The following is a 72,089-nucleotide window of genomic DNA, read 5'->3' on the forward strand; positions in this document are numbered from 1 at the left end:
AATAGCTGTGGGGGAGGCCGAGCCAAGATGGCAGAGTTGATACATACTCAGCCAAGCTATCCCAAATTCCTCTCCAAACAAAGCTCTAAAATAATACCTCGAATCAAACAAAAGTTTGAGTAAAACAATTTTCTTGCCCAAGACAACCTAGGGGGGTTGAAAGGAAAGGTCTGTCTCACAAGGGTGGTGATTGGGCCTGGAGTAGCACTGATGATACCAGCAGTAGGCCTTGGAGGCAGCTGTATTGGTGGCAGCAGTACCTTTAGGAGCTCTTAGTCCGTGGATGGTGGGGGGCAATGGGAGGTGGGATGGGGTGAAAGGATATTGCAAGAGACCCTTTGCTGGTGCTGGGTTCAGGACCCTGTTGCATTGCCCTTAGAGACCTGGGACCGAAAGGAGAGATAGCACTTGCTGCCACGGGGGAGCAGGTGCCCTGGTAGAGGTACCACAGCAGAGAGAAGTGCTTGTGGTACTCACAGGAGAGTCCAGACCCTGATCTCAATTCTAAGACAGAAGAGGGGCACAAGCAATTGCAGCTGAAGGAAAGCAGGGTCCAGGAGGATGCTAGCACTGGTAGCTACAGAGGAACAAAGTCCTTTCCTGAGTAAAGACTAGAGCACAGGCCAGGAGAGCAGTGACTACACCACTTTCAAATACAAGACTCAAGAGAAGCATAAAAAGGTAAACAAGAAAGAGAAATCATAAGGGATTCAATAAGGTTAAACCATTTATATACCTACATGTAGCTCCCAAGAACTTTATCATTTTTAGGGTAATTAGAAGGAGAATACATAGCCAGAGGGTATAGGTATGAATTAACTATGAAGGAATGATATACAAAAATATATTAAGGGGTGAGAAAGAGAAATGCACTGGGAGACAGGGGAAGGGAAAGGAAGAACAGGGAAAATTATCTCACATAAAATAGGTACAAAAGGAAAAACTTTTACAATGGAGGGGAAGATGAAGAGTGGGGTTGACAGGCAATGTTTGAACCTTACTCTCACTGGAATTGGCTCAAAGAGGGAATAACATACACACTCGGTGGGGTACTGAATTCCATCTTATCCTACAAGGAAATAAGAGAAGAAGGAGACAGGAGAAGGTGAGGGGGACTGATACAAGGGAAGGTAGATTAAGGGAGGTAGTGGTCAGAAACAAAACAGACTTTTGAGGAGGGACAGGGTAAAAAGGGAGAGAAGGATAAAGAAACGAAAAATAGGATGGAGGGAAACACAGAGTTAATAATCATAATTGTGAATGTGAATGGGATAAACTCACCCATAAAACAGAAGTGGATTGCAGAATGGATTAAAAACCAGAATTGTACAATATGTTATTTACAAGAAACACACTTGAAAGAGAGAGACATGTAGAGTAAAAAATAAGGGGCTAGAGCAGAATCTTCAGCTGAGGTTAAAAAAAAAAAGGAAGGGTAGCAATCATGATTTCAGACAAAACAAAACCCCAAACAGACCTAATTAAAAATATAAGCTGGGAAACTGCATGCTAAAAGGTCTCATAGACAATAAAGTAATATAATACTAAACATATATGTACCAAATGGCATATCACCCAAATTCTTAAAGGAAAAGTTAAATGAGTTATAGGAGCAAATAGACAGTAAAACTGTATTAGTGGGGAACTTCAACTTTCCCTTCTCAGAACTAGAGAAATCTAACCAAAAAATAAATAAGAAAAAAGTTAAGGAGATGAATAGAATTTTAGAAAAGTCAGATATGATAGACCTCTGGAGAAAATCAAATGGGAATAGAAAGGAGTATGTCTTCTTCTCAGTGATATGTGACACCTTCACAAAAACTGAAAATGTGTTATAGCATAAAAGCCTCACAACCAAATGCAGAAAAGCAGAAATGTTAAATGCATCCTTTCCGGACCATAATGCAAGTAAAAAAAAAATCAATAAAGGGACATGGAAACATAGATTAAAAATTAATTGGAAAATAATCTAATCCTAAAGAATGAGTGGGTCAAAGAACAAATCATAGAAACAATCAGTAATACCCTTTGACTCAGCAATACCATTACTATGCCTGAGTTCCAAAGAGATTTAAAAAAAAGAAAAGGATCTATATGTACAAAAATATTTATAGCAGTTCTTTTTGTGGTGGGAAAGAATTGGAAATTGAGATGTCCATCAATTGGGGAATGACAGAACAAGTTGTGGCATATGATTGTGATGGAATACCATTATGCTATCAGAAATGATAAGCAGGATGCTTTCAGAAAAACCTGAGAAGACTTACAAGAACTGACGCAAACAGAAATGAGCAGATCCACAACATGTACACGTTAACAGCAATATTCTAAGAATGATCAACTGTGAATGACTTAGCTATTCTTAGCAATACAATGATCCAAGAGAATTCCAAAGAACTTATGCTGAAAAATGCTATCTAGCTCCAGAGAAAGAAATGATGAAGTCTGAATGCAGATTGAAGCATACTTTTTTAAAAAATTATTTATTATCCTTGGGAGGGGGTTTGGTCTGCATTTTCTTTTGCAATATGGCAATTACGAAAATGTTTTACATGGCCATACACGTATAAGCTTTGTCAAATTACTTGCCTTCTCAAGGAGGGGTGAGGGCAGGCAATAAAATAAAATAATACTCATTAACAAAATAAAATAAATACTCATTAAAAATAAATATCTGTTGAATTGAATTGACTTTCGGGAGTAGACAATACAGTTCCTATAATCCCCTCTTATGGCTTCAGCTGTGGAATTACAAAAATGAACAAGACACTGAGCTTGTACTCTGATAGCTTATGAATTTGTAGGGGAGCTAACATATACGAAATAACTGTGATACAAAGCAATATGTGATAAGTACTATGAAAACACTACAGAATAAAGGAGTGCAAAGGAGAGATAGAACTCTTCCAATTTCAGTGATTGGAGAAGCCTGAGATTTTCCTCATTTCCCAAGCTAGAAACATTGGAATCATTTTTGATTTCTCCCTTTCTGTCATCCTCAATGTATTACTAGTCACCAAGGTATCTCCCAGATTTACTCCTTCTTCTCCAATGCTATTATGCTAGTCTAGGACATTATCAATGTACACCCCAATGTAATGAGGGTAATTAAGACTCTCTGATATAGTCTGGCTTAGAGCACAGCCCATGGAGTGGAGTGCTGTAAGCACTTTTCAGTGCTACATATTTTGTCCCTAGAGCTGGGTCCTTTCCAGTAACACATTTACCCTGGACCTTTCCTGTGGGCCCTTTGATAAATGATATGCAAAACTAGAAGTTTCTGATTGAGCCATGTGCCCCATTCCTTTACTCCATTCTTGGGTGTGGGGCATCAAAGAGGGCTAATCACTGAACAGTAAGAATTGTCAACTCAGTAGACTTTAAAAGGAGAAATCACTTCCATTCTGCTTATGAGGGAGAGAGATTTTCTCACAATCTTAGTCAGCTATGGTGCTCTTCACAAATGACAGCAAGAGTGTGTGGTGAACTTGAGACTGAACCTCACATCTCTGACTACTTTGTATTCTTTTCCCTGAGCACGAGTGACTGAACAGCAATTCTGAGATGGGGGTCATGAGCCTTCGCAGCAACCTCATGAGTTGAAGAGATTGGGAGTTTCAAGGTTCCTCAGTTGGTTCCGGCTATAATGTAGAAGGCACTTCCTACAGCTGCTACAATGCTTTTCAGAGGATCTGATGCTTCCTACAAATACCATAATATTTCTAGAAAAAGATGAGCACCAAAAGGAAGATGAGCCCAAGCTATGCCCTGACTTGCCAGGAGGTAGAACCAAGGTGAAAATGAAATTTTGTCTAGGTATTTATATATGTTTTAAATATTTGTAGCTGCATGCTTATGAGTCTCATGTAGTGGAGAGAATAACCACTCTTCTGTACCTGATCTACTTTGTACATTGAGTACCTTTCTAGAAGAGATCCTGTTAATTCCTTTTGGGGAAGACCCCAGACGTGAACCAAAACTAAGTTTTGTTTAAGTGATTTTCCGTAGAGTTATGCTGTGAATAAGCTAGAGATAACAGCTGAATGAGCTGGTGTCTTTATAGGCTAGGCTTGAACCTATTCTTACTTAGCCTAAGGCTGGGATCCCTTACTAGGAGAAGGTGCTGGTTCTCTGGACCAGTGAGTGGTTTGTTAAAACCTCATACTTGAATGACTGTAACAGCCTATTTAAATGGCTCTCTTGTTTCCACTTTTCCAATTTATCCTGCCATTGCCTAGTTACTCTTACTAACATATCACTTTCACCGTGTTTGAAAACCTACAGTGTTTCTCTATTGCTTCTTGCACCAGATCTAAACTTAGCATTCAAGGTCTCCTACAATCTGTGCCTATGCTACACTGCCAGGCCTATTTTTATCATCCACAACACATATTCTTTGCTCTATTCAGACTATAGCTTAATTATTAACTGGGGGTCTTTCTCATGAATAGAATTCGCTCACCTGTGGGTGATGTAAAGATTTCACATTGCCCCATCTTCTACTGGAGTGGTTATCTGTAAGGCCAATTTAACATTTTGTTAATTAATGAGATTAATGGAGATTTACAAATTAATGGAGATAAACTGCAGAAAGATATGATGGTGGGCAGCAGTAGCAGATCAGCTTTCATATTAGGCATTGTGGAAAAGTAAAGTATTCAGGAAAAAAATAATTAAAATTGTGCTTCTAAGACAATGGACTCTACACTATAAGTTATAATTAAAGGGATCTGGATATTATTGCTTACTGCTTGGTAGAGTGGAAAAAATCCTTGGCTTTAGCCATTCCCCAAATGATAAATGGTCAAAGGATATGAACAGACAGTTCTCAGATGAAGAAATTAAAGCCATCTATGGTCATATGAAAAAATGCTCTAAATCATTATTGATTAGAGAAATGCAAATCAAAACAACTCTGAGGTACCACGTCACACCTATCAGATTGGCCAACATGACAAAACAGGAAAATGATAAATGTTGGAGAAGATGTGGGAAAATTGGAACACTAATACATTGTTGGTGGAGTTGTGAAATGATCCAACCATTTTGGAGAACAATTTGGAACTATGCCCAAAGGGCTACAAAAATGTGCATACCCTTTGATCCAGCAATAGCACTTCTAGGGCTATATCCAAAAGAGATCAAACAAATGGGAAAAGAACCCACATGTCCAAAAATATTCATAGCAGCTCTTTTTGTGGTGGCAAAGAATTGGAAATTGAGAGGATGCCCATCCATTGGGGAATGGCTGAGCAAGTTGTGGTATATGAATGTAATGCAATACTATTGTGCTATAAGAAATGATGAACAGGATGACTTCAGAAAAACCTGGAAAGACTTATATAGTCTGATGCTGAGTGAAGTGAGCAGAACCAAGAGGACTTTGTACACAATAACAGCCATGTTATGTGATAACTAATATTGTTAAACTGAACCCTTCTCAGCATTACAAGGATCTAAGACATCTCCAGAGGCCTTGGGATGGAAAATGCTGTCCACATCCAAAGAAAGAACTATGAAGTCGAATCGCTATCACTTATTTTTACCTTCTATTGAGTTTTGTTTCATCTTTCTGATGGTTCCTCCTGTTGGTGTAAATTTTTACTTACAACTTCACCAATATGAAAATATGTTTAATAGAAATGTAAACGTAAAGGCTATATCAGATTGTGTGCCATCTTGGGGAGGGTGGGGGGGAGGAAGGGGGAGAAAAATTTTCAACTCAAAAGCATATGGAAGTGATTGTTGATAAATCAAAATAAATTAATAAAATTAAAAAAAAAAACACCTTGGCTTTAGATTCAGAACATCTGGGTTTGAGGCCTGTCTCTGACAATGTGCTATACCGGACAACTCATTTCTATGAGACCATAGATTTAGACCTGGAGAGGACTTTAGGGGGAATATAGACCCACCCCCCTCACTCTACAATTGAGAAAACTTAGGCCTAGAGAGATAAAGTGACAAATATCACGCAGGCAGCAAGTACAACGGCTGGGATTGGCACAATACCTGGGAATTGAAGCAGTATCCTCTGACTCCAAATCCAATTTGCTTTCCACTTTTCTGAGCCTCAGTTTCCTCAGCTATAAAATGGGGTTAATAATATTGTTATTACATTGCTTGTCAAAGGGTTATGCTCCAAGTAAGGTCTTGTCTAAAGAGACAGATATTATAAGGAGCTACCATTTCTTGAGGAACAGTTTGGTGATAAAAGGGACACAGTACCTGGCATATAGTAGGTACTTAATAAATGTTTATTGGCTGACTAAGAGTAGACATGCTGCACCAGGAATTATGTGAGCTGCTATTTTTTGTGTAGATCTTTCCATGAAAACATCAGGTCAATGTGTGATAGGTCATCAACACAACAATAGATATCATCAGTGTACAGTATTAAGTAATTTAGGAAAGAAATGTTAAGTTTGTATCCTTTACCTGTGTCAATGATTATGGGTAATTAACAGGCCAGAGGGAGAGGAAAGTATGGCTGAAGCCATAATCTAGAACAGAGGTTCCCAAACTTATTTGGCCTACTGCCCCCTTTAAAAAATAAAGTTACTCAGCGCCCCCCTGGAAACGTACTTTCTTTAATCTTTTAGTGTTTTTTTTTTAAATTTGTGTCATTTCAAAAAATATGAAATATATTGTTTAAAGTGACTCATCTTAAATTTAACAATTTATGGTAAACTTGTGTGGTTTTTTTCTGCATTGAAATTTTGGTGATGCAGTATTGCAACATGTAACCATATGGTATCTTATTGTAAACAGGTCACTGAATGCATATATTCCTGCCGATGCATGCTGGACTTCCCAACAAGCCTGCCAATACTTGCTTGTTAAGACCTGTTGGTGGACTTACCACTGATGGGTTATAACTTGCATTTTGTGTGTTTATTTGGAAAATAATGTAATCACTATGACTTTAACTCTGTCATACAACAGCTGAAACATGTACGAACAATTCTTCAAAATTTTCTTCTCTTCTCTTCTTTCCTCACGTTTCTACTGCTCCCTTATTTTTATTCGATGCCCTTAATTGCACCCGATGCTACTACCATCCCCATGGATTGTTCCAGTGCCCCCTAGGGGGCATCTCCCACTTTGGGAACCTCTGATAGAAGAGTTATGGCAGCACCATGCTGAATTCTAAAGAAATCCAGAGAGCTAGGTAGGAGTCATGACAAGCAATGTAGCTCTCTAGAGTAGAAGGAGTCAAGTAAAATCATGTAGGGAACAGTACAAGGAATTGGTTCATATTATCTCACACAAATTCTCCAGTCAAGAGAACTTCCTTTTGCTCAGTCCATGGGTATGCTACTATGGGTCTGGAGAGGAAGCTATAAACTAAACAGAAAGCATTTCCTATAAGTACTGATGAATCATGACTTTGCATGAAGGTAAAAACTTATGCAGACCTTCTCCATTTTGTCTTTGTCAAGGTGAAAACTGTAGGGACTTGGGAAAGGTCCACACAAAGGCAATATCCCTAGTCATTTAATCATTTCACAAACACACGCCCTGGTTTTTGAGAGAAACTGGGCAACTTTTTTTTGAAGTGATGGAGTTATTTGTCCAGTCTTTCTCAAAAACTAGAGCATGCATTTGGAACATGGCTAGCCAGTTAGCTGTGGCTATGGTACAAAATATAATAATACATGTAAAGCACTTCACAAATAATTAAGTACTACGTAAGGATAATGATTGGACCTGTGATTTCAGTGTGAAAGCAAAGTCTTAGAAGGTTGCCTAGAAATGTGCTGAAATGACTTGCCCAGGATCACACAGCCATTATGAGTCAAGGTGGAATTGAACAACAATAGTGATGACAAGCATGAAAAAAAAATCTCTTTAAAGTTTGCAACATGCTTTATGTATAATCTCATCTGATCCTCACAACACTGCTGTGGTGTAGCTGCTATCATTCCCATTTTTACAGATGAGGAAGGTGATGAGCTGAAGAAGATGAGGAAACTGAGACTGAAAGAGGTTAGTCACTTGCCCAGGGGTCATATTGCTAGTAAGTGACTGAGGTAGAATTTAGACTTGGGTCTTCCTTATCCCAAGTCCAGTACTCTATCTACTGTGCCTCTTAGCTCCCACTGAGAGAATCCTGTTTCTTTTCTTTCATTGACTATTAACATGTTTATATTCATCTGGTTGCCACATTTGATGTGAGGTCTCCATGTCTTCCTCACTTGGAGGCCAGCTATGATACAGTGCCTTTCACAATACTATATTATTATTGTTGTGGTATTATTTGTATTGTTATTATTGTCATTATTATTATTGCCTGTTGAGGCAATCCATTCCAATCTCTGATAGTTTTAACTATTTGGAAGTTTTTTCCTTATAGCAAGTCAAAATCTGCTTTCTATAGCTGCCATCCAGAATAAATCTAATCCCTTTTCTACACAGAGCTTTTCAAATATTTGACCTCAACTGTTATAATTTCCCCAGTCTTTTTAGGAAAAGGGGGTTCTTAAAAAACCAGACACCTCTCAACAAAGACTCAAACCCCTTTACCATATACCTTCCAAGAAAACAATTTAGTGATTGTTAATACAAAGGAGAGATGTATCCTGAATGGCTCTTAAAGCTATTTCCAGACTACTTTTCTACGCTTATTGAGTACTACTTTTCCTTCATACGCTATACATTTCAGCCAAGCTTGCTTACCTGCTGTTCCTTTCAAACAACATTCTATCTCCAATATCTCTATCTTTGTACTGACCATCCCCCAGGTCTGGAATGCACTCATTCCTTACCTCCATTTCATGGATTCCAGGGTTTTCTTCAAGGCACTTTCTTCAAGGTGCCAACTCCTATGAGAAGCCTTTCCTAATCCCATCTCTCCCTAGAAATTACTTTATGCCTACTTTTGTTTATATACTATATTAATTTTCTCTGTGTTTTTGTTCTCCCCTAATAGAATGCAAACTTGAGAGGGACTCTTCCTCCCTCCTTCCATCTGTTCCTCCTTCTTTCCTCCCTTCTTTTTATTTCCTTCCCTTCCTTCCTTCCTTCCTTCCTTCCTTCCTTCCTTCCTTCCTTCTTCCTTCCTTTCTCTCTCTCTCTCTCTCTCTCTCTCTCTCTCTCTCTCTCTCTCTCTCTCTTCTCTTTCTTTCTTTCTCTTTCTCTTTCTTTTTTTCTTTTCTTTCTTTCTTTCTTTCTTTCTTTCTTTCTTTCTTTCTTTCTTTCTTTCTTTCTTTCTTTCTTTCTTTCTTTCTTTCTTTCTTTCATCTCCACATCCAGTATACCATCTGACACATATTAGGATCATAGGCAATAGAATCAGATTTGGAAGGTACCTCAGGGATCATCCAGTCCAACCTCCATTTTACAGATGAAGAAACCAAGGCCTAGGGAGATTGATTTGTCAAAGGTCAAAAAGGTTATAAGCATCAGACCACTTAATAAATGCTTGCTGCTTCTTCTTGTAATTATTAAAGTGTAGTAGGATTGTCGAAAACAGAAGAAGAATATGGGTGAAGTTACATACCATGCATTTTTATATTTTTTTAACTTTTAATTTTTTAAATTTCCATATTAATCATGTTGTGAAAGAAAACATAGACCAAAAAAAAATAATAAAACAAGAAAAAATGTTTTAAAAAAAGTATTCTTTGCTCTGCATTTAGACTCCATCAATTCCTTCTCTGGAGACAGATAGCATTTTTTTTTATCAAAAGTCCTTCAAAATTGTCTTGGATCATTGTATTGCTGAGAATAGCCAAGTCATTCACAATTGATGATCATACAACATTGCTTTTAATGGGTACAATGTTCTCTGGCTCACTACACTTTGCATCAGTTCATATAAGTCTTTTCAGGTTTTTATGAAACCATCCTGCTCATTATTTCTTATAGCACAACAGCATTCCACCACAATCATATCCCACAGCTTGTTCAGCCATTTCCCAATTGATGGGTATCCTCTCAATGTCCAATTCCATGCCATACATTTTAGTGGGTAAAATCAGCTCAATTTCATCAATTAATTAATCAATAAGCACTTATTAGGTACTAGAAATAGAAAGAAAGGCAAAAAGTCCCTAACTTCAAAGAGCTTATATTCTAACAGAAGAGGCAACATATAAATAAATAGGTACATAAAATGTATACAGAGTGGATTGAAGATAACTTAGAGAGAAAGGCTCTTGACCCTGGGGAACTAGGAAAGGCCTGCAGCAGAAGATAAGATTTGAACTGAGTCTTGAAGGAAACAAGGAGGGAGAGCATTCCAGGTATGGAGGACAGTCAGTGCAAAGACAGATGGAATTTAATGTGTAAGGAATGGCAAGTGAAGGGAATGTTGGATCACAAAATTTCTTGGAAGTAAGTAGAGTGTGAAGACTATTAAAGGGGGTAAGGTTGTGAGAGTTTCAAATGTCAAAGAATTTGTATAAATTTTATTAATTACTTGATGTATATGTATGACATGAAGCTAAATATATTGAAAAATACATAAAACAACTCTTATATTGTGAACTCTTTCTTCAGTGATATCAAAATATATGACTCCATAAGGGTAAAATTCTTAATATTTGCTAAGTAAATATGGATTAAATCTTGAATCTAGAAGCCAAATTTAATCAATGGAAGAAGTCAATACTTACAAATAAAACAATGTAGGAAAAAACTGTAGCTCAATAATTAAGAGATTTACAGGTATCTTGAAATCAAAGGTGAATGTGGGAGGAACAAATTGAAGGCAATTAGTGTTTACACAATATAGGTCTTAAAGTACACTTCTTAGAACTATAAAATAGACCATAACAGATGTGGGAGGCACATTAACAAAGTCTGTACAATATTAGTGAAACACAGGGCCCTATGGCAGCTGTTGGAAAATGAATACTTCCTCACCAGAAAGGAGAAAGTAGAATGAGAGATAATCTTGGAGTACATGCTTTCACAGACTAAGAAATGACAAATCATCTTACTACCAATACAGACTTCAAAAGAATAAATGAATTGTCCTGAAACTAGAACATTATTATAGACTGGATTCCACAATCACCTGAATCCATCGCTGATCCACCAAAACTAAAGGGTGATATATTGAACAGAAATCACCATTTCAAATACTCATAATCTCCAGTCTGTACAGAACAAAGGCTTTCAAAATATAAAGAACTAGTAGAAGAAATCAAAATTAAATGAGAACATATCTATTTCATCCCCATCATTTCAGCTGCTCCTAGAGTTGTACTGAGGTTGCTTTCTATGGGCCTACTAGAGATTAATTTGTATGAGAATACCTTTATTCAACTATGAAAAGCAGTTATTTTATCCACTTGTTGCAATTACCCCTAGAGCATATATTTTTTAAAATTGTTGCTGGACAATGATTTGTCCCAGGACTATTCCTAACTGAACTCCATTTGATAAAATTAGAAAATATCTTCCCCCCCCGCCCCCAAGTTTTGACCTGTAATTTCTTCAGTGTATGGAAATCCTTAATCAAAACCCCTCCACAGATGTAGTCTGGCAACTCATCTTTAATTTATAATTATCGAGTTGCTTAAGGATGCTGAGGGGTTAATTGAGTTGATAATGCTTATGAAGCTGGTATATGTCAAAAGCGGGACTTGGACCCAACTTTTCCTGACTCCAAGTCCAGCTTTGTATGAAGTATGCCACACCTCTTGTCAATAATGCCTTACTTTTTAATTTCCAAAGCACTTTTGCAGATATTATCTTACAGAATTATAAAATCACAGAAGTATGGCAACTAGGTGGCACATAGAGAAGACCTGAGTTCAAATCTGGCCTCAGACATTTGACACTAGCTGTGTGACCCTGGGCAAGACACAACCCCAATTGCCCCACAAAAATAAAATAATATCATAGAAGTAAATAGTTGGAAAGGACTTCAGAGGTAATTTTCCTCCATGATGGGTTATCTAGCTTTTATATCAAGCGGTCTTTATCTTTTTTGTGGCCTGGATCCCTCTTGGCAGAATGGAAAAGCCTATAGACTGCCCCTCAGAATATGTTTTGCTGCCTACATTAATAATAGAAGGAAATAGGATGATTTCAGAAAAACCTGGAAAGACTTATATAAAGTAGTGCAGAGTGAAATGAGCAGAACCAGGAGAATTTGTATACAGTAGCAGCAACATTGTAAGATGAAGAATTGTGAATGACTTAGTTTTTCTCAGCAATACAATGATCCAAGACAATCACAAAGGGCTCATGATGAAGCATGCTATCTGCTTCCAGAAAAAGAACTGATAGTGTCTGAATACAGAGTGAAGCATGCTATTTTTCACTTTCTTTTTCATTATTTTTTTTTATTTGAGTCTTCTTGTACAAAATGACTAAAATGGAAATGTTTCACATGATTGCACATGTTTAACCTATACTGGATGGCTTACTGCCTCAGGGAAAGAAGGAGGGATAGAATTTGGAACTTAAAACTTAAAAAAAAAGTTTAAAAATTGTTTTAACATGTAATTGGGGAAAAAAATAAAACATTATATAAAATAGTAGAAAGAAATGCTAAACTGCAGTTAGATGTTGGTGAAAATGAAGGTGTGATTTTTTCTTAACCAAGTTCATGGATACCTTTTGTGTGTGTGTGAGGCAATTGGGGTTAAGTGATTTGCCTTGGGTAACACAGCTACTAAGTGTCAAATGTCTGGTGTGAGACCAGATTTGAACTTGGGTCCTCCTGATTCCAGGGCCAGCACTCTATCCGCTGCACCACCTAGCTGCCCCCATTCATATATACTTTAAAATCTATCCCTGGATTACTTGGTCTAAACCTCAAGGTTAAGAAAACTTTTCTTTACGTGAAGATCTATAGTAAGAGATACTCAATGAACTTTAGCCCTACTGTAGTTCAGGTGCTGATCCACCCATATTACCCTCCTAGTCAGTAAACTCCAGCGGTTCCCTATCACCTCTAGGATCAAATAATAAATTCCGCTGGATCTTCAAAGCCCTTCATAACCTTCTCCCCTGCTTCCTTCCACTGTTCCAGTCTTCTTACCCTTACTCCTCGACATTCTGATCCAGTGACAGTGGTCTCCCTCCTATTCCGAACAAGACTCCATCTTTTAGCTCTGGGCATTTTCTCTGGCCTAGAATGCTCTCCCTTCTCATCTCTGTGCCCTAATTTCCCCGACTTCCTTCAAGTCTCACCTAAAATCCCACCTTCTATCAGAAACCTTTCCTGATTCTCCCTTAATTCTAGTGCCTTCCCTGTTGATTTTTCCAATGTATGCCATATATATTGTTTGTACATATTTGTTTACATGTGGTCTCCCCTGTTAGACTGTGAGCTCCTCACAGGCAGGGACTCTGCTTTTCCCAGTGTCCCCAGCACTTAGCACAGTGCCTGACACATAGTAGCTGCTTAATTAAATACAGTTGATTGACTGACAATTCAATCTCCAGGGCTGAAGAGCTTTATCAGCCTCCACCTTCCCCAGGGTCAGGGATTAGAAGTATACTTGGGTACACTCAGCTTATTGACTATTAGTAAGGAGGGATGTGTTTTTTAAGTGTAACTTTGTAGTACTAAGATTCAATCAGTATCCTTTATAAATGTTTTCCCTAAAACTGAACTCAATGACTCAGATCATGTCTGACCAGATGCTGGGCTTTTTATTAATGTAGTCTGAGATAGCATACTCTTTATGGTATTATAACGCAATTGGCTCATATTGTGGTCCCCTAAAGTTCCCAGGTCTTTTTCACTTAAGCTACTATGTAAACTATGTCTTCATTATATATGCTTTACTATGTTTTGTGTCAATGGCTGTTTCTCGATCATAATTTCCCAAAGTGAGTGATACCGCACCCTGGGGGGTGCTGGAATGATGGGGAGTGGGTGTGATAGTCCCTTGTTGTGGTTTCATAATGTGTTGTGGTGGAACCATCTCAAAGAATTCAGACCACCTCTAATCCAAGTATAGGCATTTACCAAGATTGGCACCTCTCATGAAGGAGGCTTAGTTCCAAGAGGAACCAGCAACTTTAGTGAAAGCAAGACAGGTTCTTATAGGATAAAGATGCAATTGCATAACAGAAATGATGAATAGTGAAAAGGCAGGACGGGTTTGTTAAGAGATTAGGTAATAGGGGAGGTGTCCCAGCCTTGGTATAACTGTGCATGCTATTTCCCACAATGCATACAGAAAAACCCTTTTTGGGGGGGGGGTGTATGTGTGTATGAGAATGATATTATAATAAGCCTCTCTATGCCATAAGTTCACCTAAAGGACAATTTTTGCTATTAATGTGCAGATGCCTTCTTAGGGAATGTCCCCTCTATTGTTTTGGGATCTACATCCTGCGTGGGCTATATCTTGGTGGTGCTGCTTTCTGACTGGCTGAGTATTGTGGTCCTGTCTGAGACTAGATGGATATGGTTGTGGTTGAGTGCATGGGCACACATGCTGTTTCTGTGGGAAATATGAGGAATGAGTCTGGGGGCAGTGGATAGCTAGAGGCAGTGGCTAGGATCTCATCACATGGACATGCCTGCTGTTTCTGTGAGAAATACAAGTTCATGGACATACCTGTTGTTCTATTGAGCAGTGAGGCATATATGAAGAAGCTAGGATATTGAGTTGGGGGGGGTGTGCAGTGGCTAGGTAGGGGCAGTGGGTCTGCTGTTCAGTGGGGTCTATAAGGAAGTTAGAATATTGGGGCTGGAGGTAGCTTTATTAGGATTACGTCAGCCTCAGGTGCAATTGTGGGGCATTGAATAAAAATAAGAGGGTGGTGGAAGCATAAGGAAAGAAGAGAATTTTGAAAAACCGTTAGCATGTGTTTCATTTGTTGCAGGATAGAATTAAAGTTGTAGTGATTACATTGTTTTTCAAATAAACACACAAAATGCAAGTTATAGACCACCAATCAGTGGTCAAGTCTGCCAACAGGTCTTAACAAGCAAGTGCTGGCAGGCCAGCATGTTGTGCATTGTTGGAAGTCCAGCATGCATTGGCAGGAATATGTACATGTAATGACCGGTTTACAATAAGATGCTATATGGTTGCATGATGCAATATTGCATCATCAAAATTTTGATGCAGGAAAAACTCCACAAATTTACAATAAATTATTAAATTTAATATGTCATTTTAAAAAATTATATTTTTTTAAATGGCACAGATTTTAAAAACCCTAACAACATTAAAGGGTTAAAGAAAGTAGATTTCCAGGACACTGAGTAATTTTTTTTAAAGGGGGCAGTAGGCCAAACAAGTTTGGGAACCTCTGATCTAATTGTTCTGCTTACTAGCTAGTGGCAAGTATAATGTTTTATACATTTTAAAAGTGCTTTGAATTTCCTCTCCTGGTAGACTGCAATTATCTAGGCCTATAAACATCTAGTGTGATGTGATGTCCCCAGTTCTATGATGTCATCCTTACTTCTCTCAGATTATTGTTTAATTTAGAAATGAAAGCTTTATTAAAAATAATAAAGGTAAAGTAGCTCTCTCCTCTGCTAGAAGAGTATCTTTATACCCCCAGTTCCTGGCATTGATCCTGGCATATAGTAGATACTTAATAAATGCTCGTTGCATTACACTGACACACATTTCTCTGTTTCAATGTGCATTTCAGACTTAATTAGTCTTGACTTTATGTTTTGGTTTTTTGTTTGTTTTGGGGTTTTTTTTTGGTTTGGCTAGTCAATGGGGTTACTGACTTGCTCAGGGTCACACAGCTAGTAAGTGTTATGTATCTAAGTCTGGATTTGAACTCAGGTCCTCCTGAATCCAGGGCCTGTGCTCTATCCACTGCGTCACCTAGCTGCTCCTAGCCTTGACTTTAGCACACGCATTCTTGAATTTATCCTAGGAAACTTTATTATTCATGTTTAAGACCCCTGAAACAACCTCATCATACAATTTCTTAACTCCAGTGATATCTTTTTTCCCTGAAAGTGTCATTCTCCATCTTGTTTCTTCTAGTCCATCTTCTTCTCCCTGGCTTCACTTGCCTACCCATATAGCCTTTACCCCATGTTTATCCACTTTCATGTATCCCTGATCCTGTGTTCTATTCTTTTACTCCGCTTCAGCTACATGTGGGCATGGTCCCATACTAGATCATATCATTACCCACAAGAGTTCTACTTCCCCCATTAGAAACTCTGATATTCTCCTGTCTGGACATAACTGGTTATAATGCTACTTCTTCTTACGTCTCATCTCTCCTAAACCCATTCTTTATTCTCATTGAAACCTCCAATTCCTCCACTCCCTCAGTACTTTCTTTTTTTTTTAAACAAAGTATTTTTTTAGTCAACAGAAATCTGCCTCCTTTCACAGTTTCCCTGAAAGAAAGAAAAACAAAACTCTTATTATGAACAGGTATAGTCAAGCAAAATGAATTCCTCCATTGGCCACATCCAACAAAATGTTTCAGTCTGCATTTTTAGTCCATCACCTCCCTCAGGAAGTGGGTAATAAGTTTCATCATCAGTCTTCTAGAACAGTGGGTTAGTTCTTGCTTTGAGCAAAGTTTTTAAGTCTTTCAAAATTGTTTTTCTTTACAATATTGTCATTATTTATTCTGGTTCTTCTCACTTCACTCTGTATCAGTTTATACAAGTCTTCCCAGGTTTCTCTAAAACTATTTCTTTCTTCATCTCAATTATATTCTGTTACATTTGTATACTGTAATTCATTCAACCAATTCCCCAATTGATAGTCACCCCTTGAGTTTCCAATTCTTTGTTACTGAAAAAAGAGCTACTATAAATATTGTTGTACATATGGATCCTTTTCCAATTTCTTTGATCTCTTTGGGATATAGACCTCGTAGTGGTATTGTTGGGTCAAAGGATGTGCAATATTTAAAAGATTTTTGGGCATAGTTCCAAATTACTTTCCAGAATGACTAGATCAGTTCAACGCTCCAGCAACACTGCATTAATGTGCCTATTTTCTCACAGCCTTTCTAACGTTTGCCATTTCCCTTTTTTTTTCAACTTTGTCAATATTATGCATGTGAGGTAGAATCTCAGAGTTGCTTTAATTTGCATTTTTTCTAATTATTATAATTTAGAGCATTTTATAGGGTTATCAATGGATTATTTTTGTTTTTGTTTTACTCTGAAAACTACCTGTTTATATCTTTTGGATATTTATCAATTAGAGCATGGTTATTATTCTTACAAATTTAAATCAGTTCCCAATTTATCTTAGCAATGAGACCTTTATCAGAGAAAGTTGCTGCAAAGATTTTTCCATTATTTACCTACTTCTCTTCTAATTTTAGCAGCACTAGTTTCATTGATTCAAACACTTCTAAATTTTATTTCATCTAAAATGTCCATTTTACCGTGTGTGATCTTCTTTATCTCTTCTTTAGTCATGAACTTTTCAAATTATTTCTTCTTTGTTCCTCTAATTTGCTTATTTTATCACTTTATGTCCAAATTATGTACCTATTTGGAGATTATCTTTGAATATGGTGTCATATCTTGGTCTATATCTAAATTCTGTCATACTGCTTGCCACTTTCCCCAAAAGTTTTTGCCAGATAGTGGCAAAAACTTACCCTCAAAGCTGGGATCTTTGAGTTTATCAAATACTAGGCTACTGTGCTTATTTGATTCTGTATAATGTCTACCTTAATTTGTTTCATCGATCAGCCTCTCTATTTCTTATACCATTACCAAATAGCTTTTAAATTATTGCTTTGTAGTACAGTTTGAGGTCTGGTACTAGTAGGCCCCCATCTTTTCCACCTCCCTTGTCTTACAATAAAAACTTTCCATTCCTTCCTTCAATATGAAAAGAAATAAATTTTATAATTTGTCACGCATATGCACAGAATTTATTTTTGTAAAGAAGACTTTATTCAGTACATCACTTTTCAAATATCAGAAAATTTTGAATATTTATCAGAACAGTCAAATAAATTAGTGAGAATTTTAATTCTGTTTCTTTTCAAGCAATAGTTTTACTCTCAGATTTGTTTTTGAAAGAGATGCTTGAATATCATATTCAGCCTTCAATTTATTTTTTGCTTTAGATTTGATTGAAAATAGGACTGAGAATCCTGATTGACAGAATGAAGTTGTTATAAACAGAAATAAAACCTTGTGAGGGCATTTGGCAAAAATAGGATATGCTTCTCTAAGAATATATCAAAAATGTTTTATTGACTGGAAACCAATTTGAAATTTCTGGTTATTGCAGAGATAAATAAGCTCTTTTTTATTGGGATGTTGTCATTTATTTTTTTCTAGCTGGCTATGAAAAAGATTTTGTATTGAAATTTCACTCATTTTATTTTAGTCAGTTAACATTCTTTCATGTGTGTCAAATTTTTCATATGCACTATAATGCCTTCTTCCTTTCCCACCTACCACCTCCTCACTGTGTCTCTCCAATCTACAATTTTCTCTAATACCACTACTTTTGCAATGTTTCAAATGTAGTTATTTGACAAATACTTCGGTACTCCCTTGACAAGCTTCTCATGCCCCCCGGGAGTTATAAATATCCCAGGTTGGAATTCCATGGCTAATAGTGACAGAAAGCTCATTATCTACCAGGGTAGCCAATTTTACTTTTGTATAGCTTTGTTTGTTAGAAATTAATGGGAACAAAGTTCTAGAACTGGAAGGGATCTTAGAAAATATCTAGTTCAATCTCCCTTTTTTATAGACTAGTGGTTTCCAAACTTTCATGCTGTCCTACCAATAAAAAATGTTTGAGCTCTCCCAAAGCATATGTTTACATACACTCATGTACATATGTATACATGTATGTATATACATATGTGCGTAAACATATATGTATATAATCACATACACACATGCTTTGGGAGTGCTCAAAATAAATACACATATACATATATGTTTATAAATTATATATACATATTTTGTCATATTATATACATTATAAAAGATAGGCAAAAATAAAAATGAAAGAGGATAAAAATTAAGATAAAATAAATGTTTTAACAATACACTATATCTTTATTAACTCTACAAAAACATTACTCCCATTAAAATGATATTTGAAGTGAGAGTAATGGGATTGAATATGCTCTAATGATTTGGAAAAATTTTGATTTAACACTTAATAATACTTAATACAGTTATTCCAATGTCTTGTTCCAAGTTCAATTTATTTTGATATTTCATTTTTTATGGCTGCCATAGCTGGAAAAGGTACCTCACATGGACACAAAGATGTTAATGGGGGACATATATCATTAGTTCCATTTACTAAGTCATGAAATTCATTTTTCAATTTCATCCTGAATTATACAAAGTATTTTGGTGAAATTCATCTAATAAATTTACATCTTCCCTGTGTCAGCCAGTTGTTCTTGCAAACTAATTGGAAGGGGTTGGTTGCATTTTTACATCTTTAGTAAATAGGCTCACCACTCACTGACATTTTTCATTGAGAAGATTGTTAAACAGGTTAGTAAATTCTGTTCCCATGTTTTAAAGTGTGTAGCTATTAATTTTAGCCACAAAAACTTAACCTTAAAATATCTTGCTAATTATGATGTCTCCATAACAGCAATAAGATGTTATGACACAACATACATTTAGGATAAAATTCATCACTAATGACACTGGCTATAAATCCATATTTCAAATAATCTTGGTAATTGTAAATTTCTTTGGTTGATTTTTTGGCAGAGATGATTCAACCAATCATAATTGTTGTTACCTGACAATGTGACTGATGAGCCTATTCTAGAAGTAGAAATGTCAGCTTTGCCATTTTCTTGTTGGTCTCTTGTGTCACATTTGTATTATATTTAATCTGAGTTTTCTTTCAAGAATCTTTTAAAACCATGTTTATTTTGTAGAGGTTAGGTCAGTTAAAAGTAGATAATATAATTTGTAAATCCACTTAACTGGGAACATGTAAACTTCAATATGCTACAAAATACTGAACATGAACAAATAAGTGAGGATGCCACTATTGACACCATCATATTATGGAACTACAACTCTTTCCTCAGGATATCTCACGTATTATAATTGACATGTGACTCTCTGAAATATGGACCAAGTCAGCACACTAGTGGCAGTCCACATACTAAATGTTAGCAAAGCTTAATTTTATTCCATTTTTAAATATGAAAATATATTAAATGACTGGGTTCAACTTATACCAGAATCAAGATTGGTTTGATGTGTGATTACTATAGTAAACCATAGCAATAACATAAATAATAAGAAATACTTGATTATAGCAATAGATTCTCAAAAGGTTTTTGGCAAAACCTAACACTTTATATTTTTTTTTTAAAATATCATAATAGATATCATAATAATAGAAATAATAAGTGATTTTTTTTCTTAATGTAGTAAATAATAGCTATCTAAAATGAAGCCAAACATTTATGTAATGGAGAAAAGTTAGAGGCCTTTCCAATAAGATCAGGGATAAAGCAAGAATGTCCTCTATCACCATTGCTATTTAACTTCATGAAAGAAATTCTAGCTATGGCATTGCCACAAGCCAAGAAAGAGAAATTAAGGGTACAAACATAGGCAAAGAAGAAACAAAATTCTAGCTTTTCATAGATGAAATGCTGGTTTATTTTTAGAACCTTAAAGAATCAAGTAAACTTAGTTGAAACAATAAATTCAGCAAATAAAAGAACATAAAATCATTAGTATTCCTGTATGTTATCAACAAAATTCAGCAGGAAGGGATAGAGAATTCCATTCAACATAACTACAGCTGAAACAAAATATTCAGCAGTCTATCTATGAAGACATATCCAGGAACTATATGAATCCAACTAAAGAATACTGTTTATAGAAATAAAGGCAGACCTAAATACTCAGAGAAATATTCATTGCTCTTGGGTAGATCATGCCAATATAATAAAATGACAATATTACTGAAATTAATTTACTTATTCAATGCTATACCAATCAAGCTACCAAAGGATAATTTCAGAGAGTCAGAAAAAAAAACCCAACAGAATTTATCTGGAGGAATAAAAGGTCAAGAATCTCAAGGGAATTTTTTTAAATGAAAAGAAGGGTGCGGTATCAGATCTTAAGATACACTTCAAAGCAGTAATAAAAAGAACAACAACAAGTATTTGGTACTAGTTAAAATGTAGAGTGTTAAATCTGTGGAACAGATTAGGGGTGCAAAACATACAGAAATAAATGAACATAGTAGCATGGTGTTTGAAACTGAACCACTCAGTTACTAGAATAAAGACTAACTATTTGGCAAAAATTTCTGGGAAAACTGGAAATCAATTTAGGTACAGAGAGGATCACAGCAGATAAAATTTCAGTTATATACAATTTTAAAAGTTTGCAAAAACAAATTCAAAGCATTTAAAATTCAAAGGGAAACAGAGAACTAGAGAAAAATCTTTGAAGTAAATTTTTAATAATAAATGTCTCATTTCTAAGATACATAAGGAACTGATTTAAATTTGTAAGAATAAGATTCATTCATTGATAGATAAAGTGGTCAGTGTATATGAACAGGAAGTTTTCAAAAAAAGAAATCCAAACTACCAACAATCATATGAGAAAATATTTCAAATCACTAATTATTAGAGAAATGAAAATTAAAACAACTCTGAAGTTCTGTCTCACTCCCATTAGATTAGCAAGGATAGCAAAAAAGGAAAATGACAAATGTTGGAAAGGCTGTGGGGAAACAGGTAGACTTATGCTATAGCCCCCAAAGAGATCAAAGAAAGAGGAAAATTAATCATATGTATGAGAATGTTTATTTAAACATTTTTTGTAGTAGCAAAAAAAAAAAATCCCTGGAAACTAGGGAGGTTTATACCTATTAGGAAATGAATAAACAAAAATATGGTATATGAATGCAATGAGATGTTATTGAACCATAAGAAGTGATGAAATAGATAGTTTCCGGGGAAACTGGGAAAATATGTATGAAATGATGAAGTGATGTGAACAGAACCAGGCTAACTATTTATACAACGACAATATTATAAGCAAAAGAAACTTTAAAAGACTTTAGAATTTTGATCAATGTAATGACAAACTATGACTACAGATGGCAGAAGATTGAGCATGCTACTGACTTCCTGAGGGAGAGGTGAAGGACACAAAATCCAGAATGAGACATACAGTTTTGGACATGGTCAGTGAGGGAATTTGCTTTGCTTAACTACGGACATTTGCTGAGTTTTGTTTTCCTCTCTTTTGTGGAGGGAGTGAGTTGAAAAAAAAAGTAAATGATTATTAATTAGAAAAAATAATAAAGTTAAATTTTAAAAAAAACAAATAATAAGAATCCATTGATAGAACCAAGGGGACTAGGCAGTCTTTCTTCCTCTTTTTATTGAGAGTCCACTCTACTTTGGACTCATGCACATGGTTAGACCAGGTTCAGTCCTGGGGCGCCCTGGCTCTTTATTAGAAGGATTAGGCTTCTTTTTCTTATATACTATTTGGATCATACTGCTCCTTCCTTGGGACCCAGGGAGATAAGGATATAGCAAAGAAGATTGAGAAGGAGAGAGTGTTATCCTGAAAACCTAGAGAGAAGAGAGTATCAAAGAGGGAAGACTGATCAACAGTGTCAAAAATTGCAGACAGGTCTAGGAGAATGAGGATGGAGAAGAGACCAATAGACCTGTTGATGAGGAGATCATTGATAACCCTGGAGAGAGCAGTTTAGTAGAATGAGGAGCTCAGAAGCCAGATCATAGGAGAAAAGAAAAGGGGAAGAAATGGAAACACTTATTGTAGGTGGCTTTCACAAGGAGTTTAGCCACAAAGGGCAGAAGAGATATAGGATGATAATTAGTGGGGATGGAGGGATCAAATGAGGGTTTGTTGAAGATGAGGGAGACAGACATGTTTATAGGCACTCAGAAAGGAACCAGTAGACTGGGAGAGATTGAAAATAAGTGATCAAGCGGAGATGACAGAGGGGGCAATCTATTGGAGGAGAAGGGATGGAAGGGGATCACTTGTGCAGGGAAGATGAATAGGCTTTGGAAAGGAGTATGGTCAGTTCTTGTGAAATAGGAGTAAAGGGGGAAATAGTGGCAGATGACATCTGCGAGAGGTTTAGTGACTTGGCCAGGGCCACACAATTAGTAAGTATCTGAGGAAGATTTGAACTCAGGTCTTTCTGTTTCTAAGTCCAGAATTCTATCAACTGTTTCACCTAGCTACCTAGTATGCATGGAAATATATAGCTGCCCTGCATAGAAATATTTCTATAATATATGATTATGCTTTCTTGAACAGATTATTAATGATAGATATAGAGAATATAGATAATATATCTGGCTCTCTATCTGGTGTGCCACTCTAACTGGGCACTAATATTTATCATGGTTTACCCTGCAGTCCTAGATGCAAGGTCATGATTCTGAAATTTAATTATCATATTGTTCTACAATACAGCAGCCTCCTCACAGGTGGGAAGCAGTATGGTACAATGGAAAGATCTCTGGTTCAGAGACCTGGGTTCAAATTCTGCCTCTGATAGTAACTACTTGTGTGACCTTGGGCAAATCATTTAGCTTTTCTGGCTGTCAGTTTTTTTCCTCTATAAGATCAGGATGTTGGGCAAACAGCAGCTGAAGCTTCTTCCAGCTCTCTTTCTGCAATCTTGGAGCCATGTCGTTTGTTGTTATACTAAATGGGTCTAGAATTCTGTGTTTATTGATTCCTTCCATCTCTATGGGACAGTTTAGCTACTTCTTTCTACTTCTGATTTTCTGGTTCTGATCTGTGATTTAAAACAAGAGAACCAAGAATTGTGCATGTGGGTAGATGGAGAGTCTTTCTTAGAGCCAAGGAGACTTGGGTTTGAATTTCTCCTCTGACCTCGGGTACTTTACTTAATCTCCCTGGGCTTCATTCAGCCTTTTCATCTGTAAAATGAACGGGTTTATGGAAATGGCCTCTGAGATCCTTTCCTGTTCTAGATGTGTGGTCCTAAGATCCTAAATCCTGGCTTTATGTCACTTAATTTAGTGCCCAGGCTACTTTGTAAGAGTCTAAGTTGTTGAGCTGGTATGAATCTGTGCTGTTAGAGAGAGTTGCTCCATCAGGAGTTCTCTACATCAGTGGTTTTCTTTTCTTTTTCTTTTTTTGCAAGGCAATCAAGGTTAAGTGATTTGCCCAAGGTTACAGAGCGAGTAGGTGTCACGTGTCTGAGGCTGGACTTGGAACTTAGGTCTTCCTGGATCTACAGCCAGTGCTCTATCTATTATGCCACCTAGCTGCTCCTACACCAGTGGTTTCCAAAATGTGGACCCTTTCAGGAGGTCCATTAGATCCAAAATATTTTCACATAATGTATAAGATTGCTTACCACCTCAGGGAGTAGGGGGGAATGCTGGAAGGGAGGGACTGAATTGGAAATCAAAATTTTTAAAAAATGAATGTTGAAAACTGTTTTTACATGTAATTGGGGAAAAAATAAACTATTATTAAAAACATTAAAAATATTTTCATAATAATACAAAATATATTTTAAATTCTAATATAGTAAATATTAATAAATGTAACCAATATAAACAAAAACTATGAGGGAGTCCTCTATAATTTTAAAGCAGTCCTGAAAGCAAAAGTTCAAGAATTGTTAATGAAATCACAGTTTTTATTTTTTAAAAAAGGATGTGTGTGTGTGTGTGTGTGTGTGTGTGTGTGTGTATGTGTGTGTATGTGTGTGTAGACACATGGGGCACTTAATAAATATTTATTGATTTGGAAGGTGGTATAAAAAATGAATAGTCTCTGAATGAAGGACAGAGGGCTTCAACCCTGGGGAAAGCACATGAATTTTATTATATACTGATTTTGTGACATTTTTGGTCTACTTTAGGAAAGATCTTTTGCTTACTCCTTGGTTCTTTGCTAGGTCCTGGAGGGAGGAGGAGGCCTCACTAGCAAGCTAATCCCATCTAAGAATGTTGTCTTAGGCTCTTTCCTCTCCCTCGTGTTTTCCTGGCCTTGCTCCATTTAGACCTTTCCTAGGCTTTGGACCTTTTGCTCTAATACTCAGTTTATAACTTCTTGCCTAGTGCTCTGGATGGATTACATTTGTGAGCCCTTGGCTTTGACTTGGGCCTGGCTTTCTGTTAACTGCTTGGATCCTATTTTGGACCACACCCTACCTCCTTCTCCTCCCTCCACCCCCTTCCTCCAGTGAATTCACATTTTCCATAACCTGAACAATTGGCCCATGAAATACATATCAAAGGCAAGATCCTAAAAAAAAAAAAAGCCCACAGCTGATTGGAATTTACAAAGGAACACAGTCCAATCTAAATCCTAGCCCCGAATAAATAAATATAACTGTGGTATAGCAGAAAGACCACTGAACTGGGAATCCAGAAACCTGGTTCTACTTCTGTCTCCATCACTATGTTGCTGTGTTGCTTTGTGCAAACCACACAACCTCTATGGGCATCAGTTTCTTTATCTGTAAAATGAGAGTATTGGACTAGATTGGTAGCAGTTCTCAAACTTTTCGGTCTCAAGATCAAAACATTAAAAATTACTGAGAACTCCTTCCCAAGAGCTTTTGCTTAGGTGGGTTTCACCTATCAATATTTATTACATGAGAAATCAAAATGTTTGTGTATTATTATGAAAATGCCTTGGATCTTGTGGACCCCCAGGCATCCCTGGACCACAATTTGAGAGCTGCTGAACTTTTAAATCTTTTCATCTAGCTGAACTAGATGATCTGTAAGACCTGTTTTAGTTGTCTTATTATATAGCTTTATTATAAGTTTCTATTAGTCACAGTAGCATGGAAAGTCTATCATGTCCTTTCTGTATTAGGTAGCTATTTGTTAAGCCATGCATACCGCAGTGAGGCTGTCTCAATTTGGTTCTCAGGAAGGCCGGAAGAGACACATCTCTAACATCTTCTTCCCTATCTTTCTCCAGAGAGGACCTAATTCCTGCTAGGAGGGGAAGGTTAGGATGAAAGGTTAATTGCTCTGCTCTCGTCAGAGGGAGAGGGTACCAGTGCAGAATTTTATTTATGTGCTCCCTTATATATTGTGCGTCTAGGTGCAGGAGTGGGGAATCTGTAGCCTCGAGGCCACATGCAGCCCTCTAGATCCTCAAGTGCAGCCCTTTGACTGAATCCAAACTTCACAAAATAAATCCCTGTCCCCTATCCCATATCCTCTTAATAAAAGGGATTTGTTCTGTGAAGTTTGGATTCAAAGGGCCACACTTGAGGACCTAGAGGGCTGTATGTGGCCCGAAGGCTGCAGGTTCCCCACCTCTGCAGAGAATATAATTTTCAGGTTCAAGCTAAACTCCTGACTGCCAGTTCTTAATGGGGAAGAAGGGACCCCAAGCTTTAAATCCAAGGTTTGACCCCCTTCTTACCAAATGCTAGTTCCATATAGCAAATAGGAAAGAGACCCATTTATACAAGTTAATAGCAAAACAGAAATCATAGAAAGTATACATACAAAAATATAGACAAGACAATATAGAATGAAGTAACTCTCCCATTGGGAGGTAAATCAGCTCAGCCAACCGAGAGGGAATCTCTGATCTCACCCAAAGAGGAAATTTCTCCAAAGTCTCTAGTGTAGTAAGTGGGGATAGGTACATGATGGATACTGCCAAATTGTCTCATGTCAGCTTCTAGAGTCTTTTTCTCTCTTCACCAGCCTGAATGCGGTTGGCATCATCCATCTTCTTTCTCAAAGCAGGAAGCCGGAAGCACTGAAAGAAACTGAAAAGATCCAATTCCTGTTCTTTTTCACTCTTGCTAACTTTGCCCTCATGCAGGCAAGCATTAACCTCCACCAGTGAGGAGAGAGTACCATACCAATGGGCTTTGGGACTTAGGTTACATACTTCCCCTGGGCTGAAACTCTTTGTGGTCCTTTGCAAAGATCAGCTGAGGCAAATTCAAAACCTGAAACCGAATAGTTTGAATACAAACATCAGCCCTTTAAAACAGCAGGACGATTTTCATGGCATCTCCAGATAACCAATCTTTGCTACCACTGAAACTGAAATAAAATAAGTACCCATTAGTAGCAAATGCAGTAGGCAAGGCACTATGAAAGGCATCACTGAGGAGGATAGTACAGTGACAACATGCGTAAGTAGGATTTAACATGTACATTTTGAAGATACATACAATTCCTTATATTCAGCAATCAATCAAAAAAGAACAAACAAACCATGGCCAACTAAAAAAGCAGAGTTATCTAGCTTCAATAATAACAGTCTCAATTGGCCTATATTTAAAATTCAACTTAACTATAAACATTAGCTTGTGTGCAAAATAGTTAACAAATCAACATTGCTGTGGCATGAACACAACACAAAATATAGTCAAATGAACATAACTGCAAAATAAGGTAAGAGAATACTCACGTTAAGTGTTCCTCTCTTATGGGATCTGGGCATGCATAGGAAAGCCCCACCATGTTAGGCCAACTGGGCATGCTTCAAAGGCTCCATTACAATAGCATTATAGAGCGATAGCCATGAAAGGGATGTCTGGTCCCATCGCCTTATTTTACTGAGGCTTGTGGAGAGGAAGTGACTTACCAAAGGTCATATAGCTTGGAAGTGACAGACCCAGGACACAAAGCCAGGTCAGGTGATTCCAAATCCAGGACTCTTTCCATGATGCCATGTTGCCAGCCAGACTAGTTGAGTTCAAGTCTCATTTTCAGTGTTTCAGAGCTGTGTGACTATCCCTGTGGACAGGTCACTCAACTTTTTCTTAACTTCATTTTCCCTATCTATAAAATAGTCTTAATGATATTGCCCTATTAATAACACAGGGCTGTTGTGAGACAAGTTCTTTGTAAAACTAAAGGCAATATTATAGAAATGTGAGCTATTGTAATAATATTAATACTAATAATTATCAAATTAGGTATAATATAGACTGTTACTATGGCAATTAGTATTTATAGATAGTAGAGATGATAATTTTTAAGTTTTTTAAATTTTTAAAAATTTTTAAAAAATAAGTGTTTAAATTTTTCTTTCAAATCTGGATAATTTCTATTACCCTTGGTAGCTGACTGGCATAGTGGACAGAGAATTGACCCCAAAGCCAGAAAGACCTGAGTTCCAGTTCTCACTCTGACACATACTGGCTGCGTGCTCCTAGGTTAATCGCTAAACCTCTCTCTGCTCTAAACTTAGAGCGCTCATAAAAAGAGATCATATTTGTAAAATACTCTGTAAACCTTAAAGCCCAACATAACTGCTAGATATTACCCTAGCTAAGCAACTCTCTTAGACTATAGATTGCAGAGAAGGTGCCAACCTTCATTGATAGATTGGGTTTCCTCAGCCAGAAGTTCCTTAGACCAATGAAATCCCAAGTATGGTCCTTATCTTTGTCCCAGTCCCTTGTTAGAAGAGGTTTTCCTGAAGTTGATATTAATGATTGTCAGCTTCAGGAAAAGCAGTCGTTTTTGTGAAGATATGAATCTCATAGGGAAGAAATGCTATTTGTGAAGCCTCAAGGATCTAAAGAGGTCAGAGGTGATTCAGCTTACTAAGGGCCACTAGCAGAGAAGGGACGAGGCTAGGACCACTGAGGGTATATTGTTCATATCCCTTCTTGGGATCTGGGAGAGATCACTTTCTGCTGCCCCCTTTCTATTTATACCTGCCCCTCTGTTTCAGCTGAGTTAGAGGTAGTTCAGCAATTGAAGTTTGTACATATCTATGTGTCATTCAAAAATAGAATACTTTGCATTTGAGATCCTTATTACTCGTGTTATTTCATTGATGAACATATTTATTTTTCTTTTAGAGTTAGTATGGCCCGAATATTGGCAGGTAGATGGCTCAGTGGATAGAGTGCCGGGCCTGGAGTCAGGAAGACCTGAGTTCAAATCCACCCTCAGACATTTACTAGCTGAGTGTCCCTGGATAAGTCACTTAACCTCTGTTTGTCTTCATCCACTGGAGAAGGAAATGAGAAACCACTCCAGTATCTTTGCCAAGGAAATCCCATACGGGGTTATGAAGAGTCAGATATGATTAAACAACAAAGCCTGGATATTAGGCTGACCTCAGAGGCAGGAAGGATTGAGTTTAAATTTAGCTTCCAACACATACTGGCTGAGGCACCCTGGGCAAGTCACTTAACTCCTCAGTACTTTAGCAGAAATGTTGGTATACTATATAGTCATTATTGTCTTTTACATAGTTATTAATAACTTCTGTGTCTTGTTCTTTGACTCATTAGTTATTAAGGATTTCATTATGAATTCTCCATGTAGATCTGTGTCTTTGGCCATCTCCATGTACCAATTGCGTGATGGTTTGTTTGTAAGACAGGTTGAAGTATTTCAGCTGTTTGCGTTTATTTTTTATTTCTTTATATCTTAATACCTGATCCATTTTTTGCAAAAGCCCCTCCTGTTAGTGTACCCCCCACTCCAATAGCTTTGATCTTTGCTATTGCTGTGGTTCTATAGCCAGCATTTGTACAGTGCTTTACGTTTTGCCAATGCTTTACAAATATTGTCATCACAATAACCTGGGGAGCTAGGTGCTAATATTATCCCCATTTTATAGATCAGGAAACTGAGGCAGATCAGGTTAAATGGCTTGCCTGATGTTACACAGATAGTAAGTGTCAGAAATATGATTGGGACTCAAGTCTTCTTGACTCTAAGTCTGGCACTCTGTGTACTGTACCACTCACTTACCTTATTTTGACTTGGACCTTTGATTTCATCGGTTAAAGAGAACTCCCCAAAAGGAAATGCCCTCTACTGATGCAGGTTGGTACCATAGCTGCAATATATAATAATAATAATAATAAGTGATAATAGGTAGCATTTATATACCACTTTAAGGTTTGCAAAGTGCTTTACAGATGATAATAATAATAGTTAGCATTAATATAATACTTTAGAATGCTTTAAATATAATTAAAATTACTAATATTTATGTAGTCTACTATGTACCAGGCATTGTGCTAAATGCTTGACAAATATTATCTCATTTGATCCTGATAATAACCCTAGGATTTGGATGCTATTATCAACCTCATTTAACAGATAAGGAAACTGAGGCATATAGAGGCTAAGCGACTTGCCCAAGGTCACACTGCTAATAAATGTCTGAAGCAGGATTTGAATTCAGGTCTGAATTCTCTAACTACAGGTCCTGTTCTCTATCCATTAAACCACCTAACTGCCCCAATGTGTTAACTTCTTTGATGTATTTAATAATAAGGTAGGTGCCAATCTGGCCTCAGGCACATAACACTTACTAGCTGTGTGACCCTGGGCAAGTCACTTAACACCACTGCCTAGCAAAAAAAAAATAATACTAAGGTAGGTGTTTTCATTATCTCCATTTTACAAATGAGAAAACTGAGGGACAGAGAGGGTAAGTGACTTACCCAGTATCACACAGATAGTAATAAATGTCTGAAACAAGATTGGCACTCAAATCATCCTGACTCTAAGCCCACTGCAACAGAGTTTCCTGGAGGCACAAAGAGGTAGGGATTTTCCCTGAGTCACAGATCCAATATGCGTTAGAGGCAGGTCTTCCGACTCTGAGGCCACACCCACCTCTCCATCACTTACTTTGAACTTACTTTGTATACATTTTGTATTTCCCTTTCTATATACGTATTGTTCCACCTCCACTCCCACCCAGTACTGTGTAAGCTAAACGAGGGTGGAGACTATTGCTTTTTTCTCCTAAGCCCCCAGCTCAGTGCTGGGCAAATACAAAATGCTTGCAGAATTGTATTGAATTGAATTGAATTGGATTGAATTGAATTCCACAGACAAAATTACATCTGGCAGAGTCCAGGCCCCTGAAAATTTTCATGAGTGTGTATCAGCTCTCTTTCCTATTATCAACTGAGTATACATACCTATGACTGAATACTGGCCTGTTTTCTGCCACCAGCTTCTGCATCCACTTAGCATTACTTTCATGAGGTTACTGGGGGAGTGTGCGATTGAACTGCGTGGGAGCTTTGGCAGTGCTCTGCTGGAGGTGAGATCAATCGATAGTATCTATTTATGCTTCTGAAAAGTGGACATTTGTAACCAGAAGGGCTTCCCTTTCCTTGGGAACTGCATGCCCTGTATCTCTCCAAGTGGCAATTCCATGGATTTTTATTTGTTATCAGCCCTGAAAAAGGAAGGCCAAATAACTCAGTTGTTTCATAACTGGTAATGATAAGGACACATAGCAGTTTCTCCTCTTAGGTCACTGGTTCAAATCAGTGCAGAGATAATCATTGCTTACCTTTGTTGCAATCTGGTTCGTTAGATGTTAGCAGTTGAAAGGAACTGGTCCAGGGCCCAAGGAAGATGTTTTCCTGTCACTAGAAAGCTCCATCACACAGGGCCTTGCCCTGGCACTTGAAAGAGTTGAACCAAAGGACATCAGCACTTAGGGTCTGCATTACGTCTAGAGAATTTTGTCTGATCTTTCCTGAACAGAAGGACAGAGGGCCTGGCACTCCTTATTGTATAGATTAAAAGGGAATCCATTAGTTCTCCAGGCCATTAACTGAGTTCGTGTAGTAGGCGATAAATTCCCATCTTAAATAAATAAATAAGTGCCTGAGTGGTTAACAAATGCTCAGACCCCTTGAAATAGCAGTTTTGGGATCAGTGTTGATGAGGCTGATGTTGGCGGTATATAGTTATACCAAAACTATTACTTGCAAAGGCATTAGGTATAGAATGATTTGTCTCATGATGATTGTTACAAATTTCTTTGGAGCTGTGCTAAATCTAAAAATCATTATGCTATGCCAGAAATTCACCCTTTGCCCCTGAACTACAGCAATAAAAAAAAGCATATCATAACACTGAGAAAAATGTCCACCACAATGGATGTGTCTTCTAAAGGATACGGTATGTTATATATTCTTTTTTTTCTTTTTTTTTTTAAATTTCTTTTTAATTTATGGAATAAAGCAAACATTTCCATAACATAGTATAATAAAAAAAAGATTGCACATGAAACTGCAAATATACTATGTATAACTTGTTATTTCTTTTAAATATACAACAAATTGTCATGTAAATTTCTTTTTCTTTTTCTAAATATAGCATGTTACATTTTCAACATGTTCACATCTTTGCTGTTCGGCCTTGGCAAATCAGTTTGGTTGCTTTGTCTGGCAGTCTGGTGCCTTTTTTAGGGCCACTTTAATGAGGGCAGAGGGGTTTAAACATCTCACTCTAGTCTGGGTATAGCTGATGGCACCACGTCAGGGCTGTTTGTGATTGCTAAAGGGATGTAGCATTCCTTCACAATAGGTCCAGTCACATTCAATCTTCTTTTATTCAGTCATGCTTGAGGGTGAAGCAAAGAGCAGCTGGTAAATGTGTTTCTGATCCTCTGGGGAGTTCTTCCAGATCAGGAGACTGCTGACCTAATCAGAAGTCCTTGGGACAGTACTCTGAGAACCACTTAGGACCAGTGCGTGAAACTCAGAAGCCCCCTCCTCCATCAGAGCTGTGGGAGGCTAGGGGCCACCCTCTGCAGAATCAGCCCAGTGTTCCAGACTGGTGATTGGCCAGAAGAGACTGAAGTCATATACCGGTTACAGCAGGGAGACCCAAGGTACAGCCAGAGCTCCTCTTTGGAGATACTGAGCTGAAAGTGGTCACTGATTGCTGCTATCTCGGAAATGTGCTGACAACTGAGGCTCTGCTAAGAAAAAGAAGTAGAAATCTATCAAGACGGCCAGGAAGTCTGTTGGCAAAAAGGTTAGCAAGCTGGATATGCACGGGTAAACCTGCAACAGAAGGGCAGATGGAGAGGAAACAATGCCTGCACATCCAGGTAAAACTCTCAGTCACTGCCTTCTCTGCTGGTGGTCTGCTCTTCCTCTCTGACTCCACTCTTTTCCATCCTATGACCTTGAAGATGTTTCTTTCCTTACATCTCCTGGCTCTCATCAAAACCTCCCAATCTGATTCTGACTTCCTGACTTCAGCCGTCACCACTTGGCTTTGTTTTCCCTCTCCCAACCCCCATATTCAGGATTGTACTTCCTATCTGCTATTTCTGCTTTCCCTAGAACCTGCTTTCAAGTTTCTCTGTCTACAAAGTATTAACTTGACCTTCAATCCTGATTTTCCCATTTACTTTACTGTTCAGGTTCAAAGTTCTTAATTCTGAACTATATCTTTATTCATCAGTTCAGCCAGAATGACTCAGAAAGATGGACCTTAGCCCCTTTCCATGAAAACATAATTGTTGCACCACAACCTTACGTAGAATTTTAAAAGCACTTGGGGATCAGTTTTCAAGATGACTTAAAGATGTGAAGATTCCAGAAGAATGGAAAACATCATGGGTGGTACGTTCCCAAACTAATTTTTAAAAGGCAACTAAGAAGGCTTCTACAACTATTGATTCCAAGAACTTACTTTCTTCCCTCTTTAAAATTTTTATGGGAATGGCTAGTGCATATATCAACAGTGTTCTTCATAGAAGAAGGAGAAGGGAACAGGCAGACTTTCACAGACAGTTTTCTCTGGGAGATCAACATAATCACAGTGACACAACTGAATTAATGAATAATAATGATAATTATAATAATTATACCTAACATTTATATAGTGCTTACTATGTGCCAGGCACTGTGCTAAGTGCTTTACAATTATTATCTAATTTGGTTCTCATAACAACCCTGGGAATTAGGTGCTATCATTATCCCTATTTTACAGATGAGGAAACTGAGACAAACAGGGTTAAGTGACTTGCCCATGGTCTCAGAGCTAGAAAGTGTCCAAGGCTAGAATTGAACACAGGTCTAAATGAATAGCGTAAGAGACATAAAATCCTGCTGCATCAAATTTTTTTTTTAAAGCATTTGACTTGGTAGAAGGAGGTTCTTTTCAAAGAAGGTGTTTCTCATGAATATGTTAAATTTACAAAGTTCTGTGACAGATGTAGCAAAGGACATCATTTTGTTCAATGTAGCACTGAATTATCAACATAAAAGGAGGCATAAAATAGGGAGACATATACTCACCAAGGTATTTCCCAGTGCTGTGAAAAATGGCCTGCACAGAATCCAAACAGAAGAGGGATTCTCTGCTGATGGGAAGATTCTCCAGATGCTCCTATTAATAGGTGAATTTGGGCCTATTGTCTGAACACTACAGGTTGCTTCTCATAGTGATGAGATCCATGTGGAATCAAGAGAATTAGCCCCACCTACCACCATGGAAAAACATGGCAGATGAAGCATGCTTATTTCTCACATTACAATACATAATTGCATGGTCAGACATTGAGTTAGTATACCAGGAAGCTTGGATAGGAAATGGACAATGAGTTGGACCCAGAATTTAATAAGAGGAAGAGTGGTCTGGATAGCAATTGAGAAATTACACAGAGATCCTAAGTTGCTAGGTGGGGCAGTGGATAGAGCACTAGGCCTGGAGTCAGAAAGACCTGGGTTCAAATCTGGCATCACGTACTTATTAGCTGTGTGACCCTGGGAAAGTCACTTAGCCCTGTTTGCTTCAGTTTCCTCATCTCTAAAAGGAATTGGAGAAGGAAATGGCAAACCACTCCAGTATCTTTGCCAATAAAACTCCAAATAGCGTTACAAAGAGGTGGACGTGACTGAAAAATGACCAGACAATGACAACCTAAGTTGCTTCCAGTATCAAAGTCTATCCTTTGAATTTTAACATTTTTCCCAGTGATGGCATATGGCCTCCATGAAACATGGAATACCATAATTTCAAAAGAATCGCAATTAAGAGTGACCTAAAAGGTAACAGAAAGGTATGTGATGGGCTTAAGTAGGCTGTTGATAGTACCAATGCTAATTTGAGAAATAAAAGTGACATAAAAGACACACTCAAGGACAAGGGGGTAACTTGGTGTAGCAGAAAGAATACTGAGAACTAGGACTTGGGTTGTAATCCCATCACTGACTTTTACTCCCTTTGTGACTCTCACTTAACCTCTCTGGGGGGGCAATTTTCTCAGCTATGAAATTGAAGGTTTTAACTCAATAGTTTCTGAGATCCTTTCCAGCCATAAATCTGTGCCTGACCAGAAAAGAAAGTAGCTGTCTATGTTCTGAAAAGCAAAGATAAAAGATTGAGAGTTCAAATTCTGCACTGGTATTTTTTAAGCATCAAAAGAAAAAGTAGGTGATCTCACGTTCACTGGTAGATTCTCTAGAGAGGATTTGTCAAGTTCAATGAACACAAATTTATTAAGTGCCTACTATATGCCAGGCACTGTGCTAAGTGCTGTAAAGAGAAAAAAAGGCAAAAAATAGCGCCTCTCTGAAAGAGTTCACAAATAGATAACCACACAAGATAAGAATGCTTAGAGTAATAATGTGGAAAGATAGTCATATTGATGATGTCATAGATTTGATAAGAATTTAGAAAAGTCTGAAAGATAAAAAAAGATCACACAAAATGAGGATGAATTTAAAAACTTAATATTAACTTGTTTTTTTTAAATTATTTTTTCAATTAACAAGCTTTTTCTCTCCTCCATGCCCCCTTCTAGATTGAGAAAGAAAAAAAACCCCTGTTTAACAAATATGCGTAGTTAAGCAAAACATATTCCCAGCGTTAGATTGTAAATTTTTGAGAGCAGGGACTGACTTTTGCCTTTTCTTTGTATCTCTAGCATTTAGCACAGTGCCTGGCTCGTAGTAAGTACTTAATAAATGCTAGTTGATTAACTGACCCACACAAGGTCAAAAATATATTTCTCATTCTGCATCTTGAGGCTTTCCTCTCTCTATCAGGAAGTGGGTAGCATTTTTTGTCATCTGTCCTCTAGAATCATAGTGGTTATTATATTGATCAGAGCTCTTAAATTTTTCGAAGTTGTTTGTCTTTACAACTTTGTCATTAATTATAAAAATTCTTACCTTGGCTCTTCTCATATTAGCCTATATCAGTTCATTCAAATTCTTCTAGATTTCCTTTGAAACCGTCCTTTTCATCATTTCTTTTAGCCCCAAACCATTCTATTCCATTCATATAACATACTTTGTTCTGCCATTCCCAATTGATGGGGGAGACTAATTCTTTAGCTTCCCATTCTTTGCCCCACAAGAAGAGTTATTGTAAATGTTTTTGTACATATGGATCCTTCTCTTGTATCTCTTTTGATATAGGCCTAGCAGTGGTATTATTGAGTCAAAAGGTACACACAGTTTAATAACTTTTGGGACATAATTTTGAATTGCTTTCTAGAATGTCTGTACCAATTCATAGCTCCACCAGTAGAATATTAATGTCTAGTACCAACTTGTAACAGTAGTATCTGGCTGGCAAAGGGACAGAATGAGCCATGGAATAGGAAAGATGCTATAGGTACTAGAAAGGGCTATTTCAGTTACATTGGGGATAAGAAGAAAAATGAAGGGAGAGGTACATTATATAGAACAGATGACATATATGTTAACAGACTCTTGAGAAAAAGCAATTATTGTTATACAATTACATTTCTCTACCATATCCTTATGAAAGTCTATCTGCTTTCTGAGGACTAGCCCAGCTCAGTTCAGAGATGCTTACCACCTGTAGGCTGGCCACCAGTGAGGAATTATTTAACCATGGAAAACTATGAAACAAATAGAAATGTAAAATGGCCCTCAGTCCTTCAGAGAGAAGAGGGGTCCTCTTCTTCTTCTATAGTTATGGTAGCAGAGTAGTGGGAGAAAAGTTGAGAAGGTGCCAAGGATCTTACAATTTTTAGACCATCTATTAATTCATGCATAGGTGCCATTAATTTAAATGTGAGCTCTACGTATTGACCAATAAGGGAGTCAAGATGGTGGAGTGAGAGCTAGCATTTTTGCCTAGCTGTTCCAACACACCTCCTCCACAACAAACTAGAAGTCACACTAAACCTAATTCAGATCAGGAAATCCAAGAAAAAGTCACAGTAAATCATTTTTTCCAGCCAAGGGCAGCTTAGGAAAGTAGAAGTCCCAGATCTGTGGACATGGAAGTGAGGTTTGTCCAGGAGTGTGGAGCAGCAGCAGCATCAGTTGTGAGCAGCTCAGTGCCCAGGGATTGTAAGGGGACTGAACACCTGGGCAGAAAGAGATCTCAACAGGGAGCAGGTATGGGTGCCACCTAGAGCTCTGTCACCCAGTAGCCAGTTCTGGGTCACAGTTCCAGGGTAGAAAGGAACCATGGTAGGTTGAAAAGGAGCAAGGGCCCTACCTGTGTAAGGATCAAGGAACAAATTCCAGAGCCACAGATACGTGACTCTGAACCTAAAAGCGGAGTAGGAACTCAGTGCTGACTTCTAGCCCCATAGGTAAGCCTGCGGTGGAATAAACAAGGCCAGACCAAGCTGAAAGGGGAGTCAGTTGTTCACTCCCTCTGAACCTACAGAACCTCCCAGCAGGCTAACTGTGACAGAGTCCAGGAGCAGTCTATGGAAACTCAAACCACAGTCAAACCAACGGATCCAAACAAAGCACAGACCAGGAGGGGAGTGACCAGATCCCTCCCTAGATCACACCACCAAAATGTACAGGTCCCCACTCCCCAGCTGTCAAAGCAGTAGAAGGATATTTTAAAAAAAGGTAGAAGCTTAGGTTAGACATATAATGACCAACACTTAGATACGCCACTGCTGGAGGAAATGCATCCTATCAAACTTGCCGTTCTCACTATACATTATAAATGAAACCAGAAGAAATAAGGAAGTGGCTGCTAAATGGAGGGGTGACTCACAAGTTCTACGTAGGCAAATAAAGGAGCTGGTGAAGTGGGGTTTTATCATGACCCATGCTGGGAGCTGACTCTGTGCCCCTCCCCCCTTCCATGCTGGGCTGAGCGTCACCCGCTTAGGCTGGGAGCCTGATTTTGACCTTCCTATGAAGAGATCTGACTGCCCCCTATGTCAGAGCGGAGCATTGCCTCCCTATTCTAGGGCCAAGCAATTGCTCCTTGTTTAGGAGCCTGGGTGCTTCTGACGGGGCACTAACAATGGACCCCTAAAAAGCCTTGGACTTTCCCCCGTGGCCTAGTCCCTGACGTTCACTGGAGGCACCCAGCCTATGCCCAGTCAATAATCCTTTTAACTGCCCTTTCATTATGGCCTTCCTTGTCTGCACAAGGCACACCCTAGGCTGTTTGCCACTCCTTAATCCCATCCAGATCGTCCCACAGTCTTTCTGTATAAAATATCAATTTTACCATCATCGGATGCACAGATTACTTAAGAATCTGGCCTGCTTGTATTGGCATCACAAATAGTGCAGACTCATTGGGAGTCTGGCCCGCTTCTATTGGTATTACAATAAACTCAATACTTGGACCAAAAGAAAGCTTGAGTACTCGAATTCTTTTGAGACAGACCCCCACCCTGTACCCTTGCCTTTTGGGGTTCCTAGCACCCCAAACTACAATACTTCCATATATGCTGCATCACTGCTTTCCCCTTCCCCATCCCCAAGACTTCCCTCTACCCAAGGGCCAAAGGTGCTAGGTTTTTTTTTTTTTTGGTTGGGCAATGGGGGTTAAGTGACTTGCCCAGGGTCACACAGCTACTAAGTGTTAATGTGTCTGAGGGCGGATTTGAACTCAGGTCCTCCTGAATCCAGGGCCGGTGCTCTATCCACTGCGCCACCTAGCTGCCCCCGCCAAAGGTGCTAGGGAAAAAGTATGGCTTCTGCCCTCTGTTTTGGACACTTCCATTCTGCAGCCTGGCTCTCTCCTATTGTGCCAGGCCAGGCGCTGCCTTCCCTGTTTAGGGCGGTGCTACTCATCTCCAGTGCTTCAGGCCAGTGTCACTGCTTCTTTCTGATCCATCTTAATTGATGAGGTCAGGAACTGCTCCCACATGATTAATCAGGCAACTCTATGAGATTCTGATGGGTCACGCCAGGGTTTAGGTTTCTCTTTGTGACAGTGGTCTACTTCTCCAAAGCAGAAGATGCTTCCTGATGTCATTCAACTCCCACTGGGGAAAGAGAATGTCAAGCCTGAGATAGTCTTCTTATCCTCTAGGAAAGAACACAAAGCCAAAATTAAAAAACAAAAACAAGCCATGAAGCTAGAGATTCCTATAGGTCAATTCATGGAATCTGCTGTGTGAAAGCAGCAGTTATTTTTGCTAGTGTTGGGAGAGGGTGTTCTGGGGAGCTCTGGGTTTCTCCCTGGAAATGAGACAAAGACAGAAACAGAGACAGAGAGAGACAGAGACAAAGAGAGACAGACACAGAGAGACAGAGTTCACTTCTGGAGGAAATAGAATCTGGCTTTAAAATGTTTTTAAACTAATGTAGCACTTGCACCTTTTCCCGCCCTCCTTCCCATCTCTCCACCCGCCCCCCCCCCCAAACTATACCTCATTCAAGAAAGATCTCGGTTTCTGGTAAGGACCAAGAGATAGTTGTCAATGGCTTCTCAAATACCACATAAGAAGTCAGAAACAGTTCCTTCAGCGCAGTTTTTCAAAACCTCGTAGATAGAGTGCTGGGCCTGGAGTCAGTAAGACTCATTTTCCTGAGTTCAAATCCAGCCTCATTCACTTACTAACTGTAAGTGAGCAAATCACTTAACCCTGTTTGCCTCAGTCCCTCATCTATAAAATGAGATGGAGGGAAAAAAAATGGCAAATCACTCTAGTATCTTTGCCAAATGAGGTCATGAATAGTCAGACATGACTGAAAAATGACTGAAAAATATTTGAGGATCAAAGTGCCCATACAGAACTATGCAACAGCTAGGACCAACAGTACACAGCTTGGGGTGGTTTATATAACCTTATCAAAGTAGAGGCATTAAGGCTTCCAAAAGACAAAAGCTTAGTTTAAACCTTGAAGACACAATGGGGTCAAATTTACATTATAGTCAACTAACTCTCTGAAAGCATTCTGGTCTCTTTTGTTAGTAAGTGGTTTTATTGAAGAGAATTCTTGAAAACTATTAGCAATACAAAACCATCTGATTCCAGGGGGTTTTGTTAGAGGTTTCATTTGAGTGCCTGGAAGGTGTCAAGGAGATAAAACTTCCCCACACTTCCAATTTAATCCTTTCCTTGACTTGCTCAATTCAGTCATTTTCCTTGATTGGAAGGTAATCTAAGTTCTGAGAAAATACCTTAAAACTTGGAGGAAACTAAAATTTCCAAACTACAAGGCCCAGGGCCAACATAGTTGATGGATCTGGACATTGCAATCATCCCCAAATTTAAGACAATGTGCAAATTCAACCACCAGCACTTTATTGCAGTGTTCTTCTGGATACAACCAAAAGAGAGCAAATCTGCATCAGTTTCCCACTGAATGGCCACAAGCAATTTACTCACTAATCTCCCAAGGGTGATAGAGGCAACCTCACAGTAACAAAACCATCACTGCTATGAAAGTACTAGAAGTACCATCACAGGCACAAAGGTCACTCAGGGCTCACTTCCTCTGCACTGTCCACCTCTGCTTTCAAAGAAGATCATTTAGCTCCAATCCTGCAGAATTATGGCCAAATGGCATGGGCTGGGGCCTGACTCAGGCCAGTGCCTTGGTAGTTTGGGTTCAAAACTGGATCAAAATGGAAGATTTGTAATCCATCTAACACCTAACAAAAGTAGGCTTATTTGCTATAGCAGAGAAAGGACATGCAGAGGAGGGGGCTGATGTTCATTCAGGATAAAGCACTGATTTAGCTGATCACAACTTCCCAATGGTATTCATGCTGCTGTTATGTGGTCACAGGTCAGAGAGAGGAACTCCAGCCTCCATAACATTTCTTAAGCCAATTCAATCTTTTTTTCTTTTAAAAAATTATTATTTATTTTTTAGAGTACTTTTTAAAAAATTTAAGTTCCAAATTCTCTCCCTTCCTACAGCCCTTCTACCACCCGTGGGAGAAAGCAAGTAATATGATATCAACTATGTTAGAAAAATCTGAAACAAAAATTTACTACAGTGAGTGAATTACGCTTCTCTAGAGAGAAGTGGGCACAATGCACTTTAATAGCACGTGGGCACTGGTTCAGTGGTAGAATCAACTTTTAAACTGTTAGTAAGATCCATACTCCACCCATCAGGGCTCCTATTGGTCTAGTTTATGTGAGTTACACCCCTCCTGGCAAGCCCATCGCATGTTCGTTCATGTTCTGTTAACCCCGCCCCCTTCATAGATCCCATGTTCAAAAATGGCAGCTATCTCCACCCTTGGGGTGCGTCAGTTCATATTCAATAAGCTTATTAAGCAAGCCCAGTGGAGGTGGAAGCCCTGTCCTTGAACCTGGCTGGTTGCAACTGGTTTAGTCTCTAAGGCTCTTTCTCAAGAACTAGTTGTTTACAGAAAAGTTTGGAGTACTTTCTGATTGGTTAAGGGATTCTCCACAAGATCTTGGAATTTCTTATCCTGCTGTGGAAGCCTAACCCTCTAAAATCTTTCTTACAAATTATAAATGTGAAATCATGCAAAATATATTTCCATATTAGCCATGTCACAAAGAAACAAGAAAAATAAAGTGAGAAAATTTTACATTAATTTGTACTAAGAGTTCATTAGTTCTCTCTGGAGGTAGATAGAATTTTTCATCAAGAGTCTTTGGAATTGTCCTTGATCATTGTATTGATTAGCCTAGTTAAATCTTTCAAAATTGATCATCATTACAACATTGCTGCTACTGTGCACAGTGATTTCCTGGTTCTGCTCACTTCACTTTGCATCAGTTTGGGTAGATCTAGCCATGTTTTTTCTGAAAACATCCCCTTGTCATTTCTTATAGTAGAATAGTACTTCATCACAATAATATACCACAACTTGTTCAACCACTCCCCAATTCTTTGACACCACAAAAACGACTGCTAGAAATATTTTTGTATGTGTAGGTCCTTTCTCTTTTTATTTGATCTCTTTGGGATACAGATCTAGTACTGCTAGGTCAAAGGTTATGGTCAATTTTATAGCCCTTTGGGCATAGTTCCAAATTATTCTCCAGAATGATTGTTCCAGTTTACAACTCCATCAACATTCATTAGTGTACCTATTTTCCCACATTCCTTCCAGGACTGTCATTTTTGATAGGTGTAAGGTGGTACCTCAGAGTTGTTTTAATTTGCATTTCTCTACTCAATAACAATTTAGAGCATTTTTCATATGATTACAGATAGTTTTGATTTATTCTTCTGAAAGCTGCCTATTCATATACTTGGACCATTTATCAATTGGAGAATGATCCCATTAATTAAATCTTGTGGACAATTTGAATACCTCTTAAGGAAAAAATGGTCCAACTTGTGGGGGAGGGAGAAGAATGTTTAGAATATTGCTTTCATCCACTGTACAGTTAAAACAACTCAATTCTGACCTATCAAAGAAGTTACTGATAACACAAAATGAATGAACAGAAAAAAAGGGTATGGAAACAGACTAGTGACTTCATACAGAAATTTAACTGATATCAATAAATTGCCATTTCAGAGAGTCCAAAAGAACCTAAAAAGTGCTTTAGTTTATGTATTTATTTTATATGACCCACCTGATTCACTTTCTAAGCAGAGAATTATGGCAGCTACAAGCAATGTAAATTTATTTTCAGAATGTTGTGGAGAAGGATGATGAAGGCATGAAATAGAGAGATATAGATTATATTCACCACTGTCATGAAAGAGGTCCAGTGAAGAGTGCCAGTTAAAGAGGAATTCCCTGTGGAGATTCATTTACCATATAGATGGAAGGGTCTTTTTCATATATGACATTGCACTAGTTTCTTTAAGTTCTAGATAGAACATTTTAGAGTCTCCTAGAAGAGATCCATAAGCACTCAGAAGAGTTAGTCCTAACCAACTGAACAGGATAACAATAACAAGAAGAAGCCTTTATTAAGTGCCTACTATGTGCCAGGCATTGTCTTAAGCACTGGAATACAAATATAAGGAGAAAGAAGGTTAATTCCTTCCCTCAAGGAGTTTGCTCTCTAATGGGAGGAAAACAACACATATAAGGAAGCTGAAGGGAGTTGGGGACAGGAATAGATGAAGGTACTCAGTGTGAAGGCATCTTGGAGAAAGTCCTGAAGAATCAGGAATATAACTTAGAAATGAAGATGCCTCCACACTCATTTACAAAAGTTCAGTTATATTTTAGCTTCTTTAGTTTGATGAATATAAATGATGTTCTTTATGATTGAGTATTCAGTAACAAAAGATAAAATTAAATGAATAAATAAATAAAATGGAGGATCCAGGAGGAACCAGCCAATCAGAGGGAAAGGTTACAAGAATGGAGGCATGTGGTGTGTGAAGTCTAGGAGAAGAGTGAGTTTCCAGGGAGACAAGGTTTCTAAGGAATTGCAGAGTAGTGAAGCTTGAAGAGGAATCAAGGGAAAAAATAAACAAACTTAAATGAATAAAGAATTTCCTGTTGTCCAGATTATGACATGCAGTTAGATGGACAGCCTATAGATTTTGTCCATTAGTATGTGTGTCTTAGACTGAGAGTATAAATGGACAACCACTTGGACTCAAAATTTAATAGGAGGAGAGTGAGCCCAATTGTCTTCAGGAAACTGCAAAAATCTTTTAATGACTCCATAATTTTTTCAGAAACAAAGGCTTATCTTTTTAGTATATTTTCCAAAACAGTTTATTCAGCATCAATTGTGTATCAGGCACTGGGCTAAGCTCTTTAGAAATACTGTCTCATTTTGTCAATATTTTGCCAGTCTTGTTGTATGTCTTTGAGTCATGGACTACTACAGTCTCTGAAGAATTAAAAATGAGCATCACTCTCAGAGCCATGGAGAGGTACATAACTAGTGTGAGAAGATTGCAATATATAAACAATAAGTAACTGAATAACTGGAAGAGAGGACACCCTCAGAGAAAAAGAAGATGGGATGGTCATGGGGTAAGAGCATGTGATAACACAAACAGCCCCTCTACTACTTTACTGCTATCCTCCTGATGTTAGGAGAAGGCAATGAAGGTCCCACCCATTGGGCAGACACTCCCCATTCCCTCCCTGCCACATTGCTCCCTGCTCACTCCCCCCCGAAAGTAATGGGAAGACATGAAATAGTGTTGCAAAGGATAGGCAGGTATGGATGGGTTTCAGTCTGTGTTGTCGGAGTGAACATACAGATCAATGCAGTCATAAATCCATTTGAGTATTTGAATATTTCTGTATTGAGAAGAATTTTGTCAATGAAAAGGATAGAATAAAAATTAAGAGGCAATTGAATATTGACTTAAGGGGGAAGAAAATAACAGAGAGCCTAGTTGCTCTATATTCAAGTCACTTGGTATAGGCTAATCCTATCATACTGAAAAAATTTGCAGATAGATGACAAATATCACAACTGGTGATCTTCAAAAAATGGTAACATAGAGGAGATATGCTACAAATCTGCAGACTAACATATCTTAATTTTAAAAAAAGAGGAAAGGGCAAATTATTTAGACTGAGACTTTATGGTGATCTATGAAAAAGTTATAGAGTAGGCTACTTAAAGGGATGGTTTGAGTGCACTTAGAAAGGGAAGATGTGATCACATGTGAGCCTGGGTTCATTAAGAATAAGTCTTCCCAGACTATCATTTGAAGTGCTATCACGTAAATTTCAGCAGGGCATTTGACAACATTTTTCATAACGTCTTTCACAATAGTCTTGTGGACTAGACGGTGATCTGTGGGCTGGATTTAGAACAGTTAGTTCAATTTGTCACTGACTGACCAAGTCAAAGCTAGAAAGTATTGATTAGTAGAATGACGCCAAGCTGGAATGTGATCTGTATTCTTGGCACGGGTCTGTCCATAGACCTGTTCAGCACATTTCATTAGAATGTGCAGCATCCATGGATTTTTATTTTATTTATTTTAATTTTATCTATTTATTTAATTTTATTTTTTATTATTGAATACTGAATCATAAAGAACATCATTTATATTCATCAAACTAAAGAAACTAAAATATAACTGAACTTCTTTTGTAAATGAGCCGTTCACCATTACTTAGAATATACAAATTTAAATATCAGGCCCAAATACCAATATTTTTTTTTTTGATCCATTAGGGTGTGCCTGCGTACAACTAGCTTTGCCCCTATTCTGTTAGACATTTTATGAAATGATTTAAAGGAAGGCAGATTCAATTCAATAATCATTTACTAAGAACCAGTGATGTACAATTTACGTAATAGTTGAACTGATACAGAGCAGTCACAAACTCTTTTAGAACTTAAAGCATTCCTCTGCCTGCCCTATTCTTGACTTTCTCTTGACTATAAAACCATGCCCCCTTACCACTAGCTTATCCTAGTACTTCCCTCAGCACAGAACTTTCCTTAGCAAGGTCAGAATTCCTCCTGGAGCCTCCATTTTGTGGAGAGGCCTGCTTTCATTCCTTTTCCAGCCTTTTTAAAAATTTATTCTAGAATGTAAAACCATGCCTCATGGTTTTCATCACCCCATGTCCCTCAACTCTTTTCACCTCAGTTTTATGTATTTTCTTCCTCCATTGGAAGGGCTTGGCATTGTGCAGGGCACACAGTAAACATTTAATAAATGTTTAATAAAGAACATTGTTTATATTCATCAAACTAAAGAAACTAAAACATAGCTAAGCTTATTTTGTAAGTGAACAATTCACCATGACTTAAAAAAATTATTTCCTTCTTTTCTAAAAGAATTGGCTTGCTAGGTCAGCCAATTAACATTTATGTATTTACCTAGGGAGGCCCTGGGCTGAGCACTAGAGATACAAAGAAAGGTAAAAAACAGTCTTTACCCTTGAGGAGCTTACAATCTAATAGGGGAAAACAATATGCAAATAAATATGTAAAACAAACTATACCCAGAAAGCCAAAACAAGCTAGTACCACATTTTAGCAGGGAGATAGAAAGCCAGAATATATTCAGAAAAAAAGTGTTCATGATGATAATCAATTGAAACGTAGTATATGAAAATCAATTGAAGGAAATGAATACATTTAGTCTAAAGAAAGTTAGAATTAGAGGGAGATAATTGTTGTAGTGTCGTTTCAGTCATGTCTGACTCTTTGTGACTCCTTTTGGGGTTTTCTTGGCAAAGACACTAGAGTGGTTTGCCATTTCCTTCTCCAGTTCATTTTACAGATGAGGAAACTGAGACAAACAGGGTAAAATGACTTGCCCAGGTCCCACAGCTAGTACGTGTCTGATGCCAGATTTGAACCAAGGAAGATGAGTCCTCCTGACTCCAAGATCAGCATTCTTTTTTTTTTTCTGCCTTTCCTTTTTCAGTTCATTTGACAGATGAGGAACTGAGGCAAACAGGGTTAAGTGACTTGACCAGGGTCACACAGCTACTAAGTGTCTGAGGCTGGATTTAAAATTAGGAACTGCACCACCGAGCTGCCATAAGGGGAGAGAATACCTGTCTTCAAATTTTTCCAGAGCAAGATCAGGAAAGAGGAAATAGTTTGACCTCAGAAGAAAGAGCAGAGACCAAGAGCATGGAAGCTATAGAGAGGTAGATTTCTGTTCAGTATAAGAAATAGCTTTCTAACCAATCAGAGCTTTCCAAAAATGCAACGGGTCCCGTGGAGAGACTGGGCGCTCCCCACAGTCCTGGAAGTGTTTAAGTTGAAATTGTATTTTCTTTAATTCTGTCCAATAAACACAAAGTCACCCTGGGGCACCATCTACAATGCTAGTTGCTAAGGGAAATGGCAGCACTTAGAGGTCTCTGCCCTTGTGGTGTTTATGGTCTATTATGAAAGTGTGACACCGATACAAATAACTATATTTGTTCTGACACCTCAGTGAAACTATGCTGGAGGTTTTGTTTCCCCGGTGCAGATTGCCTTCTCATACTGAATGATACTTGTAGTTTCTTTCAGACACCGAGCATTCTGGGAGAGGGGGGACCAGCTGTATCCCAGAGTTTGCAGAGACATGCAGCTGCTTATGATTTCCCAGATCTATTTAAGGGTATCAGGAAATAGCCTTAGGGCTGGTGTTGGTTGCTGGTGGTTAGAAGCTGGCTGGCTTGTGGAGAGGGAAGGAAGGAGTGTGGACCGAAAGCTGGCACTTGTGGCTAGAGGGACTTTAGGCAGTGTGTGGAGAGAGAGAACAGATGTGTAAGTGAGAATTGGTTTGGTAGAAGTGGTGGACGATTGACTGAAAGAGCTTGGAGAGGAAGGGAGAATGTGTGATTCAGTGGTTGTACACGTGACCCAGGAAGCCAGTCTCAGACAAGAGTGCAGAATTGAATTGAATACTGATCTTAGGGAGAGAATATAATGAGGAAAGGGTGAGTCGGGGAGGTGGTGACCTGGCTGTGGCTGTTGCTCTTTCCCTATGCAGCACATACCATGAAGATATGAGCAATGATGAAGCCGTAAGGCCAGATCCCACCGTGTGTCTGAATGCAGTCAGATGGCCGTAGGATCACAGGTCTGACGCTGGAGGGGACCTTGGAGCCCCAGCAGTCCAACTCCTTCATTTTACAAATGAGCAAACCGAGGTCGAATGAGGCTGTGACTTGCCCAAGACCACACATGTAGTAAATGGTAGGCCAGGATTAAAATTCGAGTCCTTTGACTCCAAATCCAGTGGTTTCCCCACTATACTACACATGTATTTCTTTAAAAAATTTTGTCTTTCTTCAATTAGCAAGTATTGATTTTTCTCTCCCTACCATAGCCTCCAACCCTCTCCCTACAAAAACAACAAACAAACAAACAAAACAACAACAACAACAGAAAAACAAAACCCTTGAAACAAATATACACTGTCAAGCAAAACATCTTCCCACGTCGGCCATGTCCAAAAAGGTATATATCGTTCTGTATTTTGAATCTAGCAGCGCTTGGCCAGAAGGTGAATAGCAGAACTGAATTATGGTTGGTCATTATGTCAGAGTCGTTGTGTCTTTCCAAGCTGATTGTTATTACAATGAACTGCCAGGTGGCACAGTCGGTGGAGCACTGGGCTGGGAACCAGGAAGACTCGTCTTCTTAATTTCAAATCCAGCCTCAGACACGAGCTTTGTGACCTTGGGCAAGTCACTTAACCCTGTCTGGCTCAGTTCCTTACCTGTCAAATGAACTGAAGAAGGAAATGGTTAACCACTCCAGTATCTTTGCCAAGAAAACCCCACACGGGGTCGTAAAGAGTCAGTCATGACTAAACAACAACAAAAATCATTACAATATTGTTGTCATGGCTCTGTTCTCTTTTCTAATTGGGGAAAAGCCATTATACACAGTAGAAGGAAAAGTCATTAACTTAAACTCTGTGAAAAGTAGAAGTTGGGACAAAATGATCTGTTAAACAATCATAACTTAGATACTAAGTCATAACTTAGATACTGTGACCGGTACATGACCAGCACCCAACCTTGTGTGCCTGGGCATTTACCCAACAGCACTGGGTAAATGCCTGGATATCTGGGAACTGGGGTCAATGCTAAGTATAAACTAAACTATTAGCCAAAATATTAACTAAGCAGCAAACCCCAAAATATCCACCAATTCGCAGTGAAGCACCCTATGGTTCCTCCTCCCTTTGTCTGATTTCTGTAATTATCATTTTGGAGATCTTCATGGGCATCCAATTCGTAGTCTGGCTACCATCCCAAACTGATGACTATCAAACTATTGGCAGGGATCCATCGTATTGCCCCAATGTAAGGACTCAATTTATTAAACTACTACATGTAATCCATCAGGAGCTCCTTGGACTCTTCCTTTGGTATCAAACTTGTCCCCTATTTTGGGAATGAGGTACAGAGTTCCCTAGGTGGGAGAATTCCAGACTTTATAGCAGGTTTCTCTGAAATTGTCCTTTTATCATTCCATTTGGCAAGATAATATTCCATTATATTCATATACCATAATTTGGTATTCCTTAATAGATGGGCATCCCCTTATTCTCCAGTTCTTTGTTACCACAAAAAGAGCTGCTATAAATATTTTTGTACATATGAGTCCTTTTCTGTCCTTCATTTTTTTTGGTGAGGCAATCGGGGGTAAGTGACTTGTTCAAGGTCACACAGCTAGGAAGTGTCAAGTGTCTGATGTCAGATTTGAACTCAGGTCCTCCTGACTCTAGGGCCAGTGGTCTATCCACCATACCACCTAGCCACTCTGAGCGTATATAGTCTTAATAGTAGCATTGCTAGGTTAAAGGGCATACACAGTTTAATGATCTTTTGAGGATAATTCCAAAGTACTTTGCAGAATGGCTGGATTGTTTCTAGGTCTATTGACATGTGTTCATACTCCGAGTTTCTCCTAGATTCTTTTGGGATCATAGTGCTCAGGGGAGTGAGGGTGATCTGAGGCAAGTGATGTGATATCTTTCCATCAATAATGAACCTTATGTCCAAAATATCAAGGGGATTAATGAAAAGAAATATAAGGGAAGGTGGCCTAGCTGTATCAGATCTTAAATTGTGTTATCAAGCGGCAATCATCAAAACTGCTTGGTACTGGCTAAGAAATAGAGTGGTGGATCAGCGGAATAGATTATTCACGAAAGACACAATAGTCAATGATTATAGTCATCTACTGTTTGATAAATCCAAAGACTCCTTCTTCTGGGATAAGAATTCACTGTTTAACAAAAACGACTGGGAAAACTGGAAAATAGTACGGCAGAGACTATGCATAGACCAGCATCTTATGCCCTTCACCAAGATAAAGTCAAAATTGGTGCATGATTTAGATATAAAGGCTGATACTATGAGCAAACTAGAAGAGCAAGAAATAGTTTACCTGTCAGATCTCTAGAGGAGGGAAGAATTTATGACCAAACAAGAGATATTATAAAGAGACATTATAAAATGCAAAATGGATGATTTTGATTACATTAAATTGAAACGTTTTTGCACAAACAAAGCCAAAGCAACCAAGATTAGAAGGGAAGCAGAAAGCTGGGAAACAATTTTTACAGCCAGTGTCTGATAAAGGCCTCATTTCTAAAATATATAGAGAACTGAGTCAAATGTATAAGAATACAAGTCATTCCCCAATTGATAAATGGTCAAAGGATATGAACAGACAATTTCTTCAGATGAAGAAATTAAAGCTATCTATAGTCATATGAAAAAATGCTCTAAATCACTACTGATTAGAGAAATGCAAATCAAAACAACTCTGAGGTACCACATCACACCTATCAGATTGGCTAACATGACAAAACAGGAAAATGATAAATGTTGGAGAAGATGTGGGAAAATTGGAATACTAATGCATTGTTGGTGGAGTTGTGAATTAATCCAACCATTCTGGAGAGCAATTTGGAACTATACCCAAAGGACTATAAAACTGTGCATACCCTTTGACCCAGCAATACCACTCCTAGGTCTGTATTCCACAGAGATCATAAAAATGGGAGAAGGACCCACATGTACAAAAATATTTATAGCAGCTCTTTTTGTGGTGGCCAAGAACTGGAAATTGAGGGGATGCCCATCAACTGGGGAATGGCTGAACAAGTTGTGGTATATGAATGTCATGGAATACTACTATGCAATAAGAAATGATGAACAAGAAGATTTTAGAAAAACCTGGAAAAACTGTATGGACTGATGCTGAGAGAAGTGAGCAGAACCAGGAGAACATTGTACACAGTAACAGCCACATTGTGCAATGACTAACATTGATAGACTTAGCCCTTCTCAGCAATGCAAGGATCTAAGATATCTCCAAACGTCTCATGATGGAAAATGCTATCCACATCCAAAGAAAGAACTATGGAGTCTGAATGCAAATCGAAGTATACTATTTGATCTTTTTTTTCTTTTGTTGCTTTGTTTTGTTTCTTCTTTCTTGTGGTTCCTCCCATTGGTTCTAATACTTCTTTACAACATGACTCATGTGAAAATATGTTTAATAGGAATGTATTAAAGAGCCTATGTCAGATTGCATGTCGTCTTGGGGAGGGGAGGGAACTGAAGAAAGTTGAAAACTCAAAAGCTTATGAAAGTGAATGCTGAAAACTAAAAAACAAACAAACAAACAAATAAACATATAGTGAACTTTATGTTATACTTTTAAACATGGTATAGATTCTAGTACAACACACTCAGGTATATATAAAAATGGACTAACTCAGTAGGTAGTTCATCTAACTGCATACCATAATCTGGATAATATGCATTCTTTTTAAAAAAATTTTTTAGCAAGGCGATCAAGGCTAAGTGACTTGCCCAAGGGTCACACAGCTAATAAAAGTCGAGTGTCTGAGGCCAAATTTGAACTCAAATCCTCCTGACTTGAGGGCTGGTGCTCTATCCGCTGTACCACTTAGCTGCCCCAACATGCATTCTTTATCCACTTTTTTCATGTGTGTATACTAGGCTTTCTTTGAGTGGTCATGGACCTTGTTGTGGTGACCCTGTAGCATTCTGCAACTCAGTACAACTAACACAATACCCTCTGAAAATATAAATTAATTTTCTGGATAAGGCCGTTCTAGGTTATTTGGGCCTCCTTCTTGTAGCAATTGCTTCATGTTGCTTAAATTGAATTCCTTAATCATCAAGAAAATGTATGGCTTTGGAGTCAGAAGACGTGGGTTTAATACCTGGCTCTGTTCCTTAGGAACTGTGTGACCTTGAGCTAGTCATTTAATTCCTCTGGGCCTCAGTTTCCCCATTTGTAAAATGAGAGGGTTGGCCTAGATGATCTCTATAAGCTTCCCTCTAATCCTTGATCCTAAGGGTCTATGAAATAATGTTTCTTGAAGCTAACTCTTTTAATTGTTTTCCTTTGTAGAGTGTGTGGGCCATCATTATCTGTAACTTTCTTATATTTTCTGGTTTCATTTATAATGAAGACGCCAATATTGAAGAGGCTAAGTTCTTTTAGTACTGTAACAACTATGTAGTTGAATAATAATTTCACATTAAGACCACTAACATCTGGAGAAGAGAAAATGCACCTTCCTTCCTTCTTTGTTAGAGGTGAGATGTGATATATTGCATGTGCTGTCAGACACAGTGATATATTTTTGAGTTTGGTTGAGCCACCTTTTCCCTGTGTTTTTTTTATGCTTCATTAAAAGAGATGGCACATTGGAGAGGAGAGGGAACAGGGATATATTTGGAAATGAGTGGCTAGGTGGCCTAGTGGATAGCATGCCCAGCCTTGTGTGAGGAAGACTGAGTTCAAATCTAGCCTCAGACACTTAGTAGCTCTGTGTCCCTGGGCAAGTCCCTTAAGCTTTGTTTGCTTCAATTTCCTGAATTGTAAAATGGGGGTAATACTAGCACCTATCTCCCAGGGTTGTTGTGAGGATTGAAAGAAATGGTATTTGCAAAGCACTTAGCACAGTGCCTGGCACATAGTAAATGCTATATAAATGCTGGCTAATATGAATGTAAAAACAATGGAAATCAATAATTAAAAAGACTATTGACACTGAAATGAATGTTTATAGCTGATCTAAAAATGTGTTAGCCCTCTCAACCCCTTTCTCTGTTGTTTTTTCCAGGAATGAGGACTATTCTTTATTTTCATATTTTCCATGGATTCTCCTGGGGATTCATCATCTAGTTTCCAGCCTCCTGGCAGTGACCCTCTCCATATTTATTGAAGCTGGACCACACACACCACAGTCTTTCACTCAAACTTGTAGTCAAAGTATTCCAACTTTATAGAACTTTTTTGAGTTTATGTTCCTCAGGAATAGTCTTTGAGAATCCAGGTTCCCATCTATGGAGGCAAATAACTTTAATACAGACTATTATATGATAAGTGCATAAAACATGCACAAACAAAACATGACATGAATTTGAGGCAGCTAGGTGGTACAGTAGTTAAAGTGTTAGCCCTGGAGTCAGGGAGACCTGAGTTCAAATCCTGCCCTAAATACTTATTGGCTATATGACCAAGACCAAGTCACTTGACTTCTCAGTTCCCTCATCTGCAAAATGGAGATAATGATAGCATCTTTCTCACAGAGTGGTTGTGAAAATCAAATAAAAAATCATATATGAGTGCTTCATAAACCTTAAAATGCCATATAAATGCCGTCTTTTATTATTCAGGTAGGAAAGGTCATTATCAGTAGGAAAAAATCAGGTAAGGCTTCCTGGAGGAGGTAAAATTTGACTTAAGCTTTAAAAGATGGACGAAAATTCAATGAAGGGCATGGATGAAAGAATTCTAGGCATGAGTAGAATGATGCAGTGGAATGAGCATTGACTCTGTCTAGAGTCAGGGGATCTGGGTTCAAATTCTTCCTCTGATGCTTGCTGCCTGTATGACCTTGAACAAATTAACCATCCTATGCCTCAGTTTCTTCCTTTGCAAAATGAGGAAGTTAGATTAGAAGGCCTCTGGGGTGTCTTTCAGTTTTAGATCTATGACGATATGATTGGTTATCCTCTTCTGGAAACTATCCATATTATCAATGTTCTTCTTAAAATGTGGATGGATGCGACCTGACCAGGCGAAGTACAGTGGTCCTTTTGCCTCCTTGTCCTTGCACATTATTCCCCTCTTAACAAAGCTCAAGATTCTATTAGCTGTCTCGACTGGAATATCACATAGGCATATCCATATTTTATTCCACTAAAATTTACAGACCCCCTTTCCGATCAAATGCTGTGCTCAGTGACATCTCCCATGTCTTGTACTTGTGAAGGTGAGTTTTCTGACACCCAGTGTGACTTTATCTCTATTCAATTTCTTCTTAAGATTCAGCCCAGATTCCACCTGTTCAAGCCTGTCAAGATCTTTTCGGATCCTGAGTATCTTCCAAAGTTTTCGCCATCTGTCCTGGTTTTATGATGTCTAGAAATCATTAATAGGCATTCCATCCATGCCTTTATTCAAGTGATAAATAGAAGAGGTCCAGGCCCAGCTTGCTGTGGTGCTCCACTGGAGACCTCCTTCCAATTTGACATGCCACAAACTATTAGTGACTGCTCTTTCACTCTGGACATACAGTCTACATCTCTCCATCCCCCCCCCCACAGGAACAGAGAGGAAGGGGAATGGGAAAAGGAATAAGCATTTATATAGCACCTACTATGTGCCAGGAATTGTGAGCATTGCTTTTTACATATATTATTTCATTTAATAGTAATAGCTACCATTTAGGTAGCATTTACTATGTGCCAGGCACTGTACTAAAGCTTTTGCAATTATTGGATCCTTACAACAACTCTGTGAGGTAGATGCTATTATTATCCCCATTTTACATCTGAGGAAACTGAGACAGATAGAGGTTAAGTGCCTTGTTCAGTCACACAACTAGAGAGTACCTCAGGCTGGACTTGAATTCAGGTCTTCCTGACTCTAGGTCCAGTGTTCTATTCACGGCACCACCTAACTGCATGAGAGACTTTATCAAATATTTTGCTAAAATCCAGGTTAAGTATATCTACTATATTCCCCTGAACTACCAATCTACTAGCACTGTCCAAACTGGAAATAAATTCAGCATGGTTTGATTTGTTCTACATGAAGTGATTCTGACTCTGTGATCACTCCCCCTTTTCTAGATCTTCACAAGGCATCCATTGATATGTTTGGGAATTTGTCTTGGAATCAATTTGAAGAGGTCTATAGTTTTCAGACTCCATTCTCTTCTGTTTTTCAATCATCAAGACATTTCCCCTTTTAAAATTCTTCTGTACTTTTCCCGTTTCTCCATGTTTTTCAAAGGCTCCTGACAGTAGCTCATTCATTACATCTTCCAGGTCTTTCAGTACTGAGGTGCATAGTGACTTGAATTTATCGAGGGAAGCTAGGTGCTCTCTTACTATCTTACTTATTATCCTGGGTATCAACACTCTCTTAGCCATTTTGTTCTGTCTTTTCCAATCCAAAGATCGTTCATCTTGGCAGAGAAAATAGAAGCAAGATAAGCATTGAGGAGCTCAGTCTTCTCTCTACCATTGCTTATCAGTGTCCAGTCTAAACTGAAGAGCAGTCCTATCCCTTCTTTGATCTTTGTCTTTACCCTACTATAGTTTAATATACTTCAACCTTTTTTTTTTTAATCTGTAGCTTTCCTCCAGTTTCAGCCCATTCTAAACTTGAGCATTTTGGATACGATTTTTGTGGGACTTTACTGTACTTTTGTGTACATCCTATCATTTACCCTTGTTTCTACATTATGTATGTCTTTTAAGAATTTAAGTTGTTGAATGATTTCCTTATATATCCATATTGCCTTCTTTAGACAACTCTCCCTTTACCTCTGCAACAGAATTCTTTCTCTTCATGTCTTCAGAACTATTTTTTGAGAGTTTCCCACCCCTCCTGAGCTAACTTTTACAGAATTTTGTTCTTTCTCTGAGTCCTTTAAAATCTACTTTCCTAAAATCTATGGCAGATATCTGATTATTTCTGGCTTTTCTCTCCTTCATCATAAATTCTTAAATAGAGTGATTATTCCCTCCCAATGTTTCTATCATTTCCAATAAATGTTTAACAATAGCCTCTCAAAAAAAAACACAGGACTCATTTTTAAAGTTTTTTTAAAGTTTTATTTATGTTTATGTATTTATTTTGTGAATTTATTTTATTTATTACATATTTATATTCTTGCATATATTATATACTTACATATATTTATTTATTTTTAAGTTTATTATGTATTCTTAACATTTTTCCATCACTTTTTTATGTCTAGATAACAAACAAAGCAATAAATTAATAAATAAATCAAGATCCAATTTGTAGTTTGCTGATTTCTGGGATGTAAACATTCGCACTGAAAATTTAACAGTCTCCTCTTTCATGAGGTCACATTGGGAATTGGCTCCTGCACACCCTGGATTTCCACCTAAGAAACCACTTCCTATTTGTCTGTGAGCATCTGATCCAGATTAGAATTTCTCCTTTGTTGGTTCTTCCACCTTTTGAAAGACACAGTTATCATTAAGGCAAGTAAAGAAATTATTAATTGCATAATTGAAGTCCCCTAATCTCCACCATATCATGGAGCTGCACCAGGCTTATAACCTATTTCTGAGACATTCCTCTTTCTGTCCATGTGGTCTGTAGTGTAAGTCAATGACAATATAGTTTCTATTTCTGCCTCCATTGATCTTTACCCAGTGTTTTCCACTGTACTTTCTCTTCACCCTACCATCATCCTCATTCTCCCACCACTAATAGAAACTCTCTCCTAAAACTACCAAATATTCATTTTGTGTGTGTATGTGTGTTTGTGTACGTATTATTTCCCCCATTGGAATGTAAGCTTCTTGAAGGAAGCTATTGTCTTGCTTTTGTATTTGTATTCAATCCAATAAACATTTATTGAGTACCAACTATGTTCCAGGTACCATGCTAAGCACTGGGGATACAATTAGTAAAAAAAAAAAAAGGACAGTTCTTGCTGTCAAGGAACTTACAATCTAATGCAGGAAGACAACACACAAAAGGATATGGAAAAAGGTATGGGAGGAAATGGGACCCCTCGGGGTACCCGGCATTGGGACATCTTATTGAAACCAGGTAGGGCAGCAGATGCAAAGCAACTAAAGATTACATTTTAACTCATGTCTAGATTCTCTCCCAAAGAAGGAGAGTAGTAAAGTACTGTATTTCACCACATAATCGTCCCACCCTGTATTTTTTTTTCCAGTCCAAAAATTGGTTTATAACTTTTCATTGCATAATTGTTGAATGGTATCATTCTATTTGTCACGCTGCTTAAAAGGTAAACAGAGCAGCAATGTGTTCACCAGTGGCATACGGACACATGCATTTCGAGCCTAGAATTCTTAGCCTCCCACACATTGTCTGTATTCAGTTTTAATGTATGTTCACAAGTATTCCGTGAATCCTAATCTTGCACCAAAGATAGTTTAGTAATAAATGATTTTTAAGTAATACCAGCACAATTTTTTTAAAAGAAGCTTCCCATAATGGTCACACCCCACTTTTTGCAAAAAATTTGGCATAAAATATGCGATGATTATGCAGTGAAACATAATATATACAATATGAATCAGGTATGGGACAGGTATTTATTTCATAAACACTAAAGTAATACTTGACACAAAACATTCTCACAAGTACACATTAATAAAAACTTAAACAAGAAGCAATATTATATTCTCCTAGGAGGTTGAGGCTTAGAACATTAGTACATGAAACAGTTGGGAGAGAATTGAATAAGCATTATTACATTTTCCCTTGACTCTGTACTGAGAGCCTTTTTTTTTTTTAACATCCAAGTCCATGTATTCTGGCTAGCCATGGAAGGGGTTGGGCTCCCTTCCCTGCTAGTGGTATTCTCTTCAAAGCAGCAACTCTCTTTGCCAATTATCTCTGACCCAGGGCTAGACAGGGATGAGGATAACAGTAAATAAAAGCCCTTCTAACTTTCACAGTATATGATTACATAATTCTAGGAGACAGGCTTGTAAAATCAGGGAGTGTATATGTTAGACCATCAAGGGTCCATTTAGGACTTTGATGGGAGCAAAAAATAGTGAAGAAGTAGAAAGATTTCTGGATTTGGAGTCAGAAGATATGGGTTCAAAACTTGGCTCTGCTACATTCAACCTGTGTGATTATGGACAAGTCACCTAAACCTTTCAAAATAAATTAGTTTTTAAAAAAATGAAGAAATGGGTGCCCTAAAAGGTTTAAGTCTATATTCCCTTTTGAGGTTCCACATGTGGGTTTGTTGACAATGTTGTCCTCTTCAGAATTTCTGCCTTGATCTTCACGCTTCACATAATAAGAATCTATGTACATTTCTTTTTGCTCATGATGTTTGCTTATTTCCTGGCCTTTAAAGAGATTGGGCTCTCCTGCTGGGGAGCAGAGGGCGCTGACCCAAGCTTCTTGTGTTGGGAGCCTAGGGCCTGGTCAATGGCTTTGTGTGCTGGGGCCTCCAATGTTTGTAGTTGGAGGCTGTAGGATTCTGGCAGCTTACCGGGTGTGGGTCTGGAAACAGCAATACTGGAACTCTAGGGATAGGATTGGGTAGTGTGGCTCTTGGAGATATCCTGCTCACCTGAGCCCTCTTTTCTTTTGCTTTCTTCAGCTCTTTTCAGATGGATGTTGTAAGATGTTTATCTGCCTAGGGTCCCTTGGAGTGCTGCTTCTCTTAGTTTTGCTGAGGCACTGGGAGAGCCAGTTGCTGTAGAATGCTGAGGCACCTGGTGGTTTTCTGAGCTGGTTTCCACCATGAGGCACTAGAGGGTCCAGGTGTTGGTGTTTGCCTGCTTCACCACTTGGGCTTCAGGATATCCTCCTGGTATGCTGAGGTGGGGCTTTCCACTAGCTTGCTGGGACACCTCCTGTTCTGTACTGCTCCCCTTCCCCCAGGGGAAGAGGGGCCTTTCCAGTTAATCCCTCAAGCTTCCTGGGCTAGTGGACTGCTGTACACCATCTTTCTTCTGCTTCAGCTGTTCCAGCCGATATTTTCTGGGTGATATTTTCTGGGCTTTCAGGAGTTAATAAGGGGGAATAAGAGAGACTCACCTCTTACTCTGCTATCTTGGCTCCCAGAAGTGGAAGTCCCCTATTTCTTCATTTATATGTTGTTGTTGTTGTTGTTTTTTAGGCAGTTGGGGTTAAGTGACTTGCCCAGGGTCACACAGCTAGTAAGTGTCAAGTGTTTGGTCTGAGGCCAGATTTGAACTCAGGTACTCCTGACTTCAGGGCCGGTGCTCTATCCACTGTGGCACCTAGCTGCCCCTATTTCTTCATTTGTAAAATGGACCAGATTACTTTAAGGTTCTTTCTAGATCAAAATTTGTGATCCCATGGGAAAAAAGAGTTCAAACTTCTTGAACAGTATAAGCTTGCTTTTACCCTGTGTCCCATTGATCTCTGGTGCCTGGAAAAAATGACATTTGTCATGGACTCCTTGGGATCATTGTCATTGATTTGAGTGACTCCTCTAATAGAGGAACTTCATACAAGACCTTTTAAAACAGAGCTTTTGAGTAACACTGGGAATTTCCATAAAGGTTTGTGATGGTAGCCATGATTAGGGTCTTCTAAAGCATCAAGCCATTACTCTATTCTACTATGGAACTTTTCCAACCAACTGTGTGCCATCCTGGCTTGGCTGGGATAAGTCTCAATGTGTTTAGAAGAGATAGAAATTGATTTGCTAGTTTGTTGGACAGACTAATCTCCCAGCCTTGGAAGCTCTCACTGAAGTGATGATTGAACTCATAACCAGCTTACTGCATAAAGAATGCCTAGGTGGACAAAAGTTTACTAGATGACAGTTTGAGAAGGATCATGTAGATACCTTAGTGTTTCTCTCCTTAAGGAGGTTCTAGTTTACAACATAAGCATAAGCTCCTTGAAAGCAGGGACTATGTCTTTGTATCCCTGGTGCCTACCACAATTCCCTTCATCATAGGATCAGACTATGATTTCATTGGTATAGGGAATTCCAGATGAGAAACCTCCCTTTACTAATGCAATTCAGCAACTAGTCTATCATTTGTTTTTAGAGAGTTGCTTGGAGGCATTGAGAAGTTGAATGATTTACCCAGGGTCACGGAGTCAGTAAGTGTCAGCGGTGGGACTGAGCCCAAATTTTCCTGACTTCCTAGCATGGCTCTCTATTTACTACCCCATGTTGCCTCTGCCTTTCACATAGTAGGTGTGTTAGGTATAGTACATAGTAGGATTAACCTCCAGGATAAAAGTCTTTTAAAGTGTTGAATTCTCAGGTTCCTGAATTGTTTCTAATAGGGAACTACAACTCACAGCATGATTTCCTCAGGGAATGAATGAACAGCTGGAGCTACTGCTTCAACTAACAGCAGCATGTTTTTTCCCAGGCTAATGGCAAGTAGAGCACTTTAAATAAGACATTAAATAATTCTTGCATTATTATACGCCAGCATTTGGAGCAGCAATTCTCAGTCTGATCTGGGGACCCCTGGAAGTACCCAAGATCCTTTTAGGGAGTCAGTGAGGTAAAAATATTTTCATGATAATGCTAAGATGTTTAAATTTCTAACACAGCAAATATCAATAGATATAATCAGGGACGTGCTAGTGATATTAAACTGGAGAGTGTTGAAAGGGGGATTCAGCAACTCAAGTCCAGTCAACATGTATTTATTAAGTACTTACCATGTACCAGGTAGCTAGGTGGCTCAATGTATAGAGTACTAGACCTGGAGTCAGGAAGAACTGAGTTCAAATCTGGCCTCAGACACTTACTAGCTGTGTGACCTCAGACAAGTCACTTAACCTTTGTTTGCCTTAATCCACTGGAGAAGGAGGTAGCAAACTACCTCAGTATCTTTGCCAAGAAAATCCCTTGGATAGTATTAGCGTGGCCAGTATGGTCCATGGAAAGATTGAAGCCAAAAGGAAAAGGGGATGGCAGAGGATGAGAGGGATAGACGGTGTCACGGAAACAGTGAACATGAACTTGGACTTTGAGAGATAGTGGAGAATAGAAGGACCTGGCATTCTATGGACCATAGATGGGATCATGAAGAGTCAGACATGACTGAACAACAAATGTGCCAAGCAATGTGGTAAGCACTGGGAACACAGATACAAACAGAAGGAAAGACAATCCTGGCCTTCAAGGAGCTTGCATTCTAGAAGAAACTAAAGCTTTCTCTAGTCATATAAAAAAATACTCTAAATCACTGTTGATTAGAGAAATGCAAATCAAAACAACTTGAGATACCACATCACACCTATCAGATTGGCCAACATGACAAAATAGGAAAATGATAAATGCTGGTGAAGATATGTGAAAATTAGAATACTAATGTGTTGTTGGTGGAGTTGTGAACTGATCCAACCATTCTGGAGAGCAATTTGGAACTATGCCGAAAGGGCTATAAAACTGTGCATGTACCCTTTCACCCAGCAATACCACTCCTAGGTCTGTATCCCAAAGAGATCATAAAAATGGGAAAAGGACCCACATGTACAAGAATATTTATAGCAGCTCTTTTTGTGGTGGCCAAGAATTGGAAATTGAAAGGATGCCCGTCAATTGGGGAATGGCTGAACAAGTTGTGGTATGTGAATGTAATGGAATACTACTGTGCTATAAGAAATGATGAGCAGGAAGACTTCAAGAAAACCTAGAAAGACTTACATGAACTGATGCAGAATGGAAATGAGCAGAACCAGGAGAACACTGTACACAGTAACAGCCACATTGTGCGGTGACTGACTCTGATAGACCTGGCTCTTCACAGCAACGTAAGAATCTAAGACTCATGATGGAAATTGCTATCTACGTCCATAGAAAGAACTATGGAATCTGAATGCAGATGGAAACATACTATTTGCTCTCCTTTTCCTTTGTTGTTTTGTTTTATTGCTTCATTCTTGTGGTTTGTCCCATTAATTCTAAATGTTCTTCCCATCTTCACCATTGAGAAAATATGCTTAATATGAGTGTGTAAGTAGAGCCTATATCAGATTGCACACTGTCTTTCAGGGGGAGAAGTGGGAGGGAGAGAAAATTTTAAATTCAAAATCTTATGGAAGTGAATGTTGAAAACTAAAAATTAGTTAATTATACATAAAAAAGGATCTTACTTTCTAATAGAAAAAGACAACACAGAAAAGAGAATTGAAAACCAGAGGACAAAAGGGCGAAGTGGAACTTCACTACCTGGAAGTGAAGCATGGTAGAACATCTGGTGAGTCATCAGTACAGCCTGGAGAGGAATGAAGACATGGCTGGCCTGGGCTTCCTCGTTCAGACAGAGGTTCTGCGAGGAACTGGCCAATCAGAGGAAGAAGTTGCAGGGCCTGAGAGTACTTCTGACGTGATTAGTCCAGAAGTAGAATGAGCTTCATGGGTGAAAAGGTTCTATGGCATGATAGAGGCAGTTGGGTGGAGATAAGTTAGCAGTGCAGCCTGGAGAGTAATGAAGTGTAATATACAATAAGACTGGTAAGATAAAGTGAAACCGAGTAGTGAAGGAGTTTAAAAGCCAAACTGAGGAATCCAGTCTGGGGAAAAAACAATGCTAAAGCCTCAGATATGAACTTTAGGGATTGTCACCCCAAGAAGAAGTAAAGACAGAGTAAGAAGGCTTAGAACTCTTTCATGAAAAAGGCATTTCAGGCTAAAAAGAACTAAGATTAGGAAAACTATTAAGTTAAGAACAGACCTATCAAAACAAATTAACTGATCTGCTGAGTTTTTTATGGACATGCGTAAGGACATATGTATATATACACTGATATTACCATTCAAAGTTTTTTAAAAACACCTACCACATTGAATGTACATTTAATAACTATAAAAATTAAGGTACTATTAAAAGTATTTTTGGTGCATTTTGTTTTTACCAGTAGACAGAAGGGAAGTATGCTTAATCATCAATTGCTTGGAACCTTCTTAGCGATAATAGAATTATAGATTTGGAGCTTTGAAGGGATTTGAGGGGTCAGCTCATTCAAAGCCCTCACTTCATAGTTGAGAAAACAGACCTAGATAGGCTAAAAATTTTTCTCGGTATGACAAAGGTAGTAAGTGCAAGAGCTGGAATTTGAACTCTTAATTCAGTGCTTTTTCTATTACATCATGCTACCAAGATTGGTCATTGCTGTTCATCTGAATTCTAATTTTTGTCTTTGTTTTAGTTACATTATTATGATCACTGGGTATATTGCTTTCTTAGTTGTGCTGACTTTGTTCTGAATTAGTACATATAAGTCTTGCTATGATTCTCTGAATTTCTCATATTCAGTTGATGTTTTTCAAAGAGGTCTCCAAAAATTCACTTTATTTGCACATAGATACAAATATGTGGTACCTAAGCATCCTTTATATTCTAGGGGCATGACATTAAAAATGAGGGCTCTTTTTACCGGAGTTGGGGAAGAGAGTAAGAGGTAGTTGAAGATAGTAATGAATAAAGGGGTCCTTTTTTCATCAAACTTTTCTCCATTTATCAAGCATTTATTTTTCTTTCTCTCTCATTTCTATATCCCCAACACTACTGGAAAAGAAAAAGGAAAACTAAACTCTTATAACAAGGATAGTCAAGCAAAACAAATTCCCACATTGGCCATGTCCCCAAAATGTGTGTCTCATTCTGCATATTTTAATCAATTGCCTCTTTGTCAGAAGGTGAAAAGCATTCTTCATAATTGGTCCTCTGGAATTATGGTAGATAAATACATTGATCAGAGTTCCCAAATCTTTCCAAATTGCTGATTTTGACAATGTTGTCGTTACAATATAAATTATTCTCCTAGTTCTGCTCACTTTATTCTACATCAGTTCATACAAGTCTTGCCAGTTTTCTCTGAAATAAGTTTTTTTCATCATTTCTTTTGACACAATAGTATTTCATTACGTTCATATACTATCATTTGTTTAACCATTCCTCCGTTTATGGGCACTCTCTTAGTTTCCAGTTCTTTGCCACCACAACAAGAGTTCCTATAAATATTTTTGTACATGTAGGATCTTTTCTTCTTCCTTTGATCTCTTTAATCTCTTTGGGGTATAGGCCTTGTTGGATCAAAAGGCATGAACTGATGAATAACTTCTAGGCCATAGTTCCAGATTGCTTTCCAGAATGGCTAGGCCAATTCACAAATCCACCAAATGTGCCTTAATATCCTTGTTTTCCTGCATCTTCTCAACCTTTGTCATTTTCCTTTTTTTTGGGGGGGGGTCAGGTTTTCCATTCTAATATGTATAGGGTAGACCCTCAGAATTCCTTTAATATGCATTTTTCTAATTATTAGTGATTTGGAATATTTTTTCATATGGCTGTAGTAGCTTAGAATTTATATCTTGGAACCTATCTGTTCACATCCTTTGACTCTCAATTGGGGAATGACTCATTTTTATAAATTTGAATCTGTTCCTTAAATCTATCAAGAGGGGAAGGGGAAGGAAATAAACAATTATATTATATCTACCATGTGCCAAGTGTTGGGCTAAATGCTTTACAAAAATCTTATTTGATCCATGTAACAATCTTGAGATGCTTTTATTATTCCCATTTTACAGTTGAGAAAACTGAGGAAAACAAGGTCGAGTGATTTGTCCAGGGTCACATAGCTAGTAAGTGTCTAAGGTCATATTTGAACTCAGGTCTTCCTAACTCCAGTTCTACTGCTGTATGCACTGTACCACCTGGCTGATCAGAAATGAGACATTTAGAATAGAGAAACTTGTCTTTCCCACTTAGCGATTTCAAATGGGTCCTTCTGAAATTCTTGTTTGGGGACTCAGATTTTAAGCATGTTTCTATTTTTTCTTTTTTGCTTTTTCTTTTAAAACAGTAAAAATTTAAAAAATTAACAAACTTATTTTTCATCAATCAACTAGCATTTATTAAGCACCTACAATGTGCCAGGCACTGTGCTAAACACTGAGGATACAAACAAAGGCAAAAAACCAAAAAGTCCCTGCTTTCCAGGAGCTCACCATCTAATAGGGGCATACACCATGCAAACAACTATGTATAAATAAGATATCTGCAGGATAATTTAAGGGTAGAGTCAGAGAGAAGGTGCTAAGATTAAGGAGGACTCAAAAGTCTTCTTGAAGAAGGTAGGACTTTGAATGAGACTTGAAGAAAGCCAGAGAAGCTCAGAGACAAAAATGAGGAGAGATGCGGAGGATAGCCAGTGAAACTGCCCCAAATTCAGAGGTGGAATATCTTGTTTAAGGAACAGTGTTACTGGATCGCGGAGAATGTTACTGAACGTGTGTGTGTGTGTGTGTGTGTGTGTGTGTGTGTGTGTGTGTGTGTGTGTGTGTGTGTAGGGGAGGAGAGCGGGGAGTGAGGCATAAAAAGATTGAAAAGGTAGAAGGGGGTCAAGTTATGAGGGCTTTAAAAGCCTAATAGAATTTAATATTTGATTCTGGAGTAATGTAGAGAGCCACTGGAGTTACTGAATGGAGGAAGTGGTATGGTGCAGTCCAATCTATTTTAAGATCATTTGGTAGCTGAGTGAAAAATGGATTGGGAGTAGGGAAAGACTTGAGGCAGGGAAACCAACCAGTTTTGCAGTATAGTCATGAAGCATTTAGAGCCCACATGAGGGTGGTGGAAGTGTCAAAGGAGAGAAGATGAGGAGGGAGTATACTAGAAATGGTATGAAAGTGCAAATGGCAGATTTGCCCGCTGATTAGATGGGATGGGTGGAGGAACACCAAAGTTTCAAGCCTGTATGCCTGGGGAAATAATAGTTCTCTTCGTAGTAATAGGGAAATTAGGAAGAGGGAAGGTTTAGGGAGAAAAGATACTAAGTTCTGTTTTGGAAATGTTGAATTCAAAATGTCTGTGAGAAATCCTGTTTGAAATGTCTGAAAGATAGTTGGAGATGCAAGACAAGGGGTTGGGAGAGAGGTTGAGGCTGCAATAAGGAAGTCTGAGAGTCATCTTCATAGAAATGATTAAAACCTGAGGAGCTGAAGAGATCACCAAGTGAAATACTAATGGGAAAACAAAAAAAGTTCCCAAGACACCTACAGTTAATGGACTGGATGAAGATTGACAAGGAGAGAGAAGGAGCAGTCAGATAGGTGAGTGGAGAACCAGGAGAAATCAGTGTCCCCAGAAATCTAGAGGCAAGAGAGTATCAGTGGAAGAGGGTGGTGATGGTGTCAAAGGCTGTGGGTTGAGGATCCATAGGGGAAGGGAACACGCATTTATTAAGTGCTTCTCACTTCCCCCTTCAACTGAACCAACAGCAAAAGAAAAAAAAACTCTCATAAAATTTGCATAGTTGAGCAAAATAGAACAAATTGCTACTTTGATCATGACTAAAAATCTATGGTTTTTTCTGCATTTTAAGTCTATCACCTTTATAGCAAAAGGTGGGTACTGTTTAATTTTTGGTCCTCTGAAATTGTTGTTTGTCATTGTATTGATCAGTTTTAAAGTCTTTCAAAGTTATTTTTCTTCATAATGCTGTTGTCATTGTATAAATTGTTGTAGTTCTGCTCACTTCACTCACAGAGTTTCTTTTGAAACTGTCCATTTTGTCATTTCTTATGACGCAATAATATTGCATTACATTAATATACCATAATTTGTGTAGCCATTCCCCAGTAGATGGGCTATAACTTCTTACCTATTCTTTGCCCAAAACAAATAGCTTTTAAATCAACATTTTCTTAACTCTTTCTCCAGAGCAGGCAGTAAACACATGGCCTCAATTTCTTGGATGAAATTTTCCTAAAGAGAATGTGTATGGATAAGAGTCAAAGTATTGGTTTTCTTGGCTTCTTTTTCCTTTGGCGTTCTGATCTTTCGCCATTGGGATTGGCTTTAAAGTATTTAACTCTTTCTAGGATATGAGCAGAAAATAGTATTAATAGTAAGTGAAAGAAGTCAATTTAAAAGAGGAGGAGGAGAAGGAGGATGAGGAGGGGAGAGAGACAGACAGACAGAGACAGAGACAGAGAGACAGAGAGAGAGAGAGTTGACTTGTCTCGTGTTTAGAGCATGCAACTTGAATGTTTTAAACTCCCAATTCCATTCTTCAATCTGCTCTTGACAGTGTGGTTTTGATCAGATTACTGAGTCTCACTGTGCCTGCATTACCTTATTATAAAGTCAGAAACCTCTCCCTGCTGTGGTTGGGAAGCTTAGACAGAGAGATCTCTTTAAAGGAACAGGAATTGCATGATAAGGTAAATATTAAACTTTAGGTGATCTGGCTACTGCATATCAATTTACATTATAGATGTTTTCAAATCACTTAGCTAATTTCCACATGTGGTACTTTTCAAAGAGCCCTTCTTCCTTAGGGGAAATTAAACGTTCTGAAAACAAATATGTAAAAATATGTGTTCAGAAGTGATTTGGAAACACAATGGATAGAAATGGAGTTTCAGATTGGCTGTCAGTGGTGCCCTACATTTGTCAATAGCTCCTCAGAAGAGCCCAGGATGGTTTCCATGTTCTTATTTTTATTTATAAATTCTATCTCAAGAGAGCAAAAGGCACACTGGCTTTCCTGTTTCATGGCCTAATTTGTTTATTTCTCTAAAATGAATGACACATAGAAATGGCAGGATTTCAAAATCCCTTGGCCCTGCAATAAAAAAAAAATCCTTACATGTCTCACAGATGCCAAAACTGCTTAGCCTCAGTCATACCATATGCTGAATATGTAATATATTGTAGTCGTTTCTTTTTTTAATAAGTTAATATTTAATGGGACACGAGCCTATGGGACCTTCCTTCCCTTAATCCTACTGCCAGTTTCTACCCCCACTTTGACCACATCCTTTGAGATTCTTTTTCCTCAATCAAGCTTATCTGCTAATTTTTTCCATTCTATTTCTGTAGCGAATAAGATAAAGTTAAGGGTCTGAGATTGGAGTCAGGAAGACCTGAGACCAGATCCAGCCTCAGACGCTTACTAGCTGTGTGATCCTAGGCAAGTCACTTAACCCCTGTTTGCCTTGGTTTCCTCAACTGTAAAATGATGATAATAATGGCACCTACTTCTTAGAGTTGTGAGGATCAGATGAGATATTTGCAAAGAGCTTGGCACAGTGCCTGGCACATAGGAGACATTTAATAAATGCTTGTTCCCTTCCCCAAGTGGATACAACAGAAAAGGTAAATATTCTTTTATTATTGAACCACTAGTATGTGCCCAGCTCCATGTCACATACTGAGGGATCTCTGCCCTCAAGGAACGACCAATCTAGTCAGACTCTAAGGTCCATTCTAGTTCTAAATCTATGTTCTCATGGTCTCATGATCCAGGTAATACATCTGTGTTCCCCCAATGTGCATATTTCCCTTCAATGTGGCCAATTACAACCCCCTCAAGCCAAGCCCCACCCCCCCACCTTTTTTTTCTGAGTTAGCATTTTTATGCCTTCCCCTAAATCTTCCACAATGGATATAATCAATATTCTAGGACCTTTTTGTCATTGTGTGGATAGTAATACAGCATGTGGACAGTCCTTTGATTGTCCCTCACTCTTGACACAAGGACAATTCCCATTGGCCAATATGTCACTGCTTATGCAAACTGTTATGGGTCAGAATAGTAATGGAACTGGGGAGACATGAGTTAATCTCCCCTTCTTCTCCCCTCCCCCCCACTATCTCAATACCAGTTATGACTGTGGTTAAGAATCAAATTGTGGTGTCAACCTGGGACAAATTAGGTTAATTTTGTCTCCAATTGGATTGATCTGGGACCAGGCTTATGGGGACGTTGGGCAAGAAAAGTATAAAAGCAATTTTTAATAGAAATTTTAAATTTAATCTGCATTATTGACATTTTCTCCATTACTTTCTTAAATCTAAACAATCAAAGAAACTAAAAATCAAGCCTTGATTTGTAATGTTTTCTAATTTCTGAGGTGTAAATGCTCACACTGAAAATTTTTGAGCTGGCTCAAAGACTTTCCTGATGAGAATCCAAGCCTATTGATGGGCTACATATATGTCTTCCTACGAGATATTTTGCTTTTTCTTTTCTTAGTCTTTTGAATTTGTTTTGTTTTATTCATTTTTTGATGTGTCATGGAGTTATTATCTTCTACCTGGCCAATTCTGACTTTTAAGGAGTTATTTTCTTTGGTATTTTTTGACTCTTACAAATCTGTTAGTTTTCTTTCCACAATTTTCTTGCATAGCTCTCATTTCTTTTCCCATTTTTTCTCTACCACTCTTATTTTATTTTTAAAATAATTTTTTTTGCTCATTTAAAATCTCTTTAATTTTCCTAGGAATTCTTGTTGGCCTTGTGTCCAATCTGCATTTTTCTTTGAGGCTTTGCTTGTAATACTTTCAAGTCATTGTCTTCTTTTGAATTTGTGTCTTGATTTGTCTCCATAGTAGCTTTTTATGGTCAAGTTCTTTTTTTTTTTTATTGTTGCTTATTTTTTCCAGTCTATTTCTCAACTTTAGATTTTATGTTAGTATTGGGCTCTGTTCAACTCCAGGGGAAATGTCTAGCCCAGGGGTGGAGAACCTGTGGCCTCCAGGCCATATGTGGCCCTCTAGGTCCTCAAGTGCAACCCTTTGAGAAGTTTGGATTCAGTCAAAGGACCACATTTAAGGACCAGGAGGGCCACATGTGGCCTCGAGGCCGCAGGTTCCCTACCCCTTGTCTAGCCTGATATTCTTTCATTATGTCCTTCTGCTGCTTTCATAGTTACTTCTGGGAGCTTGTAAGTTTTAGGTGCATCCAAAATGATCTGATCCAGGGAAAGGTCTGTTCACCGCCTTCCTGGTTTGTACTCTGAAAATTCCTGACTCAGTTTCAGTCTGGTGGTTTTGTGGCTGTTTCTGTAGACAGCTGCTTTTCACAATTAGCTCTCTGGCAGGTTCTACATATTCAAAGAGACTGCGCTTCCCTTCCACCATGGTCTCTTGGCCTGGTTTACTCACTGTAGGCTTACGTGTGAGGCTAAAGATTAGAACTGAGTATTCATTCTATTCTTGGGCTCAGAGCCATACAGCTATGATGTGTGGTTCTGAAATTTTTTCTTTGCTTCTTACACAGGTAGGGCCCCTGCTGCCTCTCAACCTATAACTGCCCCTCTTGTCCTTGGAACTGTGACTCAGAATTGTTAATCGGAGTTGCCAGAAGGTACCTGTTCCTGTTCCCAGTGCTAGTACAGGGATCCCCAGGCTCTTCCTGCCTAGGTCTACAGTCCCTTTACTGTCCCTGGGCACTGGGCTGCTCCCCACTGCTGCTGCCACTGGAAACCATCCCACTTCATTGCATTCTTGGTCAGCCATTCCACAGAGCTATCTTCCTAAATTGCCTTGAGCTGGCAAAATGACTCAACGTGCCTTTTCCTTGGCTTTCCTGATCAGAATTGGCTTGGTGGGTTTTTTAGATCACCGTGGAGGAGGATGTGAAGGAGCTAAGGCAACATTTTTACCTCTCACTCTGCCTTCTTGACTCTGCCTTTAGGCTGTTACATGAGGACTTAGCCCAGCTAAGTTCAGAGATGCTCATCACTAGGTTAACCACAAGTTCATTTGCTATAACAAATCTCAAAGTCATGGAAGTTTTGCAATCTGTGTCTATAAAGAAAAGGATTCATACTGAAAAAGCTAAGGGTCCTTGAAGTATTGCAGTTTATACTCATACAGCTATAGGAATATTTGAGACAATGAGAGCTATAGAGCAGGGAAAGAATATATGGACTGTGTTAATACCCAGGTTTGCCATCCTGGAGTCATCCTCACCTCTTCTCTCTCCTTCACCCTCATAGCCAATTAGTTACCAAGCCTCGTTGATTCCACCATCCTATCTTTTCTCACGTTTGTTCTTTTTCTCTCCCCTCATGTCATAGCCACCCTAGTCCAGACCTTCAGCATTTGTTTAGACTCTGGCAATGTAATGCTTCCTAACTGGCCTCCCCATGTCTGGTCTCTCCTCCCTCCAATCCATCCTCTATATTCATGTCAAATTTGCTATCCTAAAGCAAAGATTTGACCATATCCTTTCCCTGCTTGAATTTCCCCTGCTGCTTTAGTGCTTTAGTGATTTAGTGAGAATATGCCAACTTTTTTTGTTCAGCATTTGAGACTCTTCACAGTCTGGCTTTGATCTATTTTAACAGACTTACTTCTTATTCTCTCTCTCTGTCTCTGTCACTGTCTCTGTCTGTCTGTCTGTCTGTCTGTCTCTGTCTCTCTCTCACACACACACTCTGTTGTTTTTAGCCAGTCCAGCTTATTATTCCCCAAACATGGCATCTCATGGCATCCGGCCTCCATGCATTTCCCAAGGCTGTTTTTCATGTTTGAAATGCTCTCCCTCCCCACTACCACCTCATGCAATCCCTGCCCCATTCATGCTGAACTCAGGTACCATCTCCTACACAATGCCTTTCCTAGCTATCTCCAATTGTCGTTTTTTCAGTGTACTCCTGTTATCTCTTCCGCCTCCCATAGGCAATGTGTGTCAATGTACTGGGAACAGAAAAGAAAGGAAGAAAATCAGGGTTTTTTTGTTTGTTTTTTGTTTTTCCTTTCCTAGTGCCTGAAGTGCATCACTAGTCAATTCTACTATTCACCAGATTCTTTGCTAAAGTCACCAGAAACCTTGACCAGGCTGTTTCAGGTAGATATGATCATACTCAGAGTAAGCAGAGGACTTTGTTTAATTATATCAAATCATTTCATCTCTTTGGTTCCTTCCTGCTCTAAATCTATAATCCCATGATGCTACAATGAAGAGTTCATTTGAAGATCCATCAATCAACTGACAAGCACGTATTAAAGATTTACTATGGACCTATCTCTGTGCTAAGAGCTAGAGGTACAAGCAAAAGCCAAAAAAAAGAGTGCCTGCTCTGAAGGATCAGGAGGTCCTTGTCTTAGTGGGGACACAATATGCAAAAAACTGTACATATAAGATATATGTGTTTTCCATGGATGATAATGAAATATATTATTCCATACCATACATTATTGCATTACAGATCCATGCATAATAAGTATTGTTGTTGTTTAACATCTCAGTCTCTTTGTGACCCCATTTAGGGCTGTCTTGGCAAAGATACTGGAGTGGTTTGCCATTTCCTTCTTTGGCTCATTTTACAGATGAGAAAACTGAGGCAAACAAGGTTAAGTGACTTCCCCAGGGTCACATCGCTAAGTAAGTATCTGAGGCCAGATTTTGAACTTGGAAAGAGGAGTCTTTCTGACTCCAGGCCCAGCACTCTATCCAATGTGCCACCTAGCTGTCCACTGCAAAAGGAAGGTGATTTCAGAAGAAAGGTAACAGGAAAGGACCAGGAACGAATATCTCATTTTGGGGGCGGTTAGATGGTTCAGTAGCTAGAGCTGTGGGTCAGGAGTCAGGAAAACTTGAGTTCAGATTTGGCCTCATACATTTACTAGCTTTGTAATCCTGGACAAATCACTTAACCTCTGTTGGCCTCGGTTTCCTCAACTTTAAAATGGGGATAATAACAGTACCTACTTCGCAGCATTGTTGTAAGGATCAGATGAGATAATATTTGTAAAAGGCACTTAGCATGGTACCTGGCATGTAGTAGGAGCTATATAAATTCTTATTCCCCACCCCCAAATTAATTCTTATTTCCTTTTCCCATTCTAGGTTCCCATAAATCAGTCAGTCAGTCAACTAGCATTTACTAAGCACTCATAATGTACCAGCACTGTGCTACTCTGGTATGGCTCAAACTCTAGCCACATTCAAGACTCCTTGACATTATGCTGCCATTAAATAATTAAGTCCTATATCTTGCAAATGAATTAAGTGAGAATAGTTCTTGTCAGCAGGTTAT

General features: G+C 38.4%; 1 long non-coding RNA gene across 5 annotated transcripts; it reads right to left on the minus strand.

The window, feature by feature from the left end:
• Nucleotides 1–20,517: 20,517 nt before the first annotated feature.
• On the minus strand, nucleotides 20,518–39,218 carry LOC144457021 (uncharacterized). Of its 5 annotated transcripts, none has more exons than XR_013486303.1 (5): nucleotides 33,966–39,218; nucleotides 31,214–32,632; nucleotides 30,834–31,096; nucleotides 29,647–29,734; nucleotides 20,518–26,870 (listed from the first exon to the last, which is right to left on the minus strand). It is a non-coding gene; the product is annotated as an uncharacterized LOC144457021 (long non-coding RNA). The 5 variants fall into 5 exon arrangements; XR_013486305.1 differs by having other exon boundaries at nucleotides 31,214–32,635; XR_013486304.1 differs by adding an exon at nucleotides 30,348–30,433 and having other exon boundaries at nucleotides 31,214–39,218.
• Between the last annotated feature and the right edge of the window lie 32,871 nt (nucleotides 39,219–72,089).

This window comes from Phascolarctos cinereus, unplaced genomic scaffold (genome assembly GCF_003287225.1).
Source record: "Phascolarctos cinereus isolate Bilbo 61053 unplaced genomic scaffold, phaCin_HiC Scaffold_4;HRSCAF=312, whole genome shotgun sequence".
NCBI classification, from domain to species: domain Eukaryota; kingdom Metazoa; phylum Chordata; class Mammalia; order Diprotodontia; family Phascolarctidae; genus Phascolarctos; species Phascolarctos cinereus.